This window comes from Callospermophilus lateralis, chromosome 8, assembly GCF_048772815.1.
Source record: "Callospermophilus lateralis isolate mCalLat2 chromosome 8, mCalLat2.hap1, whole genome shotgun sequence".
Lineage (NCBI taxonomy): Eukaryota > Metazoa > Chordata > Mammalia > Rodentia > Sciuridae > Callospermophilus > Callospermophilus lateralis.
In genome coordinates this window covers 26141414-26202361 of record NC_135312.1, presented here as the reverse complement: position 1 = coordinate 26202361, position 60948 = coordinate 26141414, and the positions used below count along the sequence as shown (strand labels likewise).

Below are 60948 nucleotides of genomic sequence, written 5' to 3'. Positions count from 1 at the left end.
CCTTTAGTTAAAGAGAATATTCAGGGGCATCATTCAGCCATATTTTTTTCCTACAGGTCCAGAGAGGGGGTTTAATTTAAGTAGGCAGCTGTAATTTGCAAAATGCATTTGAGTTAACAAAGACTGATAATTGATTCTGTGCTTACAGTACTTTAAGCACTTGCATAATCAAATACTAAAGAATTGAAAGAACATACCATGTGGGGTCTTCCCAGGAGAATTCCCAAAGCCTGTTACTTCCATTGGTCTCAATAATATTCTTTTTAAAGTTTTATTTTTACATTCTCCATCCCTTATCACCTAATATAGTTAGTAACACAACTATCTTAATATAGAATGGGAATTGTATTTGCTCTATTAATAGTTTTCAGCTTGAGCATTGAGGCCTCTCTTCTGGGAGGGTAGGATAGGAGGCCTGGGAGTTAAAATATAAACTCTTTCATGGTACCTATTGCCTGTAAATTTAAAACAATTTTTATTTCTTTTTTTAATACTGACACAGGTTTCACACAGTAAGGTCTAAAGGTCTTAAGTTTTCTTCTCATGATTACTCTCATAAACCCTGTGTCTGCCTAGCCACAATAAGTTTTATCAGTCCTTACAGTATCTTTGTTACTTATTTTCTTAAAATATCTTTTAAAAAGCAAAAAATGAGGTACATTTAAACAATAGTATCGATACACGAATTTGAAAGAATGAAATAATTCTACAAAATTTTAATGAGAAAAAGTCCCCCATGATGCTTTTTGCTTCCTATTGACAGGAAGCATCTACTTTGGACAATTTTTGCTTTGTTCTTTTTTGTTATACTTTTATTTCAGAATAACATGATCATTCTCTCTCCACCTTTTATACTTGAATAGATAACAATTTAGCATTTCTTTACAACTCCTTTTCCACCATCACACCTCCAACTCACCCATTTCTACAAAAATACTTTTGATTTTGAATATATTATTATATACATAGCTTCTGTTTAAACAAAATTCTAGATAACAGGAGATCTCTAAATAAAAAGATCTATTTAGTTCTTACAGAGGCTAGAATGAAAAAGAAAACACTAGGTTGTCGGCAATTTCCTATAATTACCAGCAGCAGGGCTAGGTAGCAGTTGAATGATGAAATGGACACAGTCCTTACTACTTGCAGCTAGGGTTCTTGATGCCATCCAGTACTGGCCCATAAGGTGCCATTGGAGATGAGATGAGACACAGGACAAAGGAGTGCGGACCATTCTTGTACAGTGGTTACAGCTCATGGAAAGTTTTCTTTTTCTTTTTTTTTTTTTAAGTTATAGATACATCTTTATTTTAAAATCTCATCTGCCAATTTAGGGTTTTCCACCAACTCGAGGAGCAGAAACCTTCACAAGTTTCACAATCTTTTGCTTAGGTGCTACCTTTGTGAGAGCCTTAGCAGCAGCCATTGCCATCTTTTTAGATGCCTGCTTAGCCTTTTTTGCTTTCTTGACAGCCCTAATAGCTTGCTCTCATTTGAGCCTTTCTAACTTCTGGTTTCTGATTCCTCTTGGCCATGATATCCGCAAAGGATTCACTAGTGATGGCCTTCTGAAATTTGACTGCACGTTGGGTTCTCTTCTTTTGAATTTCTTCCAACTGGTCCTTCTTGTGCTTTCTTCTGTAAAGGACAGTCCAGTTTGTCTGCCGAGGATTCCTCTTGGATAGGAAAGCCAATTCGCATTTTGCATTAAGAAATTGGAAAAACTTTCCGTAGGTCCTGGCATAGTGCCTCCCCTGTCTGGAGTATATCTTGTAGCCCCTAAAACTGCACAGCTCTACCCTATAACGAAAAGTGAAAACCCATTAAGGGGGCTCTTTACAGCAAGTATTAGCCAGGCCCAGGACGCCGCAGAGGGGTTCTGCACGAGGATGGGAGCAGATTGGAATTCAAGCTTTATTAATGGGAAGTTTTCTACAACATGAGTGTTTGCAGGGCTGCTCATTATTTTACTGTCTAGTCATTAGTTTTAGAATAGGGTGGTTGTGTGGGGTAAAAAAAAAAAAAAGATAAGTAATGGCAAATGAATTTTCCTGACTTTTAGGTTGAAACCATTGAATTAAGGAACAGATAATCATGACTGCTCCCAGAAGAGATATAAAATTAGGAGAGCAATAGTAAACTGGAAAGTAATGTAGAATGTTAAAGCAGAAAGAAAGCTGAAATAAAAGTGGTAAGCAAAGGAAAGAAGGAAAGCAAAGACTGATGAACACTAGATCTGGCTGTGGTGCATGTGCTAGTAACCAGAAAATCCCTTACATCCTCAAGCCTTAAAAAATTCACACTCTCTGAAAAGGCCTCCTACTAATTGCCTTCAACCTAATTCTGCTTCAATTTGCCAGATAAGTCATTTCTCCAAGTGGAGGGAACTGATGTTATGAATGTGGACCCACAACTACCTTACAAAATATGAAAAGAATTTGCCATCCCATATTTTTACATCAGAAATAATACAAATCTAGGATTCTACTGTATGGTTTTCTGATGATTCTCAGTGCACAGTGACACACAGTTGGCTATGGTTTGAGTGTATCTCTCAAATCCATGTATTGTAAGCTCGATCTTCAATGTTGCAGTTCTGGGTAGTAGATTAAAGTGAGAGATGATTGTTCATGTCCTTATTTGTGGATTAATGTCTTCATCTTGGTCATAGGTTTTCCATCATGGATCCAGTTGTCATAAAAGAGAGTCCATACTCATTCTTTCTCTTTTATAAATCCTCATAGGTCCCATGGTTGAAGACAGCAACCAGAAAACATGACACTTTAAAGAAGACCCTCCAGAGAGGAGTTAAAGCATAGCATACTGCAGCACTTAGAGTGAGAGCCCAAAGCCATGCATCATGTGCTCCTGCACCCACTAAAAATCCCAAGAAGGCACAACAAAGCACTCTATGAGCATGCAAGATCAGGTCCCTGGACTGATAAACAAGAACCAACGGGTGAGAAATCCATATCCACCCAAGAAATAGCTCCTATCACTGAGTACTTTAGGAGAATACAAAGCTGAATAGTGATGGGCATCTGCTCAAGGTCCCAAATGCTGATGAAATGCAAACCCAGAAATTTCAGTTAGAATTTTTCTGCACCTCAGCATGGATTACTATAAATAGCTACAATATCAATTTTGAAAATACATGTTATTCTTCACTTTGATTCAATAGTTATTCACCTAGCTTTCAACACTACATCCTAAACCAAACTGATTGTATTTATTTTATAGTTTTGAAGCATTAATTGAAATCCTTATTTCCCTCTTTGTTTTCCAAACTTAGGTGACACTTGCTCCCCCTGGCTCCTCTTTTACCTCTTTCGTTACCTGCTATTGCATCAAACCATACCCATCAATCCGTTTTCATCTTTTACTTCTTTTCTCCATGGTTTATATTTCTCTCTTATATATTTTATTTTCATTCTCTCTCTTTTGCTCAAATTTTTCTCTCCTTCCATTTTTTTTGCCCTACAAAATATGCTGCAGTAATTTTAGTAATTAGTTTCTCAGCCAACTCCAGAACATTGCTATATTTCTTTCCTGGATTAGAGAAACATTATAAACAATTGGGGTTTGTTTGTTTGTTTGTTTGTTTGTTTTTTACTTTTCCTAGGACTACATGGATTTACTCTGAAGTGATTGTGATAAATAGGGTTTAATATTTTCTCTCAAAGTGGTGCTGATACTGGGAATAGCCAAAGAGACACAATGAGTAATATGAATACTTGTATATTTGCTCAGCCCCCCAGAGCTCTTGACAAAAAGCAAGGTCCCTAAATAGTCTCTTGCATAAAAGTAGGTGTAATAATCATCACAGTAGATTGGTAGACATTCAAGCAGTTTGAAAAATCTATGGGAAAATCACACCAAATTGCCCACAGCACTTTGACAACTATTCTCATAGACACCACAGTGGAGAAAATGTTAGAGAAAAAATATAGAAATAATAATATAATTTCAATGTTCATTTAGCTAAAAGAAGGTGTAAGTAATGAACTTAGAAAGTATAGGAAGTGAAAAATTATTACAAAAAATATAGAGATTCTAAAAAAAGAATTTAAAGAAATATTAGAAATGAATGATTCAATAAATTATGTTACAATTAAATGGAATACATCATTATATTAATTCTCTTTGAAGAAAGATTCTCAGACATTGAATGAAAAGTATATAATCTTGAAAATAAGTCAATAATAAAGAAAAGATATTAACAGACCATGACGAGAATATTCAAGAAATATGGAGTGACTTTAAGAAACCAAATCTTAGAATCATTGGTATAGATGAAGGCGTTAAAAAAGAAATGAAATGAATGCACAATATTTTCAATAAAATAGTATCAGAAAATTTTCCAAGATTTAAGAATGAAATGGAAATCCAAACACAAGAGAAATATAGAACCCCCAAATATACAAATATATATATATATATAACCCAATCAATAAATGGGCTAAAGTACTGAACAGATACTTCACAGAAGAAATACAATGGATTAATAAATATGAAACAAAGTTTAATATCTCTAGCAATCAGATAAAGGCAAATCAAAACTACTCTAAGATTTCATCTCAATTCAGTAATAATGGTAATTATCAAGAATACTAGCAACAATAAATGTTGGTAAGAATGTGGAGAAAAGGATGCACTCAAACATTCCTGGTGGGACTGCAAATTGTTGCAACCATTATGGAAAGTGCTATGGAGACTCCTCATAAAACTTGGTATGGAACCACCATTTGACCGAGCTATTCATTTCCTTGATTTATATCCAAAGGACTTAAAATCAGCATAGTACAGTAACACAGCCACATCAATGTATATAGAAACTCAACTCACAATAGATAAACTATGGATTCAATCTAGGTGACCTTCAAAAAATGAATAGATAAGGAAAATGTGGTATATATACACAAAGGAATATTACTTCAGCCTTAAAGAAGAATAAAATGATGTCATTTGCAGATAAATGGATGGAGCTGGAGAATATCATGCTAAACAAAATAAGTCAATCCCCCTAATCCAAATCTTGAACATTTTCTCTGATATTCAGATGCTAATTCACAATAAGGGGGTGGGGGGTTAGGAAGAATAAAGTTACTTTGGATTCAGCAGAGAGAAGTGAAAGGAGGGGAAGGAGTGTGCAGATAGAAAGGATAGAAGAATGAACCTGACATTATTACCCTGTGTGCATGTATGAGTACATTGTCAGTGTGATTCTACATCATGTACAACCAGAAGAATAAGAATTTATACTCCTTTTAGGTCTGATGTATCAAAGTGCATTCTACTGCCATGTATAACTAATTAGAACAGCTTTTAAAACAAGAAACATAATGAAAATCTCTGATATGCAGAATAAGAATAAAATTATAAATGCTGCAAGAGAAAAATAGCAAGTCACATTTACAAGTATGTCTTTTTGGATTTCAATATATTTTCAACCCAGACCCTAAAAGCAAGAAGTAGCTTGGAATAATATATACCAAGTTCTGAAAGCAAATATGGTACAAACAAAATTCTTATTATCCTTAAGTATTGAAGATGAAATTAAAAACTTTTATGGAAACCATAAATGGAAATAATTCATAACCATTGAGCCTACAGTACAAAACATACACAATGAAATATTTCATGCAGAATAATAAAAAATAAAAATGGAAACCATCACAGTGATCAATCACAATAGAAGAGTAGTAAATTAAAGGAGAATCAAGTCTGAAGTAAGCAATAGAAATAAATTAAAATGGCAGGAAATAAAAATAATTTCTTAAATAAAAATGATCTAAATTCTCCAATCAAAATTATAGATTAACAGATTGGATTAAAAACAAGACTTAATAGTATGTTATTCATAATAAGACTCATTTTACAGACTGAAGGTAAAAGTATGGAAAATATATATCACGCAAATGGAAACTGAAAACAAGCAGGGATAGCTTCTCTTATAACAAAAGAAAAGTAGACCTCAAGTCAAAATAATCAGAAAAGACAAAGTCACTTTACACTGGTTATGGGAATAATCCAACAAGATGTGATTGTACATATTTATGCTACAAAGGTCTGTCTATATCAATCCCTTCTCAATATAAAAAACTTAGTTGATCAAAACACAATAATACTCGGTGATTTTAACACACCTCTTCCACCATTTGACAGGACAAGTATGCATAAATTATGGAAAAATTCTTCAGAACTAAAAAGTACTATTAATCTACAGGACCTAACAGACAGCTATAGAACATTTCATCTACAGACAATGGAATGCATTTTCTTTTCAGTGCCACAGTGGACTTTCTCTTGAATAAGTCATATTTTAGGGCACAAAGTTAATCTTAGCAAATACAAAAGTATAGAGATGATTCCTAACAGCAGTCTATCAGATCATAATGAAATGAAATCAGAAATAAACAACAAGATCAAAAAAAAAAAAAACAAAGAAATGAATTTAACACCTGAAGATTAAATATCACACTTCTAAAGAAGGAAGGGATTATAAAAGAAATCAGAGGAGAAATAAAAAATTCTTAGAAATAAATGAACATAGAGATCACACATCCAAATCACTGGCACAGTATGAAAGGAGTTCTAAGATGAAAATTCGAAGCATTAAATTCTTACATTAAAATAATAGAAAGATAACAAATAAATAATATAACATTACATTTCAAGGCTGTGGGAGGTACTATTACAAAATAGGTAGAAAATAGGAAATAACTAAAATCAGAAACAAAATAATGAAATTGAGAATAAAAAAATACAAGGGATCAGTGAAAAAAAAGCATTGGTTCTTTGAAAAGACAAACAGAAGCAACAAAGCCTTAGCAATAGTAACCCAAAAAGTGAGAAGACCCAAGTCAACACAATTAGAAGTGTAAAAGATATATCCCAACAAACACTTTTGAAATCTGGTGATCACTGAAACCATATTCCTTAGTAAACTAGAAATTTTTGAAGATACTGACAAATTTCTAGACACATATGACCTATCCCAATTGTACCATGAGGAAATAGAAAATGTAATATAAACAGCCCAACATGAAGAAATGAAATTGAATCACAACTAAAAAGATTCCAACAAGGAAAACATAGGCCCAGATCGGTTCTCAGCTGAGCTTAACCAGACCTTTAAAGGAAGATGTAATGCAAATTATCAAGTTACTCTATGACATAGAAAAGGAGGAAACACTGCCAAGTTCATTTTATAAAGCCAGTAACATTCTGATACCAAAACCAAAGACAAATCAAAAATGAAAACTTCAGACCAATATCCCTGATGAACATTGATGCAAAATATCCTTAATAAAATATTGGCAGCCTGCTTTAAAAAAACACATTAAAATATAGTATACCATGATCTAGGGTGCGTTTCAACACAGGGATGCAAGGTTGGTTAACGTATGCAAATTAATAAATGTAATTCACATGAGTTAGAGCAGGAATAACAGGACTATCCTATTAAATGAAGAACATACATTTTAAAAAGTTCAATACCAGTTCGTGTTGAAAACACTATAGAAAATAGGGATAGAGAGAACTTGCCTCTACATTTTAAAGGCTATATCCTATATATGACAAACACAAGATCAACATCCTATTCAACAGAGAAAAGCTGTGCCGGGGTTTCCATCAACCCAATAGAGCAGATTCCTTCTTGGAGGTGTGAACCAGCTGGGAAAATTAAAAAAAAAAAAAAAAAGTCTGAATATAATCGGTAAGAAACAAAAGACAATTGGCAGAATATAGTTTTAAAAGCAGGGCTCCTGGTGGGTCTTCCAGGCCCTGATAGCAACTGGAATTTAACAAGGAAAAAGGGCCCAAATCCTTGGGAGAAATACATCAAAAGTTTTCAGTTTGGCAGGCTTCTTGACCATAAAGATGGGTAAACAAGTTGTTTGGGGCTTGGCAAGTGAATCCTAACACTCAGGGAACCAAGTGGAATGCAGAAGTCTGTTGAAGTCCTAGGGGGCAGGCAGTGGGGGAAGAGCCATACCATGCAAGAGAGCTTTTCAAGGAAGCAGGGAGGTCGCTGTATAATGTTGCCAGTGAGAGACAACAGGTCTTGTGAGGCACAATGGCCTTTGACTGAATGTGAGGCAATGTCAGCTGAAGGCTGAGTGAAGCCAAAGAGAGATGAGAGAAATTTACTTTTCTTTTAAATAGCTTAATCAAACTTGGAAGACATTATACTAAAAGAAATTAGTATAATATGAAAGTAAGACTGTGTGATTCTGCAGTCTACACGAGATATGTAAAGTAGTCACAAAGTCATAGAAGAGCTTAGAATAGTCATTACCTTGAGCTGGGGGGAAGCAGAAGTGGATAATCATTTACTTGGTATAAAGTTCCAATTATACAATATAATTTAGTCCTTGATATCTGCTGTGTCACAGTGCCTAAGGTTACCAGTTGTCCATTATGCATCTAAAAATTGATTAAGAAAGTACATCTCGGGCTGGGGATGTGGCTCAAGCGGTAGCGTGCTCGCCTGGCATGCGTGCGGCCAGGGTTCGATCCTCAGCACCATATACAAACAAAGATGTTGTGCCCGCCGAAAACTAAAAAATAAATATCAAAAAATTCTCTCTCTCTCTCTCTCTCTCTCTCTCTCTCTCTCTCTCTCTCTCTCTGTCTCTCACACTCTCTTTAAAAAAAAAAAAAAAGAAAGTACATCTCATATAAAGTATTCATACTCTAAAAGCAAAGCTAAAACAAGTGACACAAGGAAACTTGTGAAAGTCTTTGGATACATTAAATATATGCAATTGTTCATATCTATTATACCTCAGGAAAGCTGTTGAAATTAGACAAAGACAGAAATTATTCAGGGGGATTCCGTGTTATGTTGCAATGGGGCAGCACCTGGGGCCTGGATTAAGGTACAAAATAATATTTCTAAAAATTATCTGGGTCTTTACTGAGTGCAAGTAATGCCAATCCAAATAGAAGAAGGAAAAAAAAAGAAAGAAAAGAAAAGAAAAGCACCATTTAAAATCTATACTTTTTTCCTCTTTAGATTTTATCCAACTATAGTAGTGAAGATAGCATTGGGGATTTCCCTTCAGCCAAGCTTAGGACATGTGCTTGGGAGATGCTCTGTGATTTGCAACCCTGAAGCCAGCATGCAGAGTGATTGGTACCTACTCTGCTCTCTTGTTGTACTTGCAGTTTTTATTGCCTTGGGCTGTACTTGCAGTACTTTCTGGTACTCTGATTATCCTATAGCAGCCATTGTTGCCTTACCTGATAGCCTTATTAAATTTGTCTAAAATACACATTTATCCTTTAAAAAAAATCACAAACTATTCATAGCATTCTCACTCATTGCAGCCCCATGTTATAAACACCCAAAGCCTAACAGCAGGAAAGATGAATGAACTTTGGCGTGTTCATGTCATGGAATATTACTTATCAATAAGAAAAAATTTTGAAGTTGTAGCTCAGTGGTAAAGCATTTGCCTAACATGTGCAAGGCACTAGATCCAATCCTCTACACCACACACACAAAAAAAAGGAAATTAAAGAAATGAACAATTGATACATACTGGGGAATAAATGTCAGAAACATTCTCTTGAGCAGAAATGAGATACAAAACAATTTATTATATGGCTGCATTTATGTTATTTTTGGCAAAAGGAGCACAATGCATTCAGCTGTCAAATATAAATAAAAAAATAAATTTAAAAAAAGTGACCACGGAAGTGGTGATGGTAGTAAATCACTAGGATTTCTAAGACATAAAACACTTTGGAGTGATGAAAGATTCAATAGCTTTAAGAGTATGTGCATGTTTGTATATAATTGTCAAAATTCATCAAATTAGATATTTATGTTCCCTAAATTGATTTTAGAAAGTATGTTGAAGCCTACATCAAAAAAATAATGGTGAAAGCAAACATTTTTATTTGAAAATTCCAGGGTTTAAGGATAGAAGTTTCAATAGAATAATAAAAAAAACCCTCTGAAGTGATATGGAATAGACTTTAGAATGATCAAAGTGTTTGATCAATCTTACAGAAACAAGTCCTGGGCAATCAAGTGAGTAAGGAGTTAGATAGGACATGACTTGAAGGATGATTGACAGGGGAGGAAGCCCATGTTGACACAAGAGACTGCCTAGAGTACACCAAGAGGGCATAGAGCATAAGGGGAGACTCATAATACTATATATACTTGAGCATGTAGCTACAAATCCTCTCTGTTCCTTTCAAGTCAATATTAATAACTTGACTCTCAGATATGGTGATAGTACAGGTTTGCAATTCAGCAACCATAGTAAATTTTGCATTTGATTTTTGAAATATCAACCCTGTAACATTAATAACTGAGATTTCATTTTAGGACTGTCTTGGAAGCTTTCTGGTTCTTAGACTGTGACTTGAGCTAGACATTTTTTCCTGTGAGTGCTCCCAGGCACTCAGGTAATTCTGACCACAGAATAAACTTCATAGTCTTTGCTATTGTTGTACATTAAAGAGTAGCATCCATTGGACTCCTAAAGGAAGAGATTCAGATCCAGGCTGCATCTTGATTAACTGTTACTGCATTACATAATACAGATTACTTAACACCCTGTTTCTTGCTGGCAAATTTCACACCAATATGCTCAAATCCAAGCATATAAATAGAATAATTTCCAAATCTCTTTTCTTCAGTTGAATTTCTAAGGACCATGCAAGTTCCTCATAACAGTAGCCTATCAGTCAAGTTCCAATCAAGAGAAAAAGACCACATATAAATTTGATCAAGGAAAGTTTAGTATAATGAATTATAAAATCTTAGCAAGGAGTAGCTATTATGGTAAAAAGAGGACTATAAAGAATTTAGGAAAGTATAGGAATAAAAAACCACAACCTTTGGCACTGCCACCAGCTAAAGACGAAACAGATATGAATGATCATGTTCCCTGTCAAAGAATGAGAGGCAAACCTCCTTGTGTAAGTGAACTGGCTCACCAGTTCCCTTATAAAGTTCCCTTAGTTTCTGCAAAAAGGAAGTAGTTTTCAGGTGCTAGAAGCAACTGCTCACACAGAAGCACTGTATTATGGACAAACCTACACTGCTGGCCACCATCTATTATTGGCTGCTATGCCAAAAGATGCATGCTGGAGCCAAGAACAGGAGCACACTGGAGCCAATACAGACCTCTTCATGCAGTATCCCTGCAGAGCCCTCTGTTAACAGAGTTTGGTGACATCATAACATTCTACAAAAGAAAGCGTTTACTAAGTTCAGCTTCATTGTTACAGGTATGGAAGTGAAGGATAGAACTCACTGGCTTAAGCTGGCAATCACTAGTGATGTTGGAATAGCCAGAGCCCAGATGTGCCGCAGTCTCTGGCTGGGCACAAATCACGAGCCTCCACACAGCTTTTAGATTCAAACAGCAATTCTTTATTCCCGATCTCACACCGGCCTTCTACAAACACGTTCTGGGGAAATCCACGTTCTCTGCCCGAATCCACCACTCCACTGGGCTTCTGTCTCCCAAATATACTGTCTGACCCTAAGAACTCAAGAGGAACTCAGGCAGCAGGATACGCCCTATTCTAAACGGGGAACACCCTAATCTCATATTATGCTAAACCAGGAACACCCTAAACACTGATCTGCCCTGGTCCTTGAGCAAGGTCACCTTACATGCAATGTCACTGCAAAATGTCCTATTTCCACGAGTCCTTCCACTAAAGAAACATGGGGGTACGCTGGCAAGGAAATTGTCATACCTACTTGGCTGATGGCTCCCAGCACAGATGTGCATCAGGATTGTCAGTGTATTTGGAAAGAATAACCACCTTTGCAATGAATTGCTTAATTTATAATTACTTCTTTGTGTCATTAGTTACAGAAAAACACAAATGAAATATAAGTTCATCTATCATCTCAATTTCTTCTGTTAAAATATATTTTGCTAACACAATCTCCCAAATTCAAATGTGAGAATTTTGTGAACTTTGATTTGACAACACATTAAACAGCATAATTATAGAGGAAGAAATAAGGCAGGTGTCTTAAGTGAAGGTGCCATCATATTCTTTTCTATTAATGAGAGAAGATTGTTGCTTTTAGACAACATAGTATGATTAGAGGATTCCTAACATTTTGGAGAAATTTCTGGGAAAATAATATTTCTCATACTAAATAAGAAACAATTTACTGAAGAATTATAAAACATGATAAAACCTAGGCCCCTTTATCAAAAAGACATGAATCTATGGGAGAATAAAGGTAAATTTGGATTATTATGTTCTAAATGACTGTATTAAAATAGATCAGTACCAGGTGACTTCATTTCAATATGGCATTAAGCTGTCTATAACATACAGATAGAGAGATAGATAGATAGATAGATAGATAGATAGATAGATAGATAGACACACAAACAGAGTATTCAAAGAGCTGATGTTATGGAAGACCTATGCATGACTAATATGGAAAAAGGATAACTGCTTTCTTAAGCCCTACGGAGCTCTTTTCATTTTTAAGAATGTCCAACATTATTTGAGAGATCCATATAGTCCATCAGAGGATAATAATAATTAACATTTTTGATTGAATATTGTGTGCCAACTACTATTATTATAGTTTTATACATATGAATGCATTTAATACTTATAATAATTCAGGGAGTTTTAAAAAATGCAGCACACACACACACACACTCATTTACAGATAGGAATCATGCAAATATCTGACATTCAAAAGTCAAACAGTTATGTAATGGCACAGAAATATCTGAAAACTAATTCTAAAATGTACTTATTTACTTTTGGTAACAGACTCTGAATCTAAGGGCTCCTTACCACTTAGCCATATCACTAGCCTTTTTAAATTTTTTTTTTTTTTAATTTTAAGACAGGGTCTTTCTAAGTTGCTTAGAGCCTCTCTAAGTTGCTGACACCAGCTTTGAACTTCTGATTCTCCTGCCTCAGCTTCCCAAGCCACTGGAAATATAGGTATTCACCACTGTGTCCAGCCAAAATATAATATTTGTATCATACTTTTTCTATAATAAAAAAGAATTTAACACAATGAAAACTTTAAGTTTATACTTCTGTTTGGATCATAAATTTCTTTTTTAAAATCCTGGAAGACCAGATCAACGTCCCTTAGCACTAAAGGGTTAGGAAAGTAAAGTTTTAACATCTGTGATAATATATTTTAGGCATATGGAAATAATCCACTTTTCTCTATTCGTACCTATTTTTGAGAATTAAAATTTTGTGTGTAATAACTGGGGAGAAACCTGTGATTAGCATTTGCAGCATCGATAAACTGTCTAATTGCAAAGTCCTAATTTAGCCATTGCTGATTCTGTTAAAACTTTCTTTCACTTCCTGCAAATAGAAAAACATGTTCCACCAGAAAGAATTGTTTAAAGTGGGATTCCAGAAAATAGTGTTAAAATTTTAGGGAATCAAAAAACATCCTTTAATTTCCCTTTGCAATTTGAAACAGATGGAAAATACGGATTCCCCATCATCAGAGAAATATATACATAATATAAAAGGGTCATTGGACTGTGAATGAGAGTATCCAGAGATGTGGAAATGAGTATGCACTGCATATGCTCCCAAACTCACTGTGGCAATCAGTCACTTCTCTTATCGGGATGAGTAATTGAGGGATTAGAGTAAATATTCCCCCCCCCCACCAGGGAGTATAAATTTTGTTCTCTCAATAGAAACCTCATATCAGACAATAAACCATTGCTGATCACCCTTAATCTTATTGTCTGACTTCAGATTCGGACTATGGAAAATAGGAGCAACTTACTCTAGAGTTACCAACAAATAATAAAACTTGTGTGCTTCCTTGTCAAAGAGGCATGAATAGACTCTGGGAAAAGAAAGAGAAAATATTGACTAATCTAACTTCCAATAGTTTTGGAATTTATTGCAAATCAATCTTCAGCCATGTTTTGTTCCTCCCCATCCTGTGAGGCTAATGCAATAATTTGGGGCTGTTTCATTAAAACAGATATACATGCTTTTATACAAAATGAGGGACAACATATTCCTCATAGAGGTGTGATATAAAATTTGTTGTTGCTCCCTAGGGGGAAAATCCTGCATATTCAATATTGATCTTCTTTACTAGAGTGAAGGTGTCAAGGAATTCCCAGTAGGCTGATCCAGAGGAATCTGTATGCATTAGAGAAGATCCAAGATCCTTTATCATTAAGGGAGTTGGATTCTGCCATCTGTAAAAATTTTTGTCTCGATGTAAGATGCAAAATTAAGGACCACCAATGAGGAAAACAAAAAGATAATTGATGTTTTCGAGAATACTAGTGAGAAAAGAATAAATTGCAATGTATATTAAGTCTCATTTTGCTCCAAATCACAGAAATATTGCATTGCATCCTCAGATTAAACCTAGTTTTTTACTCACAGTTGTTTTTTTTTTTTGAGAATATTCCAAATGACAAATCAGACAGCATACCGAGAACTTCTGCCTTTGAAACTTGAAAGAAGTTTAGAATATTAGTAACTCATCCAAGATCAGAATAAAGAACACAGTTGCATGAGAATTTCAGGAATGAATAGGGATTTTTGTTAGAAAATATACAAATCGAATATGAGCTTCTAAATCTCACCAACTTGGGATATATTCCACCTAATTATATTATTGATATAAAAACAAAATTGTCCCTACGCTTTCACAAGGAAATGTGGGTGAAAATGTTTGCAATGTTGTGTCCACAGTGTAGAAAAGACAAATATGAAAGTAGTGAAGAGTTCGTAATTCCGACCTGAAATGTTATGGAGACAGATAGAGCACATTTTGCTCATTATTTCTTGATATTCAGGTTTCTGTTCTGTGAGTGACAGAGTGAAACATCAAGGAAAGCAGCCATTCTCATTATTTAACACTCTTACTTTTTCCTCACTGAAGCCTATTCAGTTAGATGACACAATTTCTTTATTGAATCACACAATACTATTCCCCTCCTTCACAATTACGTTCTGTTAACCCTGTAGCTATACCATTACACTGCCCAAGAGAAATGTTAATATGGGAATTGAAATTTTCAGAAGAATTTATGAACTAGTAGAAGAATATTGACAGCTTTCACCTTTGGAGCTTCCATTTTCTTGATCTTCCAATGTGGAAGGTTACAAATTACTTAATCCCATTTCAACAAGATCTTTCCCATTAAATTTTATTTTGTTTTCATAAGTATGAATTTCTGAATTCACAATAGAAAACTATGACTATTATAGATAGGGAGTAGCTATTTGTCTAAATCATTCAGAGTAAAGCAAGTATGATTTACTGTCTGGACTTCTGGCAATTGATGTCCAAGTTGAGAGTAAACATAGCTGGGAGAGAGTTCTAGCACTCTAGATTTTTTTTAAGGATAATTACAGTATTTCCAAGTCATATTTAATTTTATTTACTCCCACTGTGAGATACATAATAAAAATAGTAAAACATTTTTTTCTTTTGAAAAAAATTCTAAATTTTTTCTCTTGAAAAACTTTCCTTTTCTAAAGCATATACATGTAAACTTTGTAGATACAACCAAGATCAGGAAATGGAATCTAAGCCCATCGGTAAAGAATATATATATTTCAGTAATACTTCTCAGACATATGAATGTGTTTAAGATGTCTATGTGGGCTGGGGTTGTGGCTCAAGCGGTAGCGTGCTCGCTTGGCATGCGCGGGGCACTGGGTTTGATCCTCAGCACCACATAAAAATAAAATAAAAGATGTTGTGTCCACCGAGAACTAAAAAAATAAATATTAAAAATTTCTCTCTCTCTCTCTCTCTCTCTCTCTCTCTCTCTCTCTCTCTCTCTCTCTCTCTCTCTTTAAAAAAAAAATGTCCATGTGCCTGCCAATACAAGTATAAAAACCTAGAGTATTTGAAGGGACATCTCTCTGCAGCGTCCTAATTGAAATATTATGTTCTGCACTAGGTGTTGAAATTTCTGAGAACTGAAATACTGATATGCAAGAATAACAAGAATTGAGTCTATAACTTCACAATATAGGTAGGTGTGTGGATTAATAATGAAGAAATCTTTTAAAATAGCTAAGATTCTCCAGAATCAAACTGCCTTAACTATTTGATTTACAAGCTGCAAGATATTGGGAAAATTAATTTATCTTCTATACTTTAGTCCCTTCTATTTCAGAATGGGAATCATGGAACCTACTTAATAAATATGTTTTAGTGTTAAATGAGATATTTCTTATTTGTTTGTTTGTTTGATTATTTATTTTATTTTTTATTGATTTTATTTTTTTTACATACACGACAGCAGTGGAATGCATTATAATTCTTATTACATATATAGAGTGCAATTTTTGTATCTCTGTGTATAAAGTATGTTCACACCAATTTATGCCTTTATACATGTACTTTGTTTTTTTTTTGCATTACAATTCTTAATACACATATATACCATATTTTTTCATATCTCTGTATATAAAGTATATAATTTTTCATATCTCTGTATATAAAGTACTCAATTCAAATCTTCATACATGTACTTTGTATAATAATGTCCATCACATTCCAGCTTCCTTGATAATCCCCTGCCCCCTCCCTTTCCCTCCCACCCCTTTTCCCTATCTAGAATTCATCTAATCCTCCCATGATCTCCCTCCCTACCCCACTATGAGTCAACCTCCTTATATCAGAGAAAACATTTGGCATTTTGGGGAGGAATTGGCTGACTTCACTTAGCATTATCTTCTCCAACGCCATCCATTTACCTGCACAGGCCATGTTTTGGTTCTTTTTTAATGCTAAGTAAAATTCCATTGTGTATATATGCCATATTTTTTTATCCATTCATTCCACTGAAGGACATCTAGGTTGGCTCTACAGTTTATTTATTGTGTATTGTGCTGCTATAAACATTGATGTGGCTGTGTCCCTGTAGTATGCTGTCTTTAAGTCCTTTGGGTATAGTCCAAGAAGAAAATGAGATATTTCTAATGTAACCCAGGACTATGCTTAACAGTGTATGACAGAGATACCGAATAACAGAGACTGAAACAAGCAAATGCATAATAAAGTTCATTTATCTTTCATATAGAACTTAGGAATTATGTGAAATCAAATAGTTTAGTACTAAAAAGGCAGTGTGCTTCATAAAGTACTTATAATTCTGGGCTTTTTTCTGAAGAACAATTCATAATGTTAACATGATTGTTCTTTCTTTTGTCATTCTGTGTACATATCATGTTTCAGATAGAAGAAAGAAAGAAAGAAAGGGCACAGATCTACTGTCTTTCACTAAGGTCTCCAAATAGATCCATGAGACATTTGCCCAACCATATACATCCTGTCGGCCAAAGTTAAGTTTATGGAACAATTTTCTTCAAGAAAGCTAGCTTTGCCCAGCTAATAGTCAGGAGCTGAAACAAAGGAGAGCTATGAAGAAAATAGAGATGTTGAGAAAACAACTCTGTGCCATAATATTTCCTAACCCAAAATAAACCCTTGGTAAGTGTTAGACACTTAAATGCTTACCTTAGGGGCTGGGGATGTGGCTCAAGCAGTAGCAAGCTCGCCTGGCATGCGCGGGGCACTGAGTTCGATACTCAGCACCATATAAAAATAAAATAAAGATGTTGTGTCCACCGAAAACTAAAAAGTAAATATTAAAAAAACCTCTCTCTCTCTCTCTCTCAAAAAAAATGCATACCTTAGCAACTGACATCATTCTGTACTAATAGGTAGTTATTTCAACTATTTGAATCAGTCCAAATAGCTAGTTACAATAATAAAACATGGTACATAATAGACAAAGAGCTCTCTCCCTCTCTTTCTGCCTCAGAGACATTAACAAAAAACAATTACTTTCTACTTGTAGTGATGATCATATACTTATTTTTAGCATTGAAGATGGTTTTAAGGTAGAATCTATTAGGTAGTAAATGGATGTACATGTGGGAACTGAACTGCTCTCTAAAAGTCAAACTCCATAGAGGAAATTTTTTTTAGGAGAGAGGAATGAAAGTATTTTCAATCAGATGTTTCAAGGAGACCATCATGAGCAGAACTATAACTTAGTATAAGGATCCAAGTAGTCATTATTGCAGAAAATTGAGTTTAGAAGAATAGCCCATTAAAATGGATGCTGATTTCCCCAGGTGTAAGTACCCTGATGTCTCCTTTTGTCAGTGACAATAGTCTGTAGCCTAAAATAATATAATACACTTCTATCCAAGTACCGTTCTTTTCACAAGAATTTGATAATCATATTTTATTACCCAGAATACTTTGGCCTTTATATTTCACATTGCAGATTCAAATGACTGGTCCTCACCTGATGATTCCTTATTATCCTCAACCACTGCAGAGGAAGAGAGAAAGAAGGATGTGATTAATGCTTTAGTCAATGAACTGTCACATAGCAGAAGAAAAGCACAGTGATTGTAAAGCAAACTGTTATTCCTGTCTCAGGCTTTCTATTCATTATTTATGTAAGATATTGGAACTCTGATAGGTTATTACTACTCAGAATTATTAAATGCTGTGAGTAGTGAGAAACAAGCATCCCAAGTTATGATACAGTTGTGTATATTGCTTAATATATAACTCATCATACATGCATCCCATAATGTAGAAGGCTATGAAGAATAAAAACAGCGAGAATGCAGTAAAATTTTAAAAATAAAAAGAGATTGCTAGCTGAGGCTAATTTTCCAAAATTCATATTTGAAAGTCAAGGGTTTTTATTTAAAAGATTTAGCATGCGAGTCATCTGCTGCTAGAAAATCGAAGAATGGGAACATTTCTAAAAAGTCATCACACAAAATTAGAGGCTTTTTGTATGAAAAGAAAAAAAGAAGTGGCAGATTTCTGCATCTCTACATAGTACCACTTCAACTTTCAAGAACATATTATAGGAAGAAATCAGTTTCCTTAATTAAGGACAGTGAGAACCTGAGAACAAGGGTAACACTTTCAAACCATAGACAAATAAAGTTAAGCAGCTGTATTTAACCTAGCTTCAAAAAAACCAAAGAGAAGAGCACCTGCAAGGACATCAGCTCTAATGTAGACTCCAGTCATGAAACTCTTTCAGCACCAGAGATGACTAAGTATGAGCACTATTCAAAAGGAAGTTGCTCATGAATGCTCAAATTAATTATATGGATTTGTTTTTGTGAGATCAAATGGTTGCCCAAATGAAAGTGAAAAGGGAACCTAGTACATAATCACTTCTAACATATATACACTCAAGAAATATCTCAATACTATTAATACCAAAGGTATTATTTTAAAATGTATTTTGATAGTCTGCTTACCTCTTGCCAATGTATTGAGCTAAACAATGGCATTATAGTTGCTGTAAATAATACTAAAAAATGATTATTCACCCCCAAGAAAGACCTAATGAGGCCTATTCTCTAGGAATATGTGTATGTAAACAAGATTTTCTTTCCTTTTTTAATTATTGATTTTATTTTTCAAAATACATGTCAGCGGAATGCATTAGAATTCTTATTACACATATAGAGCACAAATTTTCATATCTCTGTTTATATAGAATGTATGTCCACACCAATTCATGTCTTTATACATGTAGTTTGGATAGTGATGCCCATCACATTCCACCATCATTGCTAACCTCCTGCCCCCTCTCTTCCCTTCCCACCCCTCTGCTTTATCTGAGTTCATCTATTCCTCCCATGCTCCCCCTCCCTACCCCACTATGAGTCAGTCACCTAGATAGTCATTCTCATCAAAGTTTGACAGCCATTCTCCACACTATGGTGGATTCTATAGTCAAACTGATATTGTGTAATTTTAATTAAATCAATGCAAATCACTGTTATGCATAGCTTTTGTTTGTATGAGAGAACTACTGCTGCAATAATACCACATAATATACTAATATACCACCTAAATATCTGCAGCTTTCTGCAGAAAACCTTTGTTTTTGTTTGCTTTTAGATATATCTGTGATTGGGGCATATTTGCCTTGATGTATGTATTGGCTTGATTTGGTTCATGATTCGTGTCAGTATCATGTTGTGGTATCTACACTGAATGTGCAGCAGATTCCTATTATATGTCCTCAGAGAACAGAGATACACAAAAATAAATGTGCAAGCACACATACATTAAGTCTCTCTTCTGGCTTCATAAGTTGGATTTCTGGCATATTCCAATTTAATATTTTCTAATTTTCATGGTGATTATTTTTTGATATATAAATTGTATAGAAGACCATTTTTATTTTTAAATTTTGAGAAATTTCTAATTATTTGGTATATATTATGATTAATTTCTATTATGTGTAAATTGTAAGCTTTATGTACTTTTAATTTTTAAAATTCATTTTATGGTCTAGATTATAGTGTATTTAGGAAAATATTCCTTTAGCATTTGAAATATATATATTCTGCCCTCATTGGATGTAGTGTTCCATGATGTCCATAAGGTCCAGTAAGATCATTTATGCTCTTTATATACTTAATGGTTTTTGTCTCCTCATTCAAGAAATTATTGGAAAATTGGTGTTAAAATTTGATTAGTTTTCTTTTAGTGCATTTATATTATGCTATGAGATGCATTTTTGGACTTCAATTTCTCTGTTTATAATTAATTTTTTCTTTTGTAAAAAGCATTTGGTTTGATAATTTTATATACAGTTTAGCAGTCTGTATTTTTTTAGGTAATGTTTTGTGCATTTGAATTTACTGTAGTTAGTGACATGAATTGTAAACTTTTCAAACTTATTTTGAAAACTTTTCAACTTATTTTTCTATGTTCCTTCCACAATTTAATTTCTTTCTTACTTCATGTTACAATACACATTTTTTACTTATTATGATCTATCTAAATAAATTTAATATTGTGTCACTGTCAAATAAAAGAATCTCCTAAGACTTATAACAATAAAAAAAGCAGAACATTCTGGCATAGTTGCTTTACAGAATTTTGATATGTAAGATTTTCAATTATTATCATTTACATAATATTAAGCATCAATTAAACACTTAAAATTTAACTACTACAATATTAACTATAAGTAAGCTAGAACCTTATTCATTTATTCAGACCACAAATCATTATTTTAAAAACATATGCTTTTCCTTCTTGGTAACTGATCTTTTCACTTATTTCAAAGTCTGTTGTTGATGGGTCACTGTGCGTTGTTTTTAGTTCATGTCCAGGGAACAAATCTCATGGTTAGGTTGCTCCCCATGTTTTCAATTTATAAACCCATGTGTCACTTGCCAAAACCAGGTTATCAAAAGAAGGATTTCACTACTAAAGTTGAAATTCAGCCAGCAAATAAACAAAAGGTTAAAAATTGTAAACTAAAATTTGAATGAAACAAAAATGAAGTTATAGAAAAAAATCAGTGACCAAGAGAATGTTGACATTGGTACTATCTAATGTTCTCAATTTGCAAACAGAGAAATTTGAATTTGAAAGTGTTTATGACAAGAAGGACAGAAATTACCCAGAGAAAGTGATAGTGGCAAAAAATCTTACATTAAATAAACATTTGTATATACTTTATGACAATAAACATACAAAAGATAAAATGTTGAAAGGTGATGCAAACTTAGAAAGTAGTATTAACAATTCTTGAAGGCATACAAAAGATCCCCATTCCATATAATGAGATATTCATTTTGCTTTTCATAGTTTCAGTTACTTATAGCCAATCATAATCTGAAAACATTCAATAGAAAATTCCATAAATAAGCTATGCATGTTTTAAACTGTACATTGGTCTGTGTAAAGTGATGAACTCTTTCACTATCTGTCACCATCCAAATGTGAATGGATACATCAAGTGTACTCATTCTGTATATGCTATCTGCACATGAGTTTCTGAGCACATACAAGACTCAGTACTATCTGCAGTTTCATATATTCATTGGGAGATTTGGTATATACTGTATGACCACAATAAGGCAAGCAATTTAAAATTATTCTAGATCAATTATTGCAAAGAAATATAATATTTTCTATGAGAAAGTAGACCCTCATTAGACACCAAGTCTATCAGCCCCTTGATTTTGAACTTCCCAGTCTCAAAAACTGTGTGAAATAGTTTTCTGTTGTTTATAAGTCACCAGGCTATAGCATTTGGTTATTGCAGCCCAAATAGATTAAATCAAGAAGTTTGCTTGGATACCAGAAACTTTGTCATTATCAGAAATCTTTATTAGGTTGGAAAAAAGTTTTGTTTTTTTTTTTAAATTTCCTCCTCTTTAGAATATAAAGATCTACAAGAGAAAAAAAAATCTTAATTGCTTTCTCTCTCTCTTTGTCTCTTTTTTTTTCTTTTTTTGGTTCTTAGGATTGAACCCAGGGCCTTATGAATATGAGGCAAGCACACTATATCCCCAGCTCCTTTATTTCTCTTTTGAAATTATCAGTTTAAGTGAATTGATATTGTTGGTTGATTTAAAAAATTGTAAGCTATTGACAACACTTTTTCATGATTCTATCATCAGATGTTCCAGTCTCATACTTAAATATACTGAAAAGTATATCAACATTTCTAAAGTCCAGTGCTGAAACTAAGTCACTACCAAATGTAAGAGCTGCTATACTTAGAATTAGAATGCAATGATATTTATCTTTTATACTGCATTCTAAAGATAATTAAATCGTTTTTTAAAATATTTATTTTTTAGTTATATTTGGACACAATACCTTCACTTTATTTATTTATACGTAGTTCTGAGGATCGAATCCAGAGCCTTGCATGTGCTAGGCAAATGCTATACCACTGAGCCACAACTCCAGCCCAAGAGATATTTATATATTTTGAATATCAATTTATATAGCTAAATATTAAATATTATGCTGTAGCTTTTAAAACCACATAATAAAAAAAAACCCTTATGAAACTGGTTCAGGTTACTACAAAGCCATTTGAAAAATCATTAAGAAGTGGGACATCCCTAAATGTGCATCAAATATACAAAAAAAAAAAAATTCAACACCTCTAGCAATTAGAGAAATGCAAATAAAAATGACTCTAGGATTTTATCTCACTGTACCCAGAATTATCAAGAATGTGAATAACAATAAGTGTTGGCAAGTAGGTGAAGGAAAAGGTGCATTCATACATTGCTAGTGGGACTGCTAACTAGTACAACCACTCAGGAAAGCAGTATGGACTCAGTACTATCTGCAGCACTGTTCTCAGAAAACTTGGAACAGAAGCACCATTTGACACAGTTATCCCACTCCTCAGCATCAACCCAGAGAAATTAAACTCAGCACACTATATTGATGCAGCCACATCAATGTTTATAGCAGCTCAATTCACAATAACCAAGCTATGAAACCAACCTACTTGACCCTTGACAGATGTTTGCATAAAGAAATATTATATATATATATATACACACACACACACAAACACAACACACAAAGGAATATTACTCAGCAATAAAGAAGAATAAAGTTTTGGCATTTGCTGATAAATAAATGGAACTGGAGAGTATCATGCTAACTGAAATATGCCAATCTCCTAAAACCAAAGGCCAACACACAATATGGGGGTGGGGTAGAGGAGGGAAGAATAAAATTTCACTGTATTAGACAAAGGGGAATGAAGAGATTGGGGAGATGGGAATAGGAAAGACAATAGAATTTATCAGACACAACTTTTCTATGTTCATATATGAATATACAACCAGTGTAACTTCACATCATATACAATCACAAAAATTGGAAGTTATACTGCATGTATGTATAATATGGCAAAATACATTCTACTGTTATATATAACTAAAAAGAACAAATAGAAATTTTTTAAAAAAATATGCATCAACTAACAGTTAAATTTGTAGGGATACATATGAAAAGGGTTGACTACTGAAGGAAAATAGACTTGAAAATTCATGATTATCTGTAGCATAAGTATTCATTTGTTAAATTTGGATATATTAAACCAGAATCATACCTTGAAACAACAAAAAGGGAGTTTCAAGAAATTTAAAATATTAAGTGCTAGAATAGTTCATTAAAATAGTTCAGTTTTATTCTATTTTTGCTAAAATGCCATATAGATGAAGATATAATTTTTGAAAACTAAATAGATCAAAAAATGCAATGTTATTTTTAATCTTCAATTATCAATGATGGGAAACAACTATAAAATTAAAGAGAAAATAGAATGAGACTATGGAGATGTTTTCCAGTCAAATATGATTTTATTTAATTAATTAATTAGGTATCTGGAATTGAAACTACGGGTGTTTAACCACTGAGCCACATATACAATGCCCCCTTCCTTTTTTTTTTTTTGGTATTTTATTTAGAGATGAAGCTTCACTGAGTTGCTTAGGGCCTCACTAAGTTGCTGAGGCTGACTTTGAACTCAGGATCCTCCTGCCTCAGCCTCCCTAACCTCTGAGAATATAGGCATGTGCCACCTGTCAAATATGCTTTCAATCTCTATTCATCAATATTTTCAGTTGTAGGTTTTGGTTTTAATTTTGTAACAGATTGGTAGTATAATCTAACAATTTTATTTCAAAATATCTTCACTTTGTATTCTAATTAATACTTTTGTAAGTTAAAATATAAGTTACTTAGCAATCTTTAAGGAACATATTTTTTTACATGACCTGTTTCAGTGTCTAGAAACTTTATTTCAAACCTCTCTTCTATTATAAAATTGTATGATGAATTTATGGAGGTCTTAATAATGAAGCATGGTTGCATTTTAAAAATGTTTTCCATTTATTCATGGAAGAAAATAATTTTGATATAGAATAAGATTTCATTTGCAAATAGTTGATTCATGAATAGTAAATATATGTACTCATATTTTTACCTGGCCCATAAGATCCCCTTTCACTGTTATTTTGAGCAAGTTTTTATATCATAGTTGCCCAACTTGGTAAATACAAATTCTATCTGTACTTTCTGTTCTAAATTGCCTAAAATGTCTAGAAAAAGATATTCGTGAAGGTTAAAATGCACTCATCTGTCTTATAATGGACTCCTTTTATCCTTTAAAGTGTGTCTTTACTTGTTTGAGGATACCATCTAAATTTTTATTCAGAAAGGTCAACTCAGCTATGACCTACTTACTTACATATAATAGGTGCTCAGTAATAAATTAATGTGATTAAATTAGTGATACAATCAATAATTTTATCAGTAAAATTTATTAACCAATTATTCTTATATTTAATATAGAGTCAGAAACACATTGTCATAATTTTAAATATCCAATACACATAAGTTAATATTTTTATAAAATATATTCTGTAATTCAGACTTTTCATCATTTTAAAACTAGTTCCTTCTCTTCTACTCACAGCTCTCGGGGAAGCATTGCCAAATCTTTACAGTAAATAAATGTGGTAATATCTATTTTGGACTTTCTGAATGTAATCACCACAGCTGTGTTTTATTTCTGGGAAGGTTTCATTTTGCAGCTTATGAAATTGTAGGGAAGATGATGAGATAAGTAGAAAGTAAGTAAAAGCTCCAACTCAAGGATGGGAAACATTTTGCTCCTACTCTCTAACGATAATGATAAAGAAAATTTGTTTTACCCCTGATGGAATGAAATTTTAAGATAGCAACAGTAACAAAGGTATTTTACCATAACCTTCTTCTTACATATCACTGGCTTGGAATAATTGAAAGTATCCAGTAACTATCTCTTAGCAATGATGTTCAGGTTTATATGGATCCCTTGTAGCTACACATCTTTTAAGCAACTTTATGTATTTTGGGGGAAAACAAGCCATGACTTCTATGTCATTCTGAAATAATAAGTTAAAATGGCATGAAATACATTCACTGAATAATTAAACACAAGTAGATTATGTATACTATTGTGCAGAAGCAAAATAAGTTACGTGCTAGAAAATATATTTTTACAAAGGCATTTACATATCCCTTGTGACTTTCACATCTATCTTTATTAAATTTAGTTTTATCTTTATTAAACTTGAAGGACTGGGATCTCCAGTCCTTCAACTATATTTTATGATATTAATTTTTTAACATTAACTGTTTATGTTTGATTTATAATATACCAAAATAGTCACAAAAAATCTTTGTATTTTTATGTGATCCACTTAGTATGGTGTTTGTGATTGTGCCAATAACAGACTGGTAGAAATGAAGTTATATAGCTTACAAGGTAGGTCATTAGTTGAAAAACTTCCCAACTAGAGTTCTCTCCTTCAGGAGAGTTGCTCCTGGAATATATCCACCTCATTCTAAAATTATCTGGCTGAATAGTCCATACTAAGTGGATTCGAATCTAAGCCCCAGGGATTCAAAGCTAGCTGAGATCCCCGCTTACAGTCCTTACAACCTACAAGCCCCATGATCAAATGATCTTCCACGTGGATCTATCACCACTCAGTCTAGTTGCTTCAGCTGAGTTGGTGAAATAGGTAAAATCTACCCCCATCATGCTGAGTTCAAACTACACATTTGTGAAAACAACAACAACAACAACAACAACAACAACAACATTTATTTATTTATTTATTTTCTAAGCATTGAAGTACTTTGTTTGCATCTATTGATAACCACAATAGTAGTCAATAGTAGTAGTGGTAAAATGTATTTTGCAAACCATCTGCAAGATACAGAAATAAAGCCAAAGTAATAAACTGAAAAGGTGTTTATAATTTCAACACGAGTTAGGAAATCTATTCACCTTCTATCATATTCATGGATAATGATCCATCACGTACCCAGGTGATATAATAAAATGTGAGATATGTGAAGAAGTTTGTATAGAGTTTTAAGATTAAAATTCTGCAAGGTAGCAGAAACAAAATTTTTGATGACTTAAACTTTGTAAACATGTAATGAACAGTGTTGAAGTTTACCTGAGCCCTGTGTTCCTGTAAAACAACTATGGTAATTAAATAATAAAATAGATAACGCATCCTGCTGCTCCAACAAACACTTTTATTTTTCCCTTACCAAAAAATTATATATATATATATATATATATATGTGTGTGTGTGTGTGTGTGTGTGTGTGTGTGTGTGTGTGTGTTTCAAATACTTGTCCTCCTCATATGATTCCTAGATAACACTATTATTTACCGATGACAAAGTTACATTCAGAATTCCAACTACTCCCTCTGTGTCTCATAAATTTTTAATTGAATTGTTTGTCTCCACTAACTAATCTAAACAATGTTCTCATAATGGAATTTGAACACTGTCAACTCAAACGTCCTTCCTGAAGTTCTGCTGACACCAGGGGAAAATATTATCTGATCTGATGTCTAGTCAATCTGCTCCATCATCTTCTTGCTCTACACTGGTTATTTCTAGCCTCTCTTGCTTCTTATAATATAAAACATTTCTCCCCTCAACTTGGATAATACCATAGCTCTTTTATTTGTTATTTCTATAAATCCATGGCAGTAGAGTATATTTTGACATATTATACATGGATAGAGTAAGTATAATGTGTTCCAATTAGAATCCTATTATTGTGGTTGTATATGATGTGGAGTTAAATTGGTTGTCTAAATAGCCTACACTTATTGTAATAACTCTCTTCCCCACTTTGCAAAAATCCTTTTTTCCCTATTGCAATAGTTTTTCCAAGTTAAGTCTCTACTTAAGGTTGAACTAGTATTCAGGTTATAGAATGGATGGAGATAACTGAAAGACTATATTCTTTTCAAGGAACAGCAAAGAAGTTATCAATTCTGATACTACATCCCATTTGACTTTGTCTGGTATTTACCTCTGCAACAAATTCTGAACATTTCAGACAAAAGAGTTGATGTTTTACCTCTTGGGAATATGTGATCAATCATTTCAAATTGAAGTATTCTTATGAATGTGAGGAAAGAAAAATAAGTAGAAAAAACAAATATGGCAGTTAAGCATATGTCTGCACCACTGATCTGGAACAATCCTGTCCATGATTACAACTGTTTTGTTCATTCAGTGAAATAATTTGTCCTCAAAAATAAAAACAAAATAAACAAAAATCCAATATGAAAACAAGGTATAACCCATATTTTAAGAATAATAAACAGCTAAATATGCTAACCAGAAAATGAGAATTAGTGCATAAATAAATTGTGTGATATTTGAAATATACCAAAAGTATAAAGAAGTTTTCCTAAATAACATCTAATACAATTTCAATATCCCACTGAAAACTGGGCTGGAAAAATATAATGTTACTCTGCCTGGGAGGAAGCCCAGGCAGTGGGAGAAGTTGTTCTACCCATTACTTATTGAACACAACATTTGAGTCCAGGTCTTGGAGACACTACTTGCTAGCATTTGAAGTCAGAAAAGAAGTAAATTTCTTAATCATTATTGCAAATATTAACTTGCATAATCAGAAATATATATATTTAATTCAAATCATCTCAAATATATACAATATCATATGTATAATGTCATCCTGGTAGTATTTAACTGCTAAGCAAAGGAAAATGTATAGCCACATATACATATGTTTTTAAATATCTACTAACATCTGTAAAGTAAATATTTCTACCATAGTCAATTTAAAATTACAAGCATGAGATTAATTGGTCCTGGTGCCCCACACACTATACATTCATTTAGGTAGGCATGTGTTCATGTATGTGTCTCATGTGTTCCTATACAATTCTATACATTTACATGCACAGACAAGTACACTCAACATGTATTTGGAATATATATATATATATATATATATATATATATATATAATATTCTGTATATTCAATGTGTGTTTGTATACTTTATAAAATGAGGAGAAATAAAAGAGGAAGTTCATATAAAATTACAAATATAGTCCAATTTTGTTTTTTTTTCAGCTTTAATGAGGAATAATTGACAAATAAAATGTGTATATATTTAAGGTATACAATGTAATGCTTTCATATACATATATAGTTTAATGATTATATAAATCAAGATAATTAACATTGTTATCAGACTATGTAGTTATTTTTTTTGTTTTATGGTGACATTTAAGATCTACTCTTTTGGTAAATCTCAGATATTCAATACAATATTACTAAATATACTCACTATGCTGCAGATTAGTTCTCCAGAACTTATTTATGCCATATGAATGAAATTTGGTATGGATTAAACCCAGGAATGCCCTATCATGTGTTACATTCCCAAAACTTTTTATATTTTTGTTTTCAGCTCTGGACTCAAATGGATGATCCTCCTGCCTAAGCCTCTTGAGTATCTGGGATTATGGGCACAATTGCCATCAGACTATGAGTTCAACTTTTCTAGAGTTCAAAGGTGAGATCCCACAATGTTTTCTTTCTGTGCCTGGATGACTTAATATAATGTTCTTTAGGTTCGTTTATGTTGTCAAAAATAATAAACACTGTATTTTTAAAATCTGTGTATATTTTATTATATAAATTATATAATGTTTGGATTTTCCTGGAAAATATATAAGAGAATATTGTATGTATTACATAAAACATATATAAATGAATTAATTTTTCTTATTCTAAGATTGTTCCCTAAAAACTTTATTGACACACTATTTCAGTTGAATTGAATTGAATATGATAACCATGCTATAGTGTATGAAGTGGTGTTTTGTTTTGCTTCATAACTTTATTATGATACTGTTATATTTTTCCATATATTTAGTGTGTAAAATTATATTTTGATATGCATATCATATTTCAGTAATTACTAAGTAATTACTATAATCAATGAGAATCAGCTAATTTTTATAGTTGATTTACATATTATCATTTCATATCATGCAGCAGTGTGTGTGGTTAGAGCTACTTAAATCTACTCTTTTCATAAATATCCAGTATAGAATATAGTGTTATTAACTGCAGTCTCAAAGCTGGGCATTAGATCATTAGACTTATTTATTCTATATAGCTGAAACTTTGTATCCTTTGACAAATGTATCACTTTTCTACATCCATTCATCCCCTGATGGCATTTAAGTTGCTTTTATCTTGATTGTTGTAAAAATGCTTGAATGAGCTTAGGAGTCCAGCTATCTCTACAACATACTGCTCACTCTCATTCTTTCTCTAATATATAAACAGAAGCAGGAGAGTTAGTTCATCAGGTAGGTTTTGTTGTTGTTGTTGTTGTTTTTTAATTTTGAGGAAACTCCATTGTGTACTCCAAAATGACTATACAATCTACATTTCCACCAGGAGTATACAACCTTTCCTATTTTTCCTCAATTTTACTAACTTATTTTGACTTTTTAAAATAATAGCCATTATAACAGGCATAAGGTGATATCTTGAGGCTTCAACATGCTTCTTCCTGATGACAAGTAATATGGAGTATCTTTTTATATATCTGTTAGTCACTTGTAAGTCTTCTTTTGAGAAGTTTCTCTTTAGGTAGTTTGGGCTATTTACCAGTGATAAACTTCAATTAAAGCAATACCATAAGAACTAATAGTTTTTAAATAATCTTATCAAAAACAGTCAAAAGGAAAGTTTGTGATTCTTATAATTTAGTAAAATTTTTATGTATACATACATATGTATTGGCATGTATGTGTGTCTCTGTGTGTGTATGTGTGTGTGTGTGTGTATGTGTGTGTGTGTATATATAGAGAGATAAATTTGAATTATCTAGTATTTATAATACTAAATACATAGATGTAGCAGTTTCAACTATTCCTCAAGTGCTTCAAATATTTCATATCCAATATAAATCTATTGTTAAGATTTTATTTTATTTTGGTTTGAATTACTGTAGTAAATTTAACTATGTATAATGGCAACCTAATCAGACAATGATAAAAATGGCTCTCTTGGATTTGCCTTCCAGACAAATACATGCAGAGCTTACAAAAACAGGCAGTAGGGTTGCAGCCAACAGAGCTGTACTGCATGTAATTAAGTCAACATTGGCATTATTATAGCAAGTGCTTTGGTAAATTGAGTTGATTTTTTTAAGGGAGAAATGGGTAAGTCTTTGGGAGGTATATGGTAATATACATTATAATAAAACATGTTCATCCAGATGACTGATTATAAATGGGTTTACAAGAAAATGGTTATAACCCTATTGCAAAAAACCTGAACAGAGTTTGTACATAGACTTAAGATGACTCTTGAAAAAAGTTACACTTCTATGCAAAACATGAAAGAAGCACTTTCTTCTATTTTTACTTGTCAATAAACTAAAAAAAATGATATTTCTTTGTGTTTCTCTAAGTATATATTCAAAAGATAAAGAGTTGGGATTAGTCCACACTCTAGAGAGAAAAAGGGGTCTGTAACAAAATATTTTTTATTATAAAAAAATAATATAGGAGTAGAAAAAAAAGTTCTTCAAGGACTGCCTTTGGAAGAATGTTCAATGATTATTGAAAATTCTAAATAAATAGCCAATAAAAGACCACTTTACAAGAATCCATAGTTCACATATTTATTTTTAAAGAGGAATGGGGCAGGTGAGGTTATATTCCTAATATGTAGTTTTCTCTGTTTTATTATTTTATGTGTAAGGTATTGAAATAGATTCTTTTAGTAAGTGTCACCAAAAAGAAATATATATATATATATTTTTTTAAATGAAAAAGAAAAAAAAAGAAGATACTTCAGTGCCTCCAAAGGATTTATTTTGCTCTTTTAAAACAAAACAAAACAAAACAAAAAAAATCTGGTAATGTGAGAAGTTCCCAGTGTAACATTGCTCCCATAAAAAGGAGATAGCTTGCTACTATAAGTAGTAAATCCTGAAAAATCATTGTGATTCTGTAGGATTCTTCCATTTGCAAATTCCCCCTCTGCATATTCTTTATCTGTTCCTTCTTTCAATACTCTGGTTTTTGCTGGGATGCTGTAGTACCCTTCCATTCAGATGGCAGCAATTTTAGGATGTGGTTTATAATCAGTGCCTTCCTTGGAGCTTCCTAAGGCAGATTCTTCTGAGTTTGTTGGGATTGGATTTGGTATTCTCTTATTTCAACAAATGCTTTCAATGGTTTTATGTATATTACCACTTGAAAACTACTGATTAGTCTAACAGAAGATGGAAGCTACCTGTCCTGTGCTCATTAGAAATTTGTGGAATGCCTCATTTCCCTTCTTTTTAATCAGTTTTAATACTAGCAAAATAATTTAATTAATACAAAATGTGGCATAGTTTGAAGACAGGGTTTTTAACCCATTTTAACATAGTTCCAACAAATACCTAGTTATTTTCTTAGTTTAAATGGTTAATAAAAATTGGTAATCTGCTAGAATGTAGCATAAGAAAATTAGTGAATATCATACTTGTTAGAATTTATAGGTTTTAATCTTGGTTCAGGCTCTAATTAGCTTTTTTACCTTGGGCAATACACTTAAATTTTCTCTTGTTTAAAAATTAATTTTGATGATATAAATTATACACAATATGTTATCCTTGTAAAAAGAAAAATTCAAATATTATTTTTAGGCTAAATACCCCTTTTGACATATATCCTCAATACCGGTTCTATCCCAGGATGAGCCAAAATCACTAATTTGGTTTATACATATCCAGATAAATATATGTTGGTGGATATAAAGATTAATAAATATAGATACAAACATTAAATGTACATATATATATATATATATATATATATATATATATACACACATAGATATATACAAATAGTAGCATTACATGTTATATTTTGTGGAAGGCATGTAGATTTTGTATATCACTTAATTTTTCTATTCAATCTTCTGAATTTTCCTCTGTAAGTTCATTGAAGGCACATTTTATTTTTCTTAATGCTGTGTAATGTACATAATAAGGTTAATATAGAACTTTTAAAAATTCTATATCTTTACTGATAACATTTAAGATTCTCTTTATATTTTTGTCTAATTTTTAATTATTATTTTTAATACAACTGATATTTTATATGCCATACTGGTATGAACTTCATTGTTAACATGCATAAATGTCCCTTCAAATAATATATTGCAATCTATAATTACAAGGCCATAGCATGTATGTGTCTTAAGTTTAAGTAACATCAGTACAATTGTCTTCCAAAATTACTTAGCTTCTTAAGCTTTCTAAACTTAGCTGTATGACTACATCATTCAAATTTTTCTTAATTATATTAGCAGTAGAAATCTTTCAAGAAAAAAATAAAACAAGCTACAACCTTTACTCAGACATTTAACTGATATTTTCTGGACTTTATAGATTAGTTTCCAATTCACTGGCATGTATATGATCCACCATCATGAGTAATTTGCTTGTCGCTGCATCCTTTACACACCCAATGTTAAATACTGTGTCAAAGATTCAGGGGACCAAACTGATAATATCTAAAATAGGGAAATGTCTATGTTCCCTCCGGACAAAAGTATGCATAAGAATTCACATACATCTCTGGAAGCAAAGTAAAAGCTATCTCTGCCAGAGGAAAACAAAATTAGCATATTTTTAGTCTAGCTAAATGCAGAAAAATATATTTTTTCATATAACTTATATAGGAATTTATATAATAATATACTGATAATTTACTAGCTGCTTTCTAGTTTTCATAAACAGAATTCATTGGCTAAAAAAAGGGAATATATTAGGAAGAAATGTAAGTTGTTATAACAACTTTGTTATATTAACTGCACCACCTTTCATTATTGGTATTGATCAAATTAGAGAATTGAGCATAGATATGATAGAAATAAACTTCTCAATAATATTCAAAATTTTGATAGTGGCAGAAAGAACCAGTTTTATGGCTGTTGAATAATCTAGGTATCTTTGGTGTCTATGGGAAGCACCTTAAAATAAGATCAGATTGGGTAATTCTACTGAGATTAAGTCAAGTGTGCCATAGCTTCTATTCTATTAAGACTCATTAGAGTTTCAGAGTTCCTTACAAGTGTGCTTTCTGGTTGAACTTGAATCATATAATTAGCAATTTCTGTCTCATCTTCTACCATCACTGGGGGTATGCAACAGCAGGTATCTTTCTAAAAGGAAAAACAAATGCTCATTAAAAGGAGGAATGGAGGTTGGTCACCAATGAAGTAAATAGTGTCTATTACCAATGGCATTTTTTCATGACATTTTTTTTGCTCAAACATATATGAAACCTTGATTTTAATTCTATCTTTGTAATTTAAAACCTGTGTTTTATTATCAAGCCCATTTGTGTTTCAAAGACTGATAAGGAGAGAGAGGACACCAGTTTACTTGTTCTCTGATCCATTTTATTGAGAAGAAGTGGAGAGGGTGCCAATCATTTTGAGAATGGAAAACCTTTTTTAGAAACACTTTCACATTGAATTTTTACTTTTAGTTACTGAATAATACTTAACCTATCTTTCTATAAAAGCAGTAAATATGAGCCATCTCATATTTAAAAAGTGATAAAATTTGTTAAGTAAAGCCAGAAGACTTTTAAATTTTTTTTTCAAAGTACCCACTCACTTAAAGCAACAATGTTGCCTTTTTATGTACATAGTAGGAATCTTTCATACTTTTTCTTTAGAGTTATATTCTTGTATTCATTTTGCATACTGAATTTTTATGACAAATTAAATGTCTGTATGTTTTTGTTTCTTAATTTTTAAATTTGTTTTAATTAGTCATACATGACAGTAGAATGCATTTATGCACTTTGATATATCATACATAAATGGGATATAATTACTCAGTTTTCTGAGTGTACATGTTGCCGAATCATATTGGTCATGTAGTCATATATATACATAGAGTAATAATGTCTGTTTCATTCAACTATCTTTCGTATCCCCACATTCCCTACACTGCCCTCCCATCACTTCCCTCCCGCTACTTTAAAGTAACACTATTCTTCCCTAGTGCCCCTTACTTATTGTTGGTGCCCCTGCCTTATTGTTGTATGTTTCTGATGAATAAAATTTGTTGTCAATATTTAATAATATGCCTTCCTTTATGAGTCCAAACATTGGAAAAGATATCATTAGAATTTTATTATTTTTTTAAAATCAAAATGATATGTGAGTTGTAATTGTTTCATAAAATTAAACATATTGGGCCTCCTGAAAGCACATAGTTTTATAATGATAATATTTCCCTAAGTAATTCAATATTAGTATGATTTGAGAATAAATTTCCCTCTCATTTCTACATAAATAGGATTTAGCTATAAAAAGGTAAACTTTTTATTACATAAACAATCATTATGAAAAAAATTATGAAATTTGAAATAAACAAAATAAAAATGAAGGCATTCTACAATCATGAATAATATTCTAGGTGTTTATCACCCTTTAGAGGAAGTTTGTCAATAATAATGTATTCCTTCTATAAATAACATTGTACAAATGTGATCTGGCTAGGACCTTTCATACCCCGAAATCATGCTGCTTCAAACCTACTTGATTTGAAATTTAGGAGATCAATGAACCTTACATCATTCCGAGTCTTACACTTAGTAATATGTTAAAAACCTTCAAAAATGTTTCTTTTTATACTGAAATGTTCTAAATTATGTAAAATGATAAGTAACTTGTAAAATATTAATTTCTCTGATATTTTCATATCAATGACATGCAAATAAATACATACTTGTTAGCATTTCTATTATAATATTTAATTTTATGGAATTATTTAGCCAATACTTTGCTCTTAAATTTTTAAATTTTCTTCAATTTTACCTTTATGAACATTGGTTTATATATATCTTTGTATAGATGCTTTCACATTTTTAAATTTTTATCCATATTTTCACAGAAATGTTTTATCATAGTAGATTTGCCTTGTCAAAGAGACATCACTTCTCCATTTGGATCGAGTTATATCTGTAGCTGCATCTGTATCTATTTCAATATTTCTTGTATTACATTTCCAAATGCCATCTAGAAATATTTTTGTCATTGAGAAGAAGAAGAAGAAGGAGAAGGAGAAGGAGAAGGAGAAGAGAGGAGGAGGGGGAGGGGAGGGGGAGACAACAATGAAGTCATTTCTCCAATTCTGTACTTGGGTACTGGTGTTACTGGTGCCCTGTGTGGAATCTCATCAACAGACTGTAAGATGCATTAATTGTCCAGCTGTTAAGAATGTTCACTGGGTTGGGGTTGTGGCTCAGTGGCAAAGCATCTACCTGAAACATGTGAGGCACTGGGTTTGATCCTCAGCACCACATAAATATAAACAATATAAAGAATGTTCACTGTTAAATGATCATAGCATCTACATTTTCTGGAGAACTAATGCAGCCAAACTGAAGCTGCCTCATGAAGGAATTTACAATTTTGTCTTTCTGGATTCATCAGGCCAAAGACATACTAAGCTGAGGTGATCAGAAATAGAGTCAGCTCTCTCACTTTAGCTGGAGCTAACTTTGTAGTACATTTTGTGAAGTCCAGCTCCCCAGGATTCCAGATTAAAGCCAGTCTGGTCAAAACCACTTTTTTTTTCTTTCACTCCTGTGCTTCTCTTAGTCATCTTCTTATAAGAAAATTTCTTCAACAAATCATATCATCACCAAACTTCTGTCTCATACTCTAAGGACAAAAAAGAAGACACCATCTGCTGGTCAGTAGATAGTCAATAATCTTTGAAAGGCATACCAGAGGAACTTCTAGGATAAGTGCCTTTGGTCAACGGAGATGGGAAGTAGGGGAATGTGATGCACAATCTGCTACATAGTTGGAGCACTTAAGAGTTAAATGGAAACAGTAACTAAAAGGAGTATGTTACTGGATGGCTATTACAAAGTAATGCTTATGCATGAGACAATGTATTCATTGTTCAAATGAAAACAAAGAAACAAACAAACAAACAACAACAACAACACCAACAAAAACAGATGCTCTTGGATTTAAAGATGCATATTATGAATGCATCTTTAAAGACTTAAAGATGCATTCATCTTTTTCAACCAGAGGGCAGGCAGAATAGAAGACCCAAGTTTAAGTATGGTAAGTGTGCCTTTAAACAGGCTAAATTCTCTGAGGAAGAAAGTGTCCTAAAACAAAAGCCAGCATTTTCAGAAGGAAAAGGAAGGATGCTTGAGCAGTTACCTTTGAAGACATCAACTAGGAGTGACCCTGCTCTACATCCCTCCTAGTGTACCGCTGGGGAATTTCAGTCTCCTTTCCCTATAACTTTAGGCTCTGTAGTTACAGAGATTCAGGGTAAAGAAAGTAGAAACTCCTCCAGAGGACACAAAATCCCACCAAATTTTGAAATGTGACTGCCACATGATCATTTTGTCTATCTTTTGCCAGCAGTTCAATAGTCATGAGTAGTTACCCTACTGTCAGAATAATTACAGTTTTAGCATTTGAAGCACTGCTGCTACATGTTGGAGACAGAGTGAAATATGATGGCATTCAGGTAACACATTAGCATATTTCATGGTAGCATTATATGAAATGTTTAGTGTAAATGAAATATTGTAAAAACAGGCCTGCTCGTAGATAAATGTCCCTGTGACCTCCAAGGAAGAAGAGGATGCACTTATGATTCTAGAATTGATGTGAGAAGACACAGATTGATGCTCTGCTCAATAGTACTAGCAGAAATCTAAGCCAAGATCCAGCATCAGCTGAGAGATGTTTGTATAAACTATTTTGGATGCCCAATCACTGTGCTTTCAAATGACTTGAAGACCTAGCCAACACTTTGCTGTTACTGTATGAAAACCTTCAGGTGAAAAAGATCCATCCAGACCTTTTATAGTTCCCAGCCCACTATATTGTGGACAAAGTGAAATGGTTGATTTAATCTGCTCTGTTGTGGGATAATCTGTTATATAGAATTAATAACTGGAACAGCAAGGCACATATGGAACAGATATCATTGGAATTCAGAAGAAGGAAAACCATTCTCTGCTAAGACTGTTATTCCAAATTTACAAATGAGAAATCCAAGTGAAATTAACACACACCCGAGCACATTTATACAAATGAAAAAGTAGCATTCAGTATCCCTCAAGGCTGGTGGTTTTCAAACATTAATATACATCAGAAACATTTGTTAAAATTCTAAATTTCCAAATTCAATCCCCAAAAAGTCTAAAGTAGTTTAACCGGGCAGGTCCTAGAATTCCTACAAGAGTATCAGTTATGAGTCCCACTAGGTGATTCTGAATAATGACATGAACAAAACCTGCTCTAGTCAGTGGTTGGTGTTAAGCCTCATCTCTTCTTCCACATGTGGTGTGGGCTAAATATTCATGTTCCCCCCAAATTCAAATGTTGAAACCTAATCACTATCATCATGATTGAGGAGGCTCAGGAGATTGGGATCTGATGAGGTCAGCAGGGCAGAGCCTAATGGGTAGAATTAGTGCCCATATAAATCTCTCAACCACTAGCCAAAATTAATGTTTCCTCTTCCAAGTTGTTATGTTAGGTGTTTGGTCACAGTGAGGCAAAACTGTATAATACATTGTGTGACCTGAGTGAGAAGATTTGCAAGGAATCTATGAAAAGATCCATTATAATAAGGCCCAAATTACTTGATCTTGTACTTGAGAAAGTTAAGAAAATGGAGGCTTTGTATTTCCCTTAAAAATATAATTAAAGACTTAATTAACACTTCCACTCTAAGAAAGCCACAGATTGTTGTACAATGTTTCTTCATGATTGCAATTAAATTTCTCTAATGACACACTGTTTGCATTATATGGCTAGCAAAGCATTCATTAGTTTTTATTCTTTGCTGTCTCCCATAACTTCTTATCTTTGGACCATTTTAGAAGTTATCATCTTGAGCATGAAGAAAATACGTAAAGTAGAATCTCAAACTTACTAGTATTGCTGTATTTTTTAAAATAAGCAAATTTAAAAATCTTCTATACCTGGTAAGTAATTGAACTATGTCTTCCCTCTTCTTATTAAAGAGTTATATAACATCTAAATTAGAGTAATCATATTAATTTTTAAAATGCAACAAAACTTCACCAGAGACAATTAAAACGTGCCAGAGAAGGATGCAATTTAATTTATATTTTATTGAAAAAATAGAAAAAGAGAGGTCAAAGAAATCATTCAGATCACATCATAAATAAGGTAGTGAACCGTGTTAAACCTCACATTTGTAGACTCCAACCACAGCATTCATGAAGTTTTTTGGGATAATACAGTATCACTAACCAGATTGAAATGAATTTTGCTAATCCTTTAATAAGGCATGCATATAAATATTAATTTGTAATATACTAGTTTTTTTTCCCCAAATACTATATTCACCATCCTCCCAAAAACTGAAAGGGAGATTTTTTGACTTAAATGTCCTTCATGATAAGAGTCATGGCTATGGAAGAATGGAGCAAACTTAATAAGAAACAGTAGCTTATGTGCAAGAAATATTTTAATACACAAAGAAACTGCAATCACTTACAAAAGAAAGTGAAAATTTAAATTCTGATTGAGTAATTTTAGATAAGCTGAAGTCTTCAAACTATTAAAGGTGATGTGCATTTTTTTATTAATTCTGAAACATCTCGCATTGATTTATTCTTAGTGTTGACGTCAATTATCATATTTCCATTAGTTCTCTGGTTTTTTTAAGAGAGAGAGAGAAAGAGAGAGAGAAAGAGAGAGATATATTTTAATATTTATTAAAAATAAATATATTTTAATATTTTTTTTTTAGTTTTCGGTGAATACAACATCTTTATTTTATTTTTATATAGTGCTGAGGATCAAACCCAGTGCCCCACGGATGCCAGGCAAGCGTGCTACCGCTTGAGCCACATCCCCAGCCCAAGTTCTCTGTTTTTTTATTGAAATAAAAACATCTAATTAATTAATTTTCAGCAATTAAGATACAGGATTAACTTTTCTCATTGGTAACAATTATCAACTATTATTTGAGTCCTTACTTATAAATTTTAACTTAGATAAATAATTTTAAACTTCATCTTTATTCTTAATTTTATAATACTCATATAACATTCTACTATTAACAAATTGAGAACTTGAGGATAAGGAAAAAAATAACCACTGTTCATATAAAAATGCCAAGTTCAGTTTCTATCTTCAGATTTACTTAATGTTCAAAGAGCAAATATTTTATTACCATTCTACATTAACCAAAGGTCATGATCATATAAATCTATACCATTTCTAAACGTGGTAGAAATTAATGTTCTTAACTATGTAGGTATCATTAAGCTATACAGTAGGGATTAAAAATTCTAAAATACATCATGGCTTTTTATTATGAATTATGGGAGTAGATAAAGATCACCATAAATATCTTGTAAATAGAATTATCTGCTTGAGTTATATATATATATATATATATATATATATATATATCCCCTCTCTAATGTATCATATATATATATATATCTAACATTATGTACAGCATTACCTAAAAAGATAACAACAGAGGGTATTTTCTGAGGTACTTTCCCTATTATGAAAAGTATTTTCTACATAGTGAATTATATGGGCTCCTTCAACTTCAACCCCCATTCTAAAATTATATGCTTTTCTTGAAATAAATTATGACAGGCCTTTGGGTGCTACTGAGTATCAATGTCTATGGAGATCTTGGCAAACAGAACTGCAGTTAGCAGTTGGACGGATCACAGTACATAACAACAAAATCCCAGCATGGAGCAAGTGGTTACTCTATCAAGGAAAAGCTGGGCATTCTGAAAATTTTGGGTCACCTAGCAAAAGTTAGACATGGAATATCTGTAAGAATGCTAGAGTTCCCTTAACCCCTGCTTATGAAAAAGAGATGAAGGGGTAAATTGAGTCTTAGTTGCTTCTGTTCATGAGGTTGTACTAATGAATAGGATGTAGAAAAGCACCTTTCTAGTGAATCCTTTAGGCAAGCAACAGAAGACTGGTCCTAAAGGCTGCCCTTCAAGTGTAGTGGCAGTTCTTTCTCCTAGCATTTAAAGAATTGTGTCCTTTTAAATTCAAAAATAAATCTGATTCTCTATGATATGGAATAACTTTATAAGGCCCTTATTATAAAGGCTGGTAGTAGTGCCAAATACAGAAAGAGAATGAGAGAACAATGACACAGCAAAGCAGAGTAGGTGTGTATGTGTAGAAAATGTGTGTGTGTGTGTGTGTGTGTGTGTGTGTTCATTTATGCACACATGTGACAGATCTACAAAGAAGATACACTGGAAATACTTTAGTCATATTACATTCAGCACAACTTTTCCCATATAAAATAATGTATTCTTGCAACAAAATTTGCTATCATCAAAAATTCAATATACTATCAGAAGTTACAATTTGTTCATTTGTATATGTGTTTATATATACAAAAATAGACAAAGAATGAAATTGTGTAATGGGTACAGGCTGCTTAAAAAGTAATAAAAGAATAGAAAGTCCCCACCCAATGATATAAACAAGAAATTTATGGTTAAATAGCCAAAAAGTATGAAAATTTGCCTACATTCATACCATTTTTTTTTTGCGAGAAGCATGACACACACATATGCAATCACATATGTCAATATGTACTATAGTTCACATATGTGCATATCTTGTAGATGGTTATATAAGCATGAAGAGATTTAGAGAAATACACACTTAGGTATTAGTATAGTTATGAGCTTACATGTTCCTAATTTCTATCTTTCTTTGTTAGGTAACTGGGGCTCCTTTGTTTCTCTTCTTACTAAATCTGAATGTTTTAATTTAACTTTAATTGTTTTATATCTCCACTCATTCCATAAGTGACATAGTCTTAAATAATATAACTGTAATGCAATGGCTGCAAAACATATATATGCATATGTGTGTATATATGTATCTATATGCATTATGCATGTTATATATGCATGTATGTATACAAATACATGCTTTTATAATATATTCATAATTATAAAATATACATGTTTTCTTTTAGACTATTCAAAATTGATATATTGAGTTTGAAATAACTAGAAGCTTGTTTCAATGAGTATTAGAATAATGGAATTTAAAAAAAGAATAATATTACATTTATATAGATCCTATAAGGATTGCTTAAGAAATCTCTTCATGCTAACAGATTTACAAAAATGTACAATTAGCTTACTATTATAACACTAGGACTTTTCTCAATAACAAATAAATATATAGTTTTAAAGAAGTAGTATACTCAAAAAATGTAATTTGTCTATTTTGAGTCCTCTCTTAACTGCTCATTTAGTATAATTTTGAAGAAATTCCTTATTTCTTTTGTTCTTCCAATTTCTAACCTTATTAATGCAGTTGTAAATGAACCCTGGAGTTTTGGTTTAAGCAAATGTCATTCACCCATTAATGAGAAGTAAAAAAGCATGTTCAGGATGAGGAAAAATCAATGTATGTTGTTTTATAAAGTAAATGTGAGAAGACTATTAAGTAATAGTCTCATTAATAAGAAGTAGAAAATGTTATATGTGCTGCTTCAACTTAATCTGTGTAGGTTCTTTTCCATACAATTGTATGCCTAAAGATGTTTATTCTAAAATGAATAAAAAATACAATTTTTTTTTTTGCAAAATTGAAAAGGAAACAATTGAAAATTTAAAGTGTTATATTTTTCTTTTTTATAATAGAAATTTATACTATGATGAAATTATTTTACACAAAAGTTATGTGTATATAATACTAGATATCTGAAATTACCTTATTATATATTTACATTTAGATGTTCTTAAAACTTTTTCTTAGCATATGTATAGAATAAATTCTTAACACTGAAAATAACTGTTATTATTTATGAGGTTCCTTAATTTCTGTGTGCCAGTAGGACCTCCCCCCAAACAGAATAAAATGGAGAAATATTGGTAGTGTCTACTTCATATGCTCATAATGAGGATGGAGTCCATTAACATAGGCAAATTATTTAGAACAGTGTCTGATGACTCTGGTGTATACAATGAATAGAATACATTGTTTCACAGTGTTCATATCATTTGCTACTTGCCAGTATTTCTAACAGCCTTTTCAAAGATAGCTTCACCTCCATTCCATCTCTATCCACTCTTTGGTTTTTATTTCAAGTTAACATTCACTTATATTCTAAGCTTTTAACCCTTGACTGGACAATTATCATGGATTTCTACCAGGTCTCCCAGTTTCTTTTCTTGTCATAACACAAATGCTAAGAATTCAAAAATGAGAAGAGGGAAGTCACCATTATATTTAACATCTTAGAAATGTTTTATGTTGAATGAAGAACTGTATCCCTCCTGACATTTCAATAACTATCTTATACCAACCAAACATATTGCCCAGTGGTTGCTATCCTGGTTTAATATAACCTGGAGGTATGTTACACACACACACACACACACACACACACACACACACACGTCATACAAATACACATACATCCATGTGTGTATACATAATGATATTTAACAATATATTAATATATGTAATCTATCTTATATAAAATAAAAATATGTGCAAAATATAAGAGTATATATAAGCTTTTTTGATGAAGCTAAAGCAAAACAAGCAAACAAAAAAAGCAAAAGCCTAGGAAACAAACAAAATCAATCAATAAAATTACATAAAAATAAAAAACAAAGGGAACAAAACAAAGTGTCAGGAAAATACAAGAATGGAAGAAAATATTTGTGAACTATACATCTGATAACTTGAGAAGAACTTAAATTCCAGACTACATCAGAAACTCTGAAACCTCAATAGCAAAATAATTTTTAAAACTCTAATTTAAAAATGGGCAATACATACAAATAGTTTTTTAAAAAAGACTTTTAACTGGCCAATGTTTTTATGAAAAATTTCCCCAAACCACCAATTGTGAGAGAAATGATTATGAAAATGAAAGTGATATAACAGGTCACCCCATTAAGATTGACCATTACCAAAGGATTAAAATAACAAGCTAGAATTTGTAAAAAAGGAAACCTTTGCACACTTTTAGTAAATTAGTGAAATCATTTGGTAAGCACTATAAAGTCTCCTCAAAACATTAAAAATAGAACTAGCACATGACCAGCAGTCCCACTACTGTGTGTGCATCCCAAGGAAATGGAATCTGTATGTCAAAGAGATATCTGCACTCCCCGGTTCATTGCAGCCTTATTCACAAAAACCAAGAAATGGAAGAGTCCATCCACTGGTGATTGAATAAGGAAAATGTGGTATATGTACGAAATGGAATTCTCTTTGCCAATAAAAGAATGAAATTCTATTATTGGAGACAACTTGGATGAGACTGGAGATGGTTATGTTAAGTGAAATAAGTCAGGCACAGAAAGAAAAATACTTTATAATCTCACATGTGGACTCTTAAATGGCTTATCTCACGGAAATTGAAAGTAGAATGTTAATGACCAGAGGCTGGGGACAGAAAGGAAGAGGATGGAATGGGGAAATATCAGTTACTAGATATGAAATTATAATCAGAAAGGGCAAGAAAGTCTGGTATGCTACTGTGTAGTAGGGTGACTATAGCTAACAACAGTCTATGGAACAAAGTTAGACGAGTTTGAAAGTTTTGCCACATAAGAAATAAACAAAAAGTTTGAGAAGATAGATATATTTAACATGACTTAACATTGAACAATATAGGCACATATTAAAGCATCATATAGAACCCCCTTGATATGTATTGTCTATAATTTTACGTGTTTATATTAAAAATAAATTTAAATTGTATGTATGAATGAAACACAATGAAAACCATCATTCTGCATAATTAACATACACTAATAAAAGCAAAAGTAAAAATAAACTTAAAACAGGATCACCTACAGAGATGGGGAACGAGTGCAGAGCAGGTAGAATAAGTACCACTGCAACATTCTTCTGTGTGAGAAGTGTATAAGACATAAAAAGCTTGACTTTCCAAACCAAAAAAAAAAAAAAAAAAAAAAGAAGAAGAAGAAGAAGAAGAAGAAGAAGAAGAAGAAGAAGAAGTTTTAAGTAAGCTCAGAAAAAATAAAATAAAGTAAAATTCTCTGAAGCGACTGCATCTGTCTCATCTGTCCCTTATTCCTTCTTGCAGTATTCCTTCAGCATTCAAAGTTGCTGAAGCATACAATAAAATCAAATAAATTTTTTGTTCAGGTTTGCTTTGTACCTCAAGTATTTAGACTTCATTACCAAACCAGACCCATAATTTTCCTGCAGTCCCTTAGAATTCTATTCCTAGTTACTACAAAGGAGATTTGGTGAAATTTTTTTTTGCACCTGAGGTTTCAAGTAACATCTGTATTCAGTCCTTTTCTTACCTGCACCTCTGAACTGAATCCACCAGCTAGACTCAAGTTCCAGCCCAATCACCTTCAGAATAAACTTATTTTAGGCCAAGGTTAGTTATAGTACAGTTACTGGCTCTAACCTATGATTGTGTGATTTGAACTACAGCTTGTAGCATACTATGTACTATAACACAGCAGCTAAGCTATAATGTTGTTGCCTTTAAGTCTTACAAATGAAGTAGACTCTCTTTTTGTTAAGGAAAAAGTTCATTTTAAATTGCATACACTGAAACTTTCTTTTTTCTGTGGATAGGTACAATTTTAGCTTCAATTGAATAATATTTTACATTCATAATGATTTTGACCCAGGTAGTATATTTCTCTTAAATGCAGACAGTGACAAGTTCCAAAATTTGTTTTTCTCCAAAGTCAGAAATTATACTCAGCAAAACAATTTTCACATTTCAAAGTGAGAATCAGAAAAATATTTGAACTAGGCAACTTCTGGTGCCAGGAATAGTTTTTTTTTTTTTTCCTTACTCACACAGAATATAAAATCTTATCTCAAAAGACTGATCTCAACAACCACTTCTACATTGAGTATGTGAACCCAGACACCATCCCAAAGGTCATTAGCTAGTCACAGCTTGGCATTATATCAACATCAGGGTGCATTTCTTAGTGAATGAATCTTGTGCTTCCATTTTCCAGGATTAATATATAGTACTGTTCTTGCTAATACTCCAAAGGGATATAGCAAATAGAAAGAAAGAGTTTCAGGGGGAAAAAATTGAAAAGGCAAAGGAAAAAAAAAGGAATTAAAGAGGGAGCTAAAATAAATGGAAGATACTGGAAGAGTGGAATAAGACGAGCAAGGTAAAACATAAAAGGCTGAGAACTTCATGATTCCTAAGGGAAACACACACACACACACACACACACACAACACACATATTGCTCCTTTGTGTAACATTTTATAGAGGGGGATGACTTTAAGATGCGGGCAAGTTTGATATTAGGAAATATTGTGAGGTAAGAGAAATGTGTTTGAGACAATGTCTGGGGTGCCTTCCTGAGCTTTCACCCCCGAATGTTTTCATTTCTTCCTGACCAGAGCCTTCACAGCCATCCTTCTGCCTTGGTCTCAATGCACAAGTCACTTAATACTCTCAAGCAGGTGCACACGGAGAGTCCATAAGATGTGAAAACACACGTCACAGATGTCAGAATACTTCTCTGGTCAGCTGTGAAGTCTGTACTTTCCTGAGGACTCCAATACTCCATTTTAAGATTCACCACTTCTTTCCTACTGATTTGTACTTCCTCAGGCATCTCTGAGTCAATGACTGAAGACAACATAGATACGTAAGCACATTCATTATAATAAGATACAGGAGTTTCACCACAGAAGCCTGGCTAAAGGATTTCTTTTCAATTTGGCCAAAGCTTTGTTTGGGCCATGTTGCATGCCCAAATCTTCCTCCTTAACACTGCTTCCATGGGAAGAAGATAAGCACTGCTCTATACAGACACTGTTGTCCTTTCTTTGGTCCTCTGTGCATTTCATGTCTTGAACATCTAATTCTGTCTTAGAGTCTGCTGCTTGTGGTCTTATACTAATGCGTATGGTACTAAGATATCTTAAAAAGCAGATGGCAAAATTAATATTTGGTACTTGGTCATTAATTGCCTGGCAGAAAAGAATATCTATACTGATTGGTAGGAAAAACTGCAACAGAATATGACACCAATAAAATATAACATCCTGATTGCTAAAGATCGCTCTTATATCTTTCAGGGAAAATGCTGAAAGGTCTCACCCTTTCAGTAGCTAAATAGCTGGAGAGATGACAAGTCCAAAAAGTTACCAATATAGGCTTGAACTTGTTAATTTGAATTAATTCATTGAAGAAGGATAATGAGAGATGTATCGATATTTAATACATAGGTAAATCTTGAGGATCAAAGAATATTTTTCGTCAAGGGCAGAAATGACTTGAACATTGAACTAGAATCTGATAGTCTCAGATCCCCAGAAATATATTAATGCCCAGCCAAAGATCTGAGCCTTGGTTGTAAAAAAATAGAAACCTAACATGTGGGCTCAGGATGTGGGATTTATGGTTGCCCTTGAATTTGGGCCTGCAGGTGCACTCTCTCATTCTGTAGTAGACTTCAACAGTGCACAGTGCTGAAGAGTACTCTCTGCCACCAGGAAATAGGTGATCCCCTCAGAAATTGTCCAAACTAAGATTGATTTCAATATAAATTAGATAGGGGAATGCCTAGCTTGATAAAGGCATAAAGAGATTACTAAAAAAAAAATAAAGGGAGAAATTATATAACAGTTATTAGTTAAGGCCAAGAAAGTCATTTTAGGATTGGATTTTAGAGAGTTTTATCTGAGGATTAGAATATAAAAGCAAAAATTAAATCAAAGAAGAAATTTCAGATTTCATGACAAACCAAATATCAGGTGCTTCTTAGAACCTTAGTGAGGTGAAATTGTCTGAGGTGCTGAAGAAAATAAGAGGAGTAAGATTGAATAGACATAAAGGAGTCATGATAGATTGACATATAATGCAAGCAAGGCCAGATGAGTTATCACATAATTATATTTTACAGTATCTGCCCCAAGGACACAGCCCTCTCTAGGACCATCTGGAATGCAATTATAAGAAGGGTAACAACATCATTTTTCTCTGAAGGTCATTTTTGAAATTAAGAAGACAGTAACAAAATAAGGCTTATTAATATTCATTGGAAATAATAGGCCTGAATTGATAAGGTCAGGTGCAACCCACAAACTTCAGAAGATGAGAAGACATACTTATTTTTTTATTTGTTCTTTTTAATTACACATGACAGTTGAATCTATTTTGACATATTTATACAGATATGAAGTATATATTATTTCAATTAGGATCCCACTCTTTTAGTTCTACGTGATGTGGATTATTATTATTATTACGCACACTATGACTAAGTAAAGTCAGATTGAAAGTCAGAAAGTTAAGTCAGATTCATACCACTGTCTTTCCTATTCCTGTTTCCTCCTTCCTTCACTTAATTTTTGTTTGTCTGATATACTGAACTTCTATTTTCTCAATCCCCCACCCACTGTTTTGTGTTAGTATCCATATATGAGAGAGAACATTAGAACTTTTGTTTTGGGGGGGATTGGCTTATTTTGTTTAGCATAATAGTCTCCAGATCCACCCATTTACCAGCAAATGTCATAAAGCCATTCTTTTTTTCTGAATATTATTCCATTATGTACATACATCACATTTTCTTCATCCATTTCTTTATCCTTTATCATTTGTTGAAGGGCACCTAGGTTGGTTCCATAGCTTAGCTGTTGTGAATTGAGCTACTTTAAAAACATTGATGTGGCTGAATCACGGTAGTATTCTAATTTTAAGTCCTTGGAGTATATGCTGAGGAGTGAGATAACTGTCAAATGGTGGTTCCATTCCAAGTTTTCTGAGGAATATCCATAATGCTTTCCAGAGTGGTTACATCAATTGCTCAATCTATCCCTATTTGCAGACAACATGATCCTATATTTAGAAGGCCCAAAAATCTCCACCAGAAAACTTCTAGAACTCATAAGTGAATTCAGCAAAGTAGCAGGATATAAAGTCAATACACATAAATCAATTACATTCCTATACACTGATGATGAATAAGCTGAAAGAGAAATTAGAAAAACTACCCCTTCACAATACCCTTAAAAACAAAAACAAACAAACAAACAAACAAACCTGAGGAATCAATCTAACAAAACCTCTACAATGAAAACTATGGAACACTAAATAAAGAAAAGAAATTGAAGATTTTAGAAGATGGAAATATCATCCATGTTCTTGAATAGATGGGATTATTATTAACATGGCCATAATACCTAAAGTTCTATAAAGATTTAATAAAATTCCTATTAATATCCCCCATGGCTTTTTTCATAGAAAGAGAAAAAGGAATCATAAAGTTCATTTGAAAAATAAGAGGCTCAAAATAGCCAAAGCATCCTTAGTGAGAAAAGTGAAACTGGAGGCATACAATACTAGATTTTAAATTATAATACAGAGCTATAATAACAAAAACAGTATAGTATTGATACCAAAACATAGTAGAAGAGTAGTTATAATTATTGTAATGACCAGATATATCAAAGAGAGTTGTGCAATTAGTCAACAGAGAAAAATATGGCAGGCAACAGGGTGCTACAAAATCAAAACATAACCAGTTAAATAAAGGTGAAGAATGAAGGAGAAGAATGCTGAGGGATACTGTCCTTATTATAAGCTCCAATCCTCTGTTGAGTACAAAAGATCAAGTCACTTTTAGATCTGGAACCAAATGACTCAAATAGTTTAGATCCCTAGATGGAAGAACCCTGTAAGACCACAACTAGTACTCAATGTTTAAAACAACCTGCTTTAGAGACTGAATGCTGGACATGTCCAGAGAGTTCAAAAACTCTGCATAAAGGGACAGAGTTGACAAATGATCCAAGTTTCACAGCATCACCATGATCCCATTTAGAATGAGAGATAAGGTGGGGCAATTAATAAATGGGTTTTTAGCTAGTCTGGATCAATGTGAGACTCTTGATCTTTCAGACTCACCTAGGAGTCTCAATGTATATATTTGAATTGGTGCATTTGTAATTTGGAATGGGTTATCACAGTTTGAAAGTTCATATAAGAATCTCTGAAATGTACTATCTTCCTCCAACAAAATAATGAAAACAATCACTTTCTATGTGTTACTCATAGTAATGATTAGTGTCCCCATTAAAATCATAACAAATACGGGGTGATTCTGTATTTCATGTTTTATTCATTCTACCATTTTCACTTGTTAAACATTCAGACATGTCCTGGAGAAAAACAAAACTACTGTAAACTCAACCATGTAGTAGACAAAATTGAAGTTACAGGGTCAGAAGTCTTTTTGTTTATCCAACAATATGTAGAAATAATGTTTTCTTCTCTTTTCCATTTGACTAATTTTGTCAAAGTGGGAATGCCAATCAAAACATTGACAATATTTTCAATGAAACCTGCTAAAGTTTCAGGGGCTCTTTTAGAATTTAGGTGTATTGCATTACTATAAAACACAGAACACAGAATTGACTGTGTGTCTTTTGGAACATCAAGGAGAGAAGTGGAACTGACTAAAAATGTCATTCAAATAACATGCTACAGAGAAGAACAATTGGATTTGGAGATTGTTTAAAAAGGTAAGAAACTCATTTTATTTAGAATTTTTATAAAGTATTAGATTAATTCTTATGAGTACAAACCAATATGAGGTTGACAAGAGGATATCTGCTTCAAGGAAGCCTCCAGAATAGATAAAGTTGTCAAAATGCTTCTTATTGGCATGTACATAGTGTCAAATATTGAAATTATGTGTTTTTTCCCTCATCACACAACCCTTAGTAGATATTTTTTACCAGTCTTATCATGATAAAATCGAGATTCAGAGAAGTTAGACAATTTTTCTCAAAATCATGCAGTTACATGAAATATTAGAACTATTGATTCTTTCCTTGATAATTCCAAAGCATTTTCTCCTCCAGTCTCTCATGCTATGCTGAAACATAACATGTACAAATTAGAGCTAATAAAATAAAAATAACAAGTAGAAATATTTCTGGGACTTCTAAAAGTTATTTAAAATAATCATTATTGTTGACTTTTTAATAAAACATTATGCAATAAAATCTGAACTGTTACCAGGGAATATATTCTTTAATACAATGAGTTCAAAACTATAAAAAAATGAAGTAGTTTATTTATTATGCCTAGTGTTTTTAAGCTACTTTTTTTTGTTTGTTTGGGGATTCCAAGGATTGAATTTAGGGGCACTCAACCACTTAATCACATCCCCAGTCATATTTTGTATTTTATTTTGAGACAGTATCTTACTGAGTTGCTTAATACCTCACTGTTGCTGAGGCTGGTTTTGTCTCATCCTTCTCAGCCACTTGGATTCCAGGTTTGTTAAGCTGCTTAACAATATAACATTCTACTTTTTCTTTAGTGTCATGGTTGAGTTTTAATAATACACAATTTAATATTCAATGCATTGGTTATAGTAATGTCTAGTATTGTGATGGAAGTTTTAGCTGAAGTAAAAAACTTCTCAAAAGTAGGAAGTTTCAAACTAATTTGTTTCTTGAATAGGATATGGAGTGACAAATATTCTGGTTTCCCATGATTTAAAATGAAATGTATCATCAGTTGGCTTTATAATTTTTTCACTAGTTTCAATCACTTACTTATATGGTTTGAGATAAATTCTCCTTATTTAAAGAATGAATGGCTTCATTCTGTCCCAGTGGTGATTTGTGTAACCTACCATGTCTCTTAATTCAGCATAAGTGCAAGCACTTCAGATATATATCCATTGTGATAAAGAAATTGACACTGAGATTGTCACTGAGATTCTCCAAGATTGATGATCCTTCCTAAACATAAGACATCATTATCAGTTCAGGGTCATGGACAAAGAAATCACTGAATTGTCAAAAGGATCAGATTACTTTTCTCCAAACATTGCTTGTATATTGTTCTGGGTGTTAAGTCTCTTTTTTGTATGTAAAAATATAATAAAGTTGATATAATATGAAATTTTAATAACTAAATTTCACTGATAACTGCTAAAGACATTGTATCTGTTTGCTCTTCCTCTTACATTTTAGCTGTAAATGCAAAATGTATTTTTATTGTTAAATTTTAGTTGATGTAGAGACTATATTACATTTAAACATTTGATCATAAAATATTATCTATTACATGATGTAAAAACATTCTTTAAGACATTTATCTAAGATATTTTCTTCTATGCATTAAATTTAATAAATTTTATAAAAGTTCAGATCATTAAAAGGTATAAAATAAAACATCAGGAGGTAGATCTAAAGATTATATTCATATCAAGTAATATATTTGACATATATATATATATATATATATATATATATATATACATTTATGTGTGTACATGTTAGTTTGAGGTCAAAAGTAGATGAATTTATTCATTAAATTACAGGTGGTTCTTTTATGCATATTGCTTTTGTATGGAGATTGCTTTTTAGTGCTACCTGGAAGAGATGCTGATTTTCTCTACTTAATGTCAGCCAAGAAGGATGGAGTTAAATTCGTTCCAAGAATTTGTAGAACTTGCAACCTAATAGTAATACTTCATCACACTACTTAAAAGCTGAAATCTTTTGCTGGTCATTTGTAGCCAAACTGTTGGAAACATTGAAGTGCAAAGAGTAAAAACAAAACAAAGATGAAGTTTAATTCTAGCCATCTGTGAGGAGTTCTTTGAGATTTCCATGAAAGTACATTAAATGTACTAGTTTGGGAATAATATGAACATTATGATAGTCCTTATTTTCTGATAAGTGAAGTCATGTTAAATTTAATTTTGGGCCTGAGAATATTGTTTTAACTAGAGGAATATGGATCATGCATAAGCAGTAAGTTTTAAAATGTCTTGTTTTTATGATTAATGCTGCTGTTAATGTATGCTAAATTGTATTTTTGTCTGTGAGAGTGTTAGTCATAGAAAAATATTCCACACTACTAAGTATCTTGAAGAGCAGGTAGCTACAATCAGATTGTTTATCTGGAGAGATACCTCAAGGAATACTCTCACAATTTGGGTCTAAACAAATTTACTTTTTCTTTTTTAATTGAATCAGTACTATTAGAATGTGTCAATTCAAATTAAGATTTTTTTCTGCTTAAAGTAATCAAATTTGTGGTTTATGTATTTCATTTCTGAATTACATTATTAAAACTAATTTTTGAGCAACCACCGTACACTAGGATATTGAACAATCTTCTAAAAACAGATATTTTGCTCTTTTACATCAAATAGTGTTCATTGAAACATACACACTATACTCTAAGCAAACAAATGGAATTACTGCTCAGTTTTGTTATCCATGATATTTAATGCTTCCAAAGATCCCACATTACCCTAATGAAAAATCAAAATGATTTCTACCCATTTGGTGAACAGAATAATATTGCATGCATCACAATAGTCTGCTATGACTTTTGCCATCATGTATTTATTTGAATCATATTTATGTTAAAGAAATTTAACATCTCAAAAACATATTTTTACTTCAGCTTGTATTCACATTTTATTCTGTTTCAGATGTGCACCATACTTTATTTTATGAAAATAAAAATAATTCTGCAAAAGGTGAAGTTACTCTACTGAGATTCAAATTCTAATGCAAATTGTTGTCAAATAGTGTAATTAAATCTCCTGATCCTGGACCATGTAATATTTTTTGCTTTTTGGTACTGGAGATTGATACCAGAGGCACTTTACTACTGAGCTACATCCCCAGCCTTTTAATTTATTTATTCATATTTATTTTGAGATAAGTTCTCAATAAGTTTCTGAGGTTGGCCTCAACTTGGAATCCTCCTGTCTCAGTCTCTTGACTAAGATAACTAAGATCACAGTTATGCACGAATATGCAATTCTGTACTTTTAATACTACACAGAAATATTATTCTAATAGCTGTAAAACTTGAAATCTATCATTGTTTTATTGATCATACACCACTTAATTACACAGACTATGGATTATTAAATTGTAATTCAGTTACATTTGTATAACTAGAAATATTGTATGTATGAAGTTTCTATTATTGGACTAGTTTTATCTAAAGAAATATTTTTTGGTGATTCAGTTTTTGAATAAAATTTGCTTCACTGTCTTTGTTGAAATTATTGCTCACTTGTGGGTGGACTGGCTGGTCAGTGTTGATAGTTTTTCAGGTCCCAATCTTCTTCGTATTTGAACTAAAGAAATGAATTCTGTTTACTCTATAAAAACTATGGCTACTCTTTTTTCTTAGCAATATTTGATGTTTCTTAAAAATGTCAATTCAAGTGTCTATTTATGTTGTATAGCATTGAAAGCAGGACAATTATGTCCACTTGGTATTGGCACCAAAATCTGCTTCTCAAAATGTTTGGGTAAGTTTCTCAAAACATTGATGTTCTGATCCATCTCCTTATTCTTCCCTTTCTTTGTTTCTCTCTTCTCCTTTTCTTAAACAAAATTTGTTCCTGAAGAGATTTCAGAGACACAGGATAAGTAAAATCTGTCATTAATTGAATGGAAACTGCTAATGTCTTAAGGTAACTTTTGATTTTTTTGATTGCTTTTTGTCCATTCATCTCTTCTCCCTACAACTCCTCTTCTTTTCTTTTTCTTCTTCTTTTTTTTTCAAAAACTACTTTTCTTCTTTTTGATACTGTATTTTTTTACTTGGGATGTCTTGTCTGAACTAGGAGTCCTCCAAACAGATTGGAATTAGCAGATGACCTTCACAGATCACTACCAGCCATCAGATACCTTGGCACAATATCAGAATATATGTGAAGTGAGTAAACATCAAGTAAGAAGCAGAGTATCTTTCTCTATTTTTAGGTTATGTTTTAAAAATACATCTATTGTTCTATAAGATCTCTTTGATATGTATTGTTATTAAAGTCATTATTTTCTTATCTCAAAAATAATATATGAAATCATAATTAATGATTAATATATAAAAGGATGATAGATTACTTAAAGGAAATTGATGCTAATCCCTTAGGTTTGGATTTTGTGAATACTGCAGAGGTCAAATATCTTCTCTTTAAATAACATTTGTGTTTTAGCAATTTATAAAAATTATTTACATAGTTTGTCCTCATTGTATGTATAATTTATTTGTTACAAAAGAATGTCTTAGTCTTTTTTAAAAAAATAACACTGAAGAAGCAATCTATATTTTAACCTGTTAATTATAAATTGTAACTGAACTAAAAGAGATAAAGAGAAAGAAAATGAATGAATAAGCATAAAACATAATTTATACAGAAACTGTTATCTGCTGGTCTGTCAGTAAGCATGTCTCCTAATAAACAGGGTATGATAAAAATTAGTCTGCCATTTATTTAGCCATTTTCAGTACCTTATTTTCACTCTTAATATTGACTTGAGTACTTTTTGAAGATAAAACTTAGCTTTTTCCTAATTATTGGTTCCCAAATACAAGTAAGCCATGGCTTCATTTAGTGTTCAACTGGAAAAAATACTTAGGAATATGTGTCTGTGTTTATTCAATTAATTGCTACCACAGTGCCCAATGTGATGGCTTGTTAACATGTCCAAAAACAATGTTTATGTCATATTTTCCTTACTTTGTCTGTATAGAAAGTGCCACAGATGCAACCCCAATTTCCCATGATAGCTTGGAGTTGCTTTATCTTTGGATTTTGTCAGTTTTGCTTTTGCTTTGTTTAATTTACAAGCTATTTAGAACAGAAGCCATTTGTTTGTTTGTTTATTAGTTCTATGGCATATAGTACTATCCGAAACATAAGTTATAACTTAATTAAAGTGTATGAATTAATTTTTAAGTGAGTGTATAGAACTCTTTATATACTCAAACACTTATGCAAGTTGTGAAGGCACATAATATTCTATTTTTTCAATAGAAACAAGTAAAAAATAACGGCAGAAAATTAAATAATTATTATTTATATTCCAACATCCTATACTTAGAGTTAGTTATTTAGCAGCATTACAATTAAATTATTAATAGGGAATATATAAAATATATGTTTCCTGCAATTAAAGTAGTTCATGTGCATATTTATATATTTATTTATATTATACAAATCATAATATTTCCTGACACCATAACTTAGATTGTGAAAACAACTTTATTCTCCGGGTGAAATAAAAAGTCACTTATAAGTGTCTCCCAGCATTTCATTTTAAAATAATCTTTCTATATAGACAGCAATATAGAATACCACTACTGCATCCAGACACAATAGTAGAATACCCATCATCATGCCCAAAATGAGTAAACACAATTTTCTATTGATGCTACTACACAAGTTGGAGGTGAAAGAAATAGAGGACAGGAAACCAAGGAGAACCCAAATCCCCTATGCAAAATATGTTTGCAAGAGTAAGAGGGCACTGTTCTGGCAGTATCGCTTTATCTGCATATCAGCCTTCAACACCCATGCTCCTCTGCAGCCAGAACACTGCCATGGCTATCACCTCAGTCTTTAAATAACAACATTTCTTTGCTGCAAATATAAGAATCAAGGCTGTGCACATACTTCAGTGGTAAAGTACCTTCCTAGTATGCAGAAGACCCTGGCTTCACTTCCTAGCACCATTAAAAAAAAGGGGGGGGGATTTATTAAGACTAATCTTGGAATAAATTAATGAATCTTATTTATATATGTATACACTGATGTTCATAATAGGAACTATGTGTGATCATTGTAAAACACTTGGGAAATCATTATAAAAATATAATGTTATAGATAAAATCATGTCTATAATACTTTCTATTATTTCAAATGCAGAGTTTATCTTTGATTATGTATTCTATGGACTTAGGCTAGAAAGAAATTCTGTTTCAATGATCCAGTGAGTGGTACAAATATACCAGAATCTTGTGTAAAGTGAAATTCATTTCACCCCAAAATATTACACTATTAATTTGCCCACAGTGTGAGATAATCTTAAAATAAACCTAACATCTGCACTCACCCTTCTCTCCTTTCTCACTGATAAATTGCTTATTCTCCCCTTTACAACTCACTCCTATAAAAGTTTTTATTTTATCAGCCTTTTCAGAAACCTTACTTTGTAGGAAAACGTAACTGCATGCCTGTAATCCATTATCTCTTTGTCCTATGGATGCTAGAGGAAAAGAATGACCCCAGTTATTTACAATTTCCTTGTAATCACAACTTCTTGTTCAAAAAATTAATGACACTGGCTAGGTATAGTGGCACATTCATATAATCACAGCAATTTGGGAGAATGAGACAGGAGGATTGCAAGTTCAAAACCAGACTCAGTAATTTCTTAAATCTGTAAGCAACTCAAGGAGATCCTCCCTGTCTCTAAATAAAATAATAAAATATAAAAAGGGCAGGATGTGGCTCAGTGACGAAATGCCCCTGGGTTTAATCCCTGGTAACAAAATAAACAAACAAAATAAAAACAACAACAAAAAATGACAACTACTAGCAGGAAGACTACACAGAGTTCTTAATTTTAAAATACTTTTAGTAGTATACAACTGGTGTCTCTAGGTTGCATTTCATTGTCGGATCGCCCTCCGATAGAGGTTGAGGAGAATTACTAGACCAGCTAGTGAGTGTCTCCAGGCTGAGCAAGAGGGTAAGTGTTGCGACCCCGCCCTCCACCCAGTCTGGCAAAAATCACACTGAGTCGGGAGTTGAGTCAGCGGAGATGGCGCAGCAACTCAGTTTATTGTGGAGGGAGAGGACTTATATAGAGAGAGGAGAAGGAGGGGTGTGCAAAGGCAGGGGCCAATCAGAGATCAGAGAGTCCCCCAGGTTGGGGTAGCCTAGGCACCCCAGTTACAGAAACAGAGCCCCATTAGGTATGTGTGCCCCCTTGCTGGGGAGTTATTCTTTGTGTTTGCAGAAGCCATATCTTGGGGCCATTCAGGCAAGTATATGGAAGCCATTTCTCAAGCTCTGTCATGTACATGGAGAATCACAAAACCAGAATCACAAGACTGGGGATTTCCCAACAGTGGTTTTTCTTTCTCTTTCCCCAGCGATTGCACTTCCGTGGTCAGTAGAGGTCCCAACATTTTATCAATGGATTTATACTTTAAAATTTTTTTTTTTTTTGTCAACACGTGATTCTTACTCTCTTAGGATAAACAAACCTGTGTGTGTGTGTGTGTGTGTGTGTGTGTGTCTTTGTATTCTTTTGGAGTTCCTGTAAAGCAATGGTGGATCTTCTTGATTTATTTTCACACTTCTTAACTTTTACTTCATATTTTATTAACCCTATTTTATTACTTTTATAATATTGATTCTGCCTCAATATCTTCTATTATTCTTCTGGGAATCAATTTACATATTTGTTAGAAATATTTATGTTGTTCTACTCTTTGATTGCTCTGTTACGTTCTCTATATTAAAATTTTTACCCATATCATGCTTTTTGTTTGGTATGAATAATTTATATGGACCAACCAGCAAGTTTATTGATTCTTTCTTCTACTTCAAAGTTAATAAAACTTTGAAGAAAATTATTGTTGTATGTTCTCAGAGGAGTGCTATCAAATGGGATTCAGTTCATCTATTTACTTTGTAACCTTGGTCCCTTTAATCTATACAAAACATAATTTTTTAGATTTTCTAAATTTTTCTTCTTGATTTGGGTGTCAGAAATACTTTTATAACTTTCTACAGCCTGTGTAAGTGATGTTCCTTATGGTCTTTACCCATCTGAAGTTTTCTCTGATGCCCATGATTCTACAGCTGCTGCGGATTCTACTGGGGATGCTTTTATTCTTAGCATTTGCAAAATTAAATCCTTCTTAGAACAATGACTGACTACTCCAAAGGAACTTTGTTAGCACCTTCCCTCCATTCGTTTCCAGAAGAGTATTCCCTTTTATTTCAATAAAAATTCAGTCATTGTTATAAATCATCTTTTTTTTTCACTTGTTCAAAATTTGTTCAACCATGAGAGATAATAAACTTGGTAAGAGCCATTATTCTATATTTCCCTTACCACTGCACTCTTAGTGACTATAACAGAACTTCCTGTAGTGGATATTCAATATGTATTTACCATGTATGAATAAAATAAAGCAGTATGTTAGGAATATGAATGGAAAAAAGATTATTAAAAGAATTTATTCATTTATGAATTTTTGGTGCTAAGAATTGAACCCAGTTTCTCAAGCATGCTAGGCAAGCACTGTATACTGAGTCCTACCCCAGCTCCTATTAAAAGTATTAATGCCAACAACAGTTAAAGAACCCTTGCAAGAAAAGCAGATTACAAACCATTATATCTCATGAAAATATTCATAAAAATCCTCATTATAAAAATTATTATTAAGTAAAATATAACAAAAATTAGTATAGCAGAATTTAAAAGGTTAATCTATCAAGATTAATTATTATCATGGGAACACTAGTATATTCCAGAATTCACAATATTCAATTAATTTAATTCATAATATAAACAGAAAAAAAGAGAGACAGAAAAAAAAAAACCTGGAAATACTGATAGAAAAGAGTACCTGAAAAAATTCAGCCTTCAATTGCAATAAAACTCTCAGGAAACTTATTTGATAAATTGTATCTATAGAACTTCTAAAAACAACTTTCTGCATGACAATGGAAGACTACAGGAATTTTTGTAAAAAACTCCATGTTGATTTTTAATTTTGTACATTAGTCAACAGGTTTTAAAATGGTCAAATTATGAAAAACAGCAAAGCTTAAGTACCTAAACTACATTCAAGATATAACTATGTTAACCAAAATAGTTGTGGTATTAGAAAAACATAGACACAGAATTCAATGGAGCATATTAGAACATCAGTAAGTAGATGCACATATGTATGGTCACTTTACTTAACAGTGGTACAAATGCAATTCAGTTAAGAGAAGACGGAAAGTGCTAGAAAAAAAATGGATACAGAAAATTAGTTTTTCATATGAAAAGAAACTAATCATATTATGTAGCTCAAAGAATAAAAACTAAGCTAACTGAAATGGATCTGGATTCAAATGTAAAGTGAAAAACTACAGAATTTCTAGAAGAAAATGTAGGCAAAAATATCTGTCCTTAGGTTAGTCAAAGTTTTAAATTTTGTTGTTAGCTTTTCTGAAAGTGATAAAACTGTTCAATCCATATATCTTTATATCTTTATGGCTTTTTTATGTTTTATGTAGGTAAAACTGTACTCTTTAGAGTAATGATAAAGATTGAAATACACAATTAATAAGTTATACTTCAATTTAAGAGATACTGCCATCCATCTCTATTCCTAAGAAAAATATCTTAAACATTATAAACTACCCAAATGTTCCAAAACAAAAAAATAGATAAATAAATCATCGTAGATTCATGAAAAGAACTATTATTCAAAGTGTAAATATACGAATTGCATATATCAGAGTGTACAAAATCCAGCCTTAATGTAGATCACAAATTTATAAAATTAGATGTGCCCATATAAGGATTTTTCACTTCCTTTGAATGAATGTCTGATGAAAGTCCTTTGTAGAAATATCATTTCAGGGTTCAACTGGAAGAAATGTTATGAAGTCCCATCAAATCAACTGTTATGAAATAAATACTAGAACTAAGTCAGATGTGGTTGGACTTAGATTTTGTGAAATTATTAACTATATTATCATAACAGTTGTATTTTAAAACTCCACCTTATCTGTAACCCTAGGCATAACCTTAAGTCTTGTTGATAGCAGAGCTATGTAGACTATAGAAAGAATTAAAGCAAAAAAGAAGAAGAAGAAGAAGAAGAAGAAGGAGGAGGAGGAGGAGGAGGAGGAGGAGGAGGAGGAGGAGGAGGAGAAGAAGAAGGAGAAGAAGAAATGAACAACCAAAATAAATACTTCAAAATAAATAATTATAATTAGTCTTTTCCTAAATCTGTCATTTTTCAGTAATTAACAGAAAAGATGGTTAGATATCAGGGCTTTAATTCTAATATCATAAATAAGGCATCTGTAGTAGATGACCTTCTGTCATATTTATGATGGTATTACTCCTTGTTGGAAATGGCTATTTAATTGTGTATGGTGGAATAAAAATTGTCATTTCTTTTTTCATATACTGATATATAAAGGACCTTTCACTGATCCATGAATCCATGCAGAGCTAGTCCACAAGTCTAACCAAGGATGGGGTTAAGTTAAATAAAATTAAACAAAAAAGAAAGCTAAAATGACTAACATATTAACATTTTTTCAAAAAATATTAACTACTATTTTTAGTAGCTTAATACTGTTTATCTGGGCCTTTTCAAAAT

At 32.4% G+C, this 60948-nt stretch overlaps 1 pseudogene; it reads right to left on the bottom strand.

Annotated features, from left to right (window-relative positions):
* Positions 1-1330: 1330 nt before the first annotated feature.
* On the bottom strand, positions 1331-46402 carry LOC143406437 (large ribosomal subunit protein eL24 pseudogene; annotated as a pseudogene).
* Between the last annotated feature and the right edge of the window lie 14546 nt (positions 46403-60948).